Source organism: Trifolium pratense, linkage group LG5 (assembly GCF_020283565.1).
Source record: "Trifolium pratense cultivar HEN17-A07 linkage group LG5, ARS_RC_1.1, whole genome shotgun sequence".
NCBI classification, from domain to species: domain Eukaryota; kingdom Viridiplantae; phylum Streptophyta; class Magnoliopsida; order Fabales; family Fabaceae; genus Trifolium; species Trifolium pratense.
In genome coordinates this window covers 28,634,543-28,706,631 of record NC_060063.1, presented here as the reverse complement: position 1 = coordinate 28,706,631, position 72,089 = coordinate 28,634,543, and the positions used below count along the sequence as shown (strand labels likewise).

Below are 72,089 nucleotides of genomic sequence, written 5' to 3'. Positions count from 1 at the left end.
ATATTGGTCCTTTCCGTTAAATTTTAATCCAAATATAATAAAAAATTTCAATGGTTAAAATTTTGAAAATTAATAAGGTTTTTGGTGGACCACTTACACTTAATGACATTCACAATTCAGTCTACTAAAACTAACATTTTTTGTAAAAAATTGACAGAAAATACCAATTGAGAAACGAATGTATCTTTAAGGGACCAATCCGAATCTTTTATTCTTTAAGGAACCATTAAAAAACCTAAAATATCTTTAGGAAAAAAAAAACTAATTAAGTCAATATTATATTTAATATAACAGAAATGTTATTTAACCAACTTGGTAGACAACTTATACTCCCACGTGATTAATGCTACAGGGCCTTGACAATGAGCTGACTATTGCCCATGCACGCTGTTGTTGTACGTGGATATTAATGTTTTTGTCATTTCACACGTAGACTGTAGACATATATGTTTCTAGTCCAAATTCATTTTATCACGCATACGTAATGTATTTCTAAACTGCAACTACAACCTCAATGCATAACACAAATAGCATGCATAACACAAAATCATAAATAGTTCATGAGTTTTTTTCATTAAAATCGTAATAGATCCATTAATTAATAAATATAGGATCCAATATTAGTTCATGAGTTTTTATTTTTCATGCTGAATTTATTAAAATAAGATATGATTTTTTTAGAAGATATCATAATCTAATTATATAAATTGAATATCGGAGTGTTCACATTTTTTCAAGTAAACCCCTCCATTTCCAAAAAAGACTACTCATCCTTGCAGCATAAAAATTTCCACTTTTACACTATTAATCAATTTCAACCTCTTGTTCACTTTCCAATACTTTACCCATATGGAAGAATTCATCATTCCTTCTTCAACTTCCTTTGTGATTTCACTCTCCATGAAAACCCTTCACCACTTTTAAAATTGGCTATTAGGTCTAACTCAATCTTAGAAAATCAACTTATAAGGCGAGAAATACCTCTACTTTATAAACTCATACACAAATGACCCAATGGATTTTCGAGAGCAGGGACAAAGCTAGAAGGAGGACCAGCAGAGGCCACGGTCCCCCCTAAACTTTTTCAAATTTTTTATATACTAGTATGTTATTATATTATTGGTTTAATTTCACTTTTAGTCCTCATATTTTATTAAACTTATGAAAATAGTCCCCCTTTATTAATCCAACTGTTTAGGCTCTATTCATACATTTGTTGTAAACTTGATCTCAACAATGTTTTCTCTCTTAAAAATGTTTTTTTTTTACTAAAAAAATTGATTTATTACCCCTCAATATTGAATTTAATTACAAAATATCACATTTTTTACACAAAAAATTGTAATTTTTATGGCAAAACACAAAAGTTGAGATAAAAAATTACACTAAATGTAAAAACGGAGGGGCAAAAAAGTTCAACTTAAAAAAAAATCCATAAAACAAAGATTTGCATTATTAACTTTGAATATATCTTACAATTTCTTTCATATGTTATGTTTTTAAAATTTATTTTTTTTATTAAATTATATTTTTAAATTCTCGGTCCCCCCTAAACTTAATTTCTAGCTCCGTCTCTGTTCGAGCGGCTCTGATACCATCTTAGAATTTGGAGTTGAGTCTAACTCAACTCTACAAAACCGGCTTGTAAGGAGAGAACTACATTTACTTTATAAACTCATACACATCTCACATTTGATGTTAGACTTTTAACGATCACCAAAACAAACACAAACCCTTCAACAAAAGCTTCAATTTTACCCCAAACCCAATCTAATAATCGGGTTGGAATGACTTAATAATTTCATCTTACGAATTAAGTAATTTGATAATATCTTTCTTCTTATTTTTTTAATGAGAAATATATATAATATTAATAATATATACGAAAAGGACAAGAAAAAGTCTAGAGTACAAATAAGTATCAGGAGTACACGCAACTAACCCAACACCAAAAAAAAAAGTAAAAACACAAACAGCCAAAAAATTAAAGAACACCTAAAAATACACCAACACTACAACATTAAGTCTACCATAAGCAATGGTTTTCATATTTCGTTGCGGTAGTTCTTAAAAATTTTGTGAATTTTTAAGAACTAGAAAAAGGACAAGAAAAAGTCTAGAGTACAAATAAGTATCAGGAGTACACGCAACTAACCCAACACCAAAAAAAAAAGTAAAAACACAAACAGCCAAAAAATTAAAGAACACCTAAAAATACACCAACACTACAACATTAAGTCTACCATAAGCAATGGTTTTCATATTTCGTTGCGGTAGTTCTTAAAAATTTTGTGAATTTTCTGCAATGGCTCTCACTACAACATTTTGAAGATTAGGCAGCTAACAGTCAAAAACCATTGCGTAAAGCCAAAAAACCGTACCTATATCCTAAGGCAACGGTTTAGCAACATTTTCGTAGCACACTCTATACGGCCGTGGCCTTTGCTATAGGCAGTGGTTTTTGAGTTTTCGCCCACATTAATACAAACCCGCTGCTTAAACCTTTAAAAGGCAACAGTTTGTTGTGATCCAGTTGCAGCTGTTTTTATACATTTAGGAACAGTTTTTGGATTGTTGCTTTTTTAACTATACAATTCATTTGACTAATCATGAACAAAACATTTTTCCATCTATTTCTTAAATCTCATGTAACTGGTTTAGCAGGATTATTAAAAGCTGAAACCACTATGGATGAATCTGATTCTAACCAAAGAGTTTTTGGATTGTTGCATACTTTTTGTTTAGCAACGTTTTCGTCTAGGCAACAGTTTATTCTTGTTGCTTATCTTTAGAGGAATGGTTTTTAACATACTATTGTGGCAACATAGTAATAGCAATGGTTATTGACTCGTTGCTAGTTCTGCATTTAATTTTAGACAACGGTTATTTCGTGTTCTTTTTTCAATAATTTTTTTTGGTTGCTTTTAAATAAATTTTTTTATAATAACAATTCTTTTTTATTTTGAAAAAAACAATAAATAAATAGCATAATTGATGTAAAATAAAATAAATAAAAAATCAATTTTAAAAGCCTAAATAAAATAGATAACATTGTTGCATCATTTAATATTCCAAGTTTGGATATCCAAAATATACAAAATTAAAATAACACATGATATGAGACCAAAAAAATAAAATAACACATGATAGTTTGTTTTAAAAAATAACCAAAAAGTATTAGTTTTTACATAAACTTGATTCATCACTCATCATCTTCAACTTCAAGCTCACCTTCCTCAAATGTTGGAAGAATTTCCTGCATTTATAAAAAAAAATGATAAGTTGTTGCGAATTCTTCCTCAATAGTGTGTGTTAATGCATAATTATGTTTTTGAAAAGCCAAGAAAATATGATACATAGATATAATATAGACCATTTTGAACATAAAAATGTCAAAATATTGGCGTTAAAATGTCAAAAATTTGCTCGTTAGAGACTAAAATCAAAAGAACAAATTTTGTAGGAATAAAAATAAATGTTTTTATTTTACATGGACGAAAATCAAAACTCACTAAAAAAGTATGGACTGAAAACATTCTTTTCTTATAATGGAAAACATATTTTACCCAAATGTAAACTAGTTTAGAGACCCGTGCATTCGCACGGGTCCTTTGATTTTTACTCGATACTTAAGTTTATTATCAGATTATGGTAAAAAAATATTTAGGATAAAATATTTAAAAAATTGTTAAAACATAATTGACCCGTTGCTTATTTCAAGCGTTGCTTATTATTTGTTTTAGGCGCGGTTTTTACATAGTTGCTATGTGAAATACGCACAAAAGTTAAACCGTTGCTTATTCTGTATTTAGGACGGTTTAATGATTGTTGGTATGAAAATATGCAATGCACGTTAAACCGCTGCCTTTTCCACCTTATGGGCGCGGTTTTTACTTGTTGCAATGAGAAATACGCACAACAAGCTAAACTGTTGCTTATACTGTATTTAGGGACGGTTTATGGTCGCGGTTTTGAAATGTTGCTTAATAAACGGTTGCCTAAACTCAAAAATGTTGTAGTGTCTAATTCGTTCTTGTATAGTCAAAGAGAACAGTTTTTTATTAGTTCTTTTAGGCAACGTTTAAAAATCATTCCGGTACCATTTCTATTTGTTTTACTTTTAAAAGTGCATATGAAACTTGCTTAAAAAAAAAAGCATATGAAACCTTCTCATACTCCTTGTTATTACTATTATAAAACAATTTAAAAATTTAAACCGTTCTCAAATTTCATCGTAGTGAAATTGAATATTTCGATATAAAAGGTAAAATGAAAAAGTGAAAGTGAATATTTCAAACTTTCAAAGCCAGCTAATTTTTTTTCCCAAATTCTCACTCCCTATTTTTTTGTCAACGCAAAATTTCAAAGAATCTCTCATCCCAACTTCCAAATCTCAAAATCTCTCTACTGTAATTGATAATATCTTCAATTCATTCATTCTTCCATTGAACTTCAGATCTCTAATCGATGATTCGATCCTTCTCAAAACCTTCAATCGGTGGATCTTGCTGCAAATCCATTGCGACCTCTTCAAAACTGTTAGGATATGCTTCTCTAAAAAATGTCATCGACCCCTTCAAGTCGTCCACTTCTTCTCTACTCGCGAACCAAGAACCAAGCGCCCTCCAAGCGTACTTTTTCTCTGATTTCAAGACTCACAAACCCTTGATACGCTAAATTTCTAAAAAGCACAAACACTTTTCTACTCCTTAAAACCCTATGAGTGTCTAAACTTAAATTATTTGTATTTGTGATCAAAGAAGTATCGTTCGCATCAAATATGAATTTCTAATAAGTATATTAAACGTAGAATATAAAATTGTAACTAAAAGATGACAATAACTGTAACTGGATAATGAAAAGGGAACAAAAATGTACGGTAGAATTATAAATAAGAAAAATTTCATCAATCAATATAAATGATCATACTTTAATGGTAACGGCATATATCATAGCTCAAAATCTCTTGCATAGGAATCAATAATTAAAACATTTTTCAAACTACAAAGAAAATTTCACCAATTATTTGATATACATAATTGTTGAAAGACTATAAAAGATTAAAATCTTCTTCAAATCAAGTAGATAAAGGTTTTGAAACTTTTTTTTTTTAATGAAAATATTCCGACGAACAAAGAAGAGTGATGATCTCTCGTCAAATGTAGTTTTTAGAGTCTTTTTAATTAAGTTTTAGTTTATTTTTATTAGTTTAATTTTTGTTTTAGTTTCAATTTGAATAAATTGTGATTTTTAAGTTCATAAGTCAATTGATTTTTTATGCTTCTAATTTCTTTACTAATCAGCCATTTCGTCTAGTTTTTGTCTTATGTGATTGGTTCAGTTAAATAGGTCATCGGTTAGCGGAAGACTACCGCTAAAGTTGCTTGGAAATTATTGACATATTGCCTTAACGGTGGAAGGGTGCAACTATATGGACCATGAGAAGAAGAAAATTTCATTGGCCTTTTGGTGGCCTATGCCTTTGTGACACGTGGGAGGAACTTAAAATCTTCTTAAGCATTAGAAAGAAATTAAATCAATATACATGTGAGGAGAATATAAGCAGGCCTTACTTGTTGGCCCAAGAAACGTGGAGGAAATAGGTTTTACCATCTAATCTAATGCACTATAAAAGAAAAGAAAGTCACGCACAGGAAACGCACGCCGAGAGAAGAAGTTACACAGTACGAGAGACTGACGGCTTGCACAGCGGAGCAACTAATTGGTGATTCAAGTCATTCAACCGCAATTTGATGTGTAATTTTGAATACTATTTTTATCTCTGATCAATATTATGAGTAGCTAATTTATCAATTGTTAGGGATGAGTAAATCTAGATGACTATTCTTATTTTATGATTTGATTTATGATTATTGAAGAATTCTATTGATTATTTTTCTTATATCTGTGCTTAATGCTTTTATCGATTGATCACCGTTAAATTGATTTACGATTCGTATTGTGATACGGGAGTTGAATTTATGAATGCTTTGATATAAGAAATTCTTGCCTTTGTAATTTAGGAATAGATGCAAACCCTTGAAACCAATTTAGAATTCTTGTTCATTCATGCTTAATTCTAATCTTAAATTCACTAAGGAATTAGGAATTATTTTAGAATTAACGACTCTGTCACTAAGGAATTAGGACACGAATACTTTAGAGAATTCGGTAATAATTTGATAAATACCTTCAATAGTCATAATCAAGTCACTACATTAAGATAGTAGTCTAGTGAAACTCATCCCTGACATTTTTATTATTATCAAATACAAAGTAATTTTCGTTGTTATTATTATTATTGCTATTGCAACCAATTAAACTGAAACCTTTTGTTCAATCGAGTAAAATTCACAATTCAACAGTATAACGCGATCCTTGAGTTCGACACTCGGTCTTACCGTTTTAAATATATTACTTGCACGATTTCGTACACTTGCGAAAATCGCCATCAAGTTTTTGGCGCCGTTGCCGGGGATTGCCAAATCATTGTTGAATTTTAATTTTTGCTTAATTGGAATTTTTTGCTCTGCAACAAAATTATAGTTTTTCTTTTATTTTTTATTTTTGTTCTATTTTTGTTTTACTTGTTGAAATTACTAATGTTGCGTGCTAGTGGTGTCTTTCTTCTTTGTTTGAGATAATTATCCACCATATAGCATGAAAGACTTTGATGATTCTGTCCTACAACAAATATTGGAAGAACTTGATACTTGTCTTCTAACTGCTCAATGTCGTATACTTGAGGGACAAATCACGAGAGATGAACTTGAACAAGAGCTTCTTCAGGTGCGATTTGTTAAGGATGATTTCTATGATGAAGAATATAGGGATGATATTGTTGATTATAATGTCCCACCACAAGAAGAGGAGGAGTGTTACATGAAAAAGATCAATTGGGAACAAATGTTACCTCCTCAAGTGTTACTGAAAGATTCATATGACAAGAACTCTCACATCAAAGATGTTTTGATTGAATTCATGAATATTAATCAAGGTTCAATTGACAAATTTGAAAGCCAATGCGAAAGGTTATATGAAAAAATAGTGGAATTTGAAAAGATGAATGAGAAGTTGGAGATTGGAGATAACCTCATTGATGTGAAAAAGAAAGATGAGGAGGAAGAATTAATAAAAGTTGAAGATGATCTAGTTTGGAAGGAAACTCAAAAGTCTCAACTTTTGAGAAGTGAATATGTCGAACAAGAAATTTCTCAACATAAAAACATTCCTAAATTTTTTTTTAGCAACAAGGTTGAGAAAAAAGATGAGATTGATGAAGTTCTGGATGCCATTTATGCTTTGTTCATTAATTTCCACTTGAAAAAGTTATGGAAGAAACATCATCTATATCTCAAGTTCATGGAGTTCCTACCCAACAAAATGAAGAAGAAGGATGATGTGTTCTTTGTGTCTTATATGCCACCTTAATAGTGGTTGAGGCGTCAAGCTAATGACGTTAAAGAAGCGCTGCATGGGAGGCAACCCATGAGAGGTAACTTAGCTTTATTTCAATTTCATTTTCTTATTTTTATGTCAATTTTGAAATTTTCTTTTGAGTCGGAATAAATACTTTTGAGAGAGTTTGTCACTTCCCGAATTTAATCTGTTTGAAATATTAATTTTCTTGTGTGGTTTGATTTTGAACATTGGACTTGATTGAACTGTTAGTTTGTCTCTATCTTAGAAGAAATTGTTAGCTTGCACAATTGATTGCTTTTTGATTATATTAGTCTGCCGATGATTTTGATGGAATAATATCTTTTGTTTGACATGATGCCAAATGCTCTTATTTCTCTCTATTATCCCAACTGTGAGCTTTTGAGCCTAAACACTTGGAATTTTTTCTTGATGTGTGAATTGTCCAGACATGTGTTTTTACTTCAGAACTTGCATTTATTCTTAACGGCATTGCATATGATTTTTGCATTACACTGAGGCATGTTTGTTTGGTACCTTGAGCCTTTTCTGACCACCTTATGAATAATATTATCCTTTGCTAAACCCCTTTGAGCCTGATACCCTTTTATTGTGTTACTGAGCCACATTACAAGCCAAAGACCGAAAAAAAAATTATCCACCTTACTTGGAGTTAGTTAGGGACTTCTCATTGAGTTTTGGTAAAATTTTAAGTTTGGGGTTGCTCATGGGATAGCAACCTTTAAGTTTGGGGTGACAATTGAAAGAAGAATAAATGGTTTTGGGAAGAAGAGAGCAAACACAAAAAAAAAATTGAAGAACTGTGAAAGAGAAACAAAAAGAAAAAAGAAAAAAAAAAGAGAATTGAAAAAAAAAAATCAAAGAAAGAAAGAAAAATTGGAAAAAAAAAAGAAAAGAAAAGAAAAAGCCAAAAATATGCATTTAATTTTTTGTGCTAAAGGTTGTGATTAGACAACAGTTCTCTAAGCTCTCAAGTTTTATCTTATTAAAGGTTTTGATGTGAATTGTAAGAAGTGGATACATTGAGATAGTCTATCTAACTCCAAGTCTTTAGCTTACTATCCAAAAATATCCCACCTTCACCTAAGCCCCGTTATAACCCGAAAAGTCCTCTGAAAGTGTATGCATAATTATATTGTGATTGCTGTATAGAATTCTTTCAAGACTATGGTAGGAGGATGCATGATCTAGGATTTGAGTGATATTCTTAACCCTTAAACACTTGAGAGAATTTGGTGAGATTGTGTGAAGAGAGAGATTTGAACCTGATGGATAAGTGTTGAATGAATTGCATTGCGTTCCTGATTGATTGTTTGTAGATGAAAGTGATCTTGAGTATGATGTTTTTGCTTGTTGACATGTTTGCTAATATTGATTATGAAGATAGATTGACAGGAAAGTTTCGTCATGTGTTTGAAGCTGAATTGCACTCTCACTTTTTGAAGCTTTGTTCCTCGAGGACAAGTAACAGATTAAGTTTGGGGTTGTGATGATCTCTCGTCAAATGTAGTTTTTAGAGTCTTTTTAATTAAGTTTTAGTTTATTTTTATTAGTTTAATTTTTGTTTTAGTTTCAATTTGAATAAATTGTGATTTTTAAGTTCATAAGTCAATTGATTTTTTATGCTTCTAATTTCTTTACTAATCAGCCATTTCGTCTAGTTTTTGTCTTATGTGATTGGTTCAGTTAAATAGGTCATCGGTTAGCGGAAGACTACCGCTAAAGTTGCTTGGAAATTATTGACATATTGCCTTAACGGTGGAAGGGTGCAACTATATGGACCATGAGAAGAAGAAAATTTCATTGGCCTTTTGGTGGCCTATGCCTTTGTGACACGTGGGAGGAACTTAAAATCTTCTTAAGCATTAGAAAGAAATTAAATCAATATACATGTGAGGAGAATATAAGCAGGCCTTACTTGTTGGCCCAAGAAACGTGGAGGAAATAGGTTTTACCATCTAATCTAATGCACTATAAAAGAAAAGAAAGTCACGCACAGGAAACGCACGCCGAGAGAAGAAGTTACACAGTACGAGAGACTGACGGCTTGCACAGCGGAGCAACTAATTGGTGATTCAAGTCATTCAACCGCAATTTGATGTGTAATTTTGAATACTATTTTTATCTCTGATCAATATTATGAGTAGCTAATTTATCAATTGTTAGGGATGAGTAAATCTAGATGACTATTCTTATTTTATGATTTGATTTATGATTATTGAAGAATTCTATTGATTATTTTTCTTATATCTGTGCTTAATGCTTTTATCGATTGATCACCGTTAAATTGATTTACGATTCGTATTGTGATACGGGAGTTGAATTTATGAATGCTTTGATATAAGAAATTCTTGCCTTTGTAATTTAGGAATAGATGCAAACCCTTGAAACCAATTTAGAATTCTTGTTCATTCATGCTTAATTCTAATCTTAAATTCACTAAGGAATTAGGAATTATTTTAGAATTAACGACTCTGTCACTAAGGAATTAGGACACGAATACTTTAGAGAATTCGGTAATAATTTGATAAATACCTTCAATAGTCATAATCAAGTCACTACATTAAGATAGTAGTCTAGTGAAACTCATCCCTGACATTTTTATTATTATCAAATACAAAGTAATTTTCGTTGTTATTATTATTATTGCTATTGCAACCAATTAAACTGAAACCTTTTGTTCAATCGAGTAAAATTCACAATTCAACAGTATAACGCGATCCTTGAGTTCGACACTCGGTCTTACCGTTTTAAATATATTACTTGCACGATTTCGTACACTTGCGAAAATCGCCATCAAAGAGCATGATTAATGTAACTAACAATGATTAAAATGGTGTACGATGCGACTAAAATTCGGTTTATGGAAGAAAAAAAATTGACAAGCCAAAATGATATTAACAAAACAGTCTCTTCAGCACAAGGTACTGAGATAGACTACCAAAATTTACATAAAACGGGGGACCGAAATAATTAAATTATAAATATTAAATAAATCATAATAATTATAATATTACTTAAATATGCTTAATAAAAAATAAAAAATACATTATATTGTTTATCTAAATTGTACACGAACACGACATTGTTCTCTATCATAAAATTCATCAACAACTGAATCGTATTAATTAGTTTAAAATTTATTTTCTATCTTATTTCTCAACCTATTTTTCACAATCTTCATAGAAATAAAATAATCTTTCACTTTTAGCAAACAATCAGAATTAACTTAATTGAATTTGAACTTTAATAGTGTATAATATATATTATTAAAATATTTAAAGCAAATTGTTACAATTACTATGTTGTGTTGTGGGTGCCTGTTTTGCATCAAACGGTCGTTACTAACTTTTAACAGAATTCTGAAAATATCAATTTATGTAGTATGTATTAAGAATAAGTATATGAAAAAAAATTATGACAAGAGGGGCTACTTGCCCCCCTTATGTCCGTCCCTGCAAAGAGTTACAGAAAGAAAACCAGAAAAAAAAATTATACAAGACTCAAACATAACAAAGGACTAGACCACCAATTATGATATTTTAAAATTAAAGTAGCACTCGTCGTCTTCAACCACCTATAAAGAAACTTAATCTTGCCCAACAAGTAATGGGAAGTACCGGTGGAACCTCAGACAACATGTGGTTAAAGGATAAATGAGTTAATGAATTATATTTTTAGAATGGGTAAATAGTGTTATACCCCCCTGCAAAATAGGCGAGTTTTGCGTTACCCCCCTGCAAAATATTTTTTTGAGATTACCCCCTACAATGTCAAGATTCTTTGCGTTACCCCCCTGGCTCAACAAGTGGGCATATGACATGGAAGAATCTTGACGTGGCATGACACGTGGAAATTAATTTATTTTTTATTTATTTTTAATTGCCAACTCATTAATTAATGTGGGTTTTTAATTAAAAAAATGAAAAAAAACTTAAAAGTTGTTATATTTTTATGAACTTACTTAAAAGAATTTTTTTTTTTTGACTAAAAGTTGTTATTATATATATAAAAAAAAATTCTTATATATATATATATATATATATATATATATATATATATAATAACTAATAATAGAGTAACCAAAAAAAAAACGAAGATGAAAAAAAAAAACTAATAATAATAATAGTAACCAAAAAACTAATAATAATAATAATAATAATAGAGTAACAAAAAAAAAAAACTGCAATCACATAGTAAAACAATCGCTTTGCCCTAACCCCCAAATTGAAATTGAAAACGAATAACAATCGCTGCATATGAACGGAACGAAAAAAAAAAGTTTCTTTAAATAAAAAAGTTTCTTTAAAAAAAAGTTTCTTTAAAAAAAAAAAGATTTCTTTAAAAAAAAAGTTACCGTAAAAAAAAAGTTTCTTTAAAAAAAAAAATTTTTTTCATTTTTTTTTTAATTAAAAAATAAATAAAAAATAAATTAATTTCCACGTGTCATGCCACGTCAAGATTCGTCCATGTCATATGCCCACTTGTTGAGCCAGGGGGGTAACGCAAGGAATCTTGACATTGCAGGGGGTTAATCTCAAAAAAATATTTTGCAGGGGGTAACGCAAAACTCGCCTATTTTGCAGGGGGGTATGACACTATTTACCCTTTTAGAATTCAAATCCTAGAGATAAAAGTGATAAATGTGTACGAGTAACTGAATATCACATTATAATTTTTTAAAAGAAATTATACTACAATGTTATTTATTGTGGAGAGTGGAGACTAGAGAGAATTCTCTCAAGTTAAAAAACAAATTGAGGAAACAATATTGCAATTTAGATCGTTAGATTATAAATGTAAGATAATATTTATATTTAAAATAAATGAAAAAAAGTTGAATGATGGTACTAACAACCTCATGGTTGAATGATGATCCAACGATAAATATGAAATATGTTTTCTGACAAGTGACAAGTATTAGACTTGAAATAGTATAAGCGTACCATGTACAAAGGATGACGACAAAGTTATAACTGTATAATAATTGAAAAAAGAAATAAAATTTGTAAGGAAGATTTATAAATCACATGTTGATCTATTAGAAGTCAGTGTATAGTATTTGTTGTCTCTATCTCCCACGTGTTGCTCACCTTGATGGGTCCAGAAAGCTGAATTTAATTAGCCTTTTTTTGTTTTGTAATATGGAGGGCTTATAAAGCCCACTTAAATTCCTTTTTTCGCCTCAGGTCCTTCTCGCATGTCTCATGTATTTTCAATTTTATGATCATTAATTAGCGAGTGTATAAAAACATAAAAAACAAAATTTGTTGTTTAAGCAGAAAATTAAGTTCGTACATTAAGTTGTGGATCTTATAAAAAATCATTTTTTTTAATCTCCGTCACTCTTTCCGCAACCTCCACGAATATATTTTATATGAAAAACCATTCAATCATTCATTCACTCACTCACTCACTCATAAGATATCTCATTTTACATAATCTTTTATATTATAAGCTTGTATACACAAGCAAACCCTAAATCCTAATTTGTTTTTTTTTATTTTCCCGCCATTTTATCTTACAATTTTTATTAAAAAATAATACAATTTTGTCTTGACTAGGATTCGAACCTACAACCCTTCAACGCAAGGCAATATTTTCAACCACTATGGCAAGTATACCAATTATGATTAAAATTATATGCAATAATTGATAAGCACCATCGATTTTAAAAGTATATCATATCAAAATTATTGTTGACTATATTATTCATTACGAAATATTTTTATGTCTTTCCTGATCAATGATTTTTTTCTACCGGATCATAAATTTAGAGAGTAATTATCATGTGAGATTTGGAAAGTTATTATCACGTGTAATTTGGAAAGTTATTATCAAACTCAATTCTGCTAAATCATTTTTTTTTGCAATACAACCAAACACAACCATGGTCATGTCACTAATCACATTCATTATTTTGATTTTAACATTGCAGATTTAATATTAATCAATGATCAATTGATACAATATGCACTAGCAAACCAATTGTGATTTAAATTATGTCCACAAAGTGTTAAGCTCCATCAACTTTCATAGGAAAGATTTCATACGACAATTAAGCACCATAAATTTTCATTGCACAATTTAAACAATTAAAAACCGATAATCTCTTATCTCTTATATTATAAGCTTGCTAACATAAGTTAACCCTAAATCAAATTTTTTCCCCTCTCATTTTCTCTTTCTTTTTATTGCAGCTTTATATTAAAAAAATACAGATTTGTTTACGATAGGAATTGAACCCGCATCTCTTACTTACAATAAAACATTTCAACCGCTAAAACATGTGCTTCAATTATGAAAAAATTTAGGAATCCTAATATGTTAACCATGTTTTCAATAAATTTGAACGGCAGGATTAATCACAATTTTTATTTATTTATGGATGTCTACTTAAGTTTATGTTCTTGATTGTGTCTTTAATTTTTTTTAACCTTTAATTATCATCAATATTTTAACCTTTAGTTATCAGCAATTTTTATTAATAAGTAAACAAAACGATGGGGTTCCAAAATTATTTAAAAAATATATAAAATATAAAATAAGCACATAAACAAATATAGAATAATTAGTTCATGAAATTCCCTATAATACTCTTATTAAAAATGCTCTTAGAATTTTTGTATTTTATTTTTTATTGTTACATATTACAGCTAATTACACCCATGCACCGCATGGGTCAAAGTTCTAGTTCTATATATTGAAATATCTTTTCAATTTTTCAATTATTCACTCACTTAATTATAGGGGTATTTAATTAAAACCTAATTTGTCATGAAAAATACTAGAATTCCACCGGCCTTGGTTTTGAGAATTTTTTACTATTTCTCTAAGTTCTCTTTGTTCTTTGTTCATCATAGAGATGGTTATAGGTGATTTTTTTTGCCTAGAATCACCCCCTCCACACCTTCTTTTCCCCTTCTTTTCATATAAATAACTGATTTTTACATATATCATCTTTTCTTTTTGTTTTTTTCGTATTGTCGTCTAAGTGTGGCGTTGTGTTGGTCGTCCTCTTGTGCGACGTTATTTGATTATTAGAAATAATATAAAACCACTGATATGACACTATCCTAATAGGCCTCCTCACGCAAGAGCTCACGTGGCTTGAAGTTTGGATAATGCATAGGCTCACGTACCATATGCTTAAATTCCACTTTTTAATAAGAAAGTGAGGGGAGCGGGGATCGAACTCTAGACCACTTAGTCATAGAGACTCTGATACCATGTCAAATGACCGATTATCACAAAAGCTTAAGCTGTTAATTAGGATAGAGTCATAATATTGGTTTTATATTATTTCTAACATTGATTTTCCGTATTGTTGTGGTGTTCGCTTATTCTATTGAAAAGATCAACTTTAGTCAATTGCAAATTCAATCAATGATTTGGGCATCAACGTTGCAAATTCGGAAGCATGAATATTCTGGTCACTTTAATTTTATATCATATTATTTGTAGTAGGCAATTTGCCGTTGTATGCTATTAACTTGGATGTTGTGAATTTGTTCGCAGATATATTCATCCTTTTACGTTTTTAGAGATGTTGAATATGTGTTGTATTTGATGTATTGTATCAATTTGAATGAATATCATTTTATTTTTGTAAAAAATAAATAAAAAATTATAGGGTACTTGATTCAAAATATTTCAAAGGGGGTTGATGACAGTCAATTATATGATATTTTTAGTAGTATTTTAGGTTAGTTTTTAGTAGTTTTAGTAGTGTTTGAAGACCAAATCCAAGCAAATACCTGAAGTTGCAAAGTTACTTGACCAAGAAGCAAGAAAAGTGGAAAATGCATAAAAAAAGGGCAAAAAAGGAAGCAATACGCTCAAAACCACATCGTACCAAAAACGCCATAACTAGAGCTTCGAGTGTCGGATCGAGGCATGTGACCATGCGTTGGAAAGCTAAGACAAAGAGCTACAACTTTCATATTGGAGAAAAATCTAATTATACACGACATCGCGCCACGATGGGTTACATCGCGCCATAATGAAAATGCTGAAAATCTGCGCATAATCATAAAATCGTGTGCTCCAAGTAAAAATCTCATCGTACCACGATGGATATCATCGCGGTACGATGGTGCGTGCAGCCCAAGTCCAAAAATACTATAAATAGAGTTCTTATCATTCACAATTACTTATTCAGAAGTTTAGAGAGCTATAAACCTCTAAGGAGCAAAGGAGGAGGAGCAAGGAGGGCTAAGGAGCTCTCAAGGGAAGGAGACTCTCCCCCACCATCGGGAGACGAAACTTCCTCCGCAAGGAGTCGAGGTTAATATTTATGCATGTTTTCTTTATTGTTCAATATGCTTAATAGTAGCTAAGTCCCTTTAGGTTAAGTCGAGTAGATGAACTCCCTTTAGGTTAGGTTCGAACAAGACTATATACAATTACTATTTAGTTATCATCTGTTATTGTCTCTGCTTATTTATACACTTTCATATATGAATGGCCACATATTTTGTTAGTAACTAGAGTCGAAGTGGATCCTTTGACACATCTGAGACCCGAACTAAAGAGATAATATAACCAACCAACATGAGACCATTAAATTCAGTATATGAGATTAGGTTTGTGATTAATATTAGCACATAATTAAATTCTACATGATTTAAGTTAATCAAACAAGGTAGGTGAACACGTGACAACTTGTTAAACGTTGAACTCGAGGGTAAAGATACTATAAAAAAATAATTTGTTAAACGTTGAACTTAAGAGTAGAGATACTATAAAAACAAGGGGGAAACCTACCAGCGGTTGATTTCACTTAGTCAATTGCAATAGAGGTAAGGAATGGTATCGCTGAACTTATCTTAATAGAAATTAATCTACCAGATAATAAAGTAAGTAGATATAGTGCCAGTTACCGACAAGAATAGGGGCGAGATTCGAAAGCACTTAACATACTTTTACCATCTTGAACTCTTTATTTTATCTTTAGTCTTATATTATCTAACTTCTGTCTTAAAACCTTTTTCAAACAAACAAAGCGAAAGCAAAACTATCTTAATTCCTAAACGATACTAGTCTTCTTGGTACGATCCCTGTGGATACGAACTCATTCTAAACACTAAAGTGTGAATTATTACTCGACGACAGACTGATCCACTTGCCAGACTATAGTCAAGTTTTTGGCGTTGTTGCCGGGGATTGTGTTTACAAGGCAATTAACGTAAGTTAGGAGTTTTATTTAAAAAAAAAAAAAAATCAAAAAAAAATTAAAAATTCGTTCTTGCTAGGATTGAACTATCAGACGATTTTGGCTAGGCAAGATTTGGTATTTAAGCGATCCTCGTGATCCACCTCTCTTACCTGGGAATCCCTGTAGTAAGATACTTGCAAAGACTATAAATTCTTTTTAAAAAAAAAAACCTAAAAAGAGATTTTTTGTTAAAAATCCTATCTTGAATCTATATAATCTTATTCTCTTTTTCTCTGTACTTTCAACTAATTAGTTTCTTTGAGTTTAAGTCATGACAATAGAATGAAACCAAGATGAATGTTCGAATATTCTAAAAGTCTGCATCAATGCTAGCAAAGTCCTCAATGCACCCATAGAATGTGCCTTTCAACTTTACTATGAATTCATCCAAAGACCTAGGAGACATTCGTCCTTTGAAGAAGCCTTGAGTGAATATATAGACGAATATTCTAACGAGGACTTTGAAGAACAAGATGGCGCGTCAACTGAACCCCAACCAAGGAAGATTCAAGAGCAAGATCTCCAACAAAAAGAGTATCCTAGCGACAAACTCGAGGAAAAATCATAAATTGATAAAGTCATAGACATGATTTGTGCTTTGTTCGCTACTATTAAGTTGAAGAGGATATGGAAGCAACATCCTTTCTTCCTCAAGTTCATGGGATTCTTAACAAAGAAGAGGAAGAAGACGGATGATATATTCCACATCTCATATAAGTCCTCCTTAGTTCATGGTTACATGCCTCGATCCGACACTCGTATAGCTCCAGTTATGACATTTTTGGTACGATGTGGTTTTGAGCGTATTTCTTCCTTTTTTGCCCTTTTTTATGCATTTTTTCCACTTTTCTTGCTTCTTGGTCAAGTAACTTCGTAACTTCAGGTATTTGCTTGGATTTGATCTTCAAACACTACTAAAACTACTAAAAACTAACCTAAAATACTACTAAAAACATCATATAATTGACTGTCATCAATATGTACTATAATATTTTTTATTGAACTAAGAGCATATATATCAAAGAGTATAGAAGGAATGCCAAGTATGTTGGTATCTCTTGTAAACTCTAATCAAGTGATCGTCTCAATATATAAAGAAGAAAAAGAAATATAATTACAAATCGGGGGCGCCAAACCGTACCAGAAAAACAAGGAAAGAAAGAAAAAGAAAAATTAAAAAAGGGAAAAAAATGAACGATCGTGTCCTTTCTCTTTTACTAGTTTACTTGCTTTTCGATTATTATCATCATCATCTCTATATTCTTTGATATTGGTTGCTTGATTAAATTGCTCCACACATCAAGTATTTTATTGGTATGATTTTTCGACCAATTCACAACAATTGGCGTCCACCGTGGGAAAAAGATCAATCGATAATCAAGTACCATGGGTTCAAAGTTTGATATTGAGAAGTTTACCGGTAGTAACGACTTCGGGTTGTGAAAGGTAAAGACGAGGGTTGTTTTAGACCAAAACAAGGTGTTGAGAGAAGTAGTAATGGAGATAGTGAAGAGGGACATCAACCTGGAGAGGTGGTTGTAATAATACTCGACATCAGGCTAGAGAGGCGGTGCTAAGAATACTCGGGTTATGTCAGTTGGAGTGTTTTGCACGTTGCAAGGTGGAAGACATAGTGGATATACCGGTTTTGAGGCTTTGGTGGAGCAAACTCAGTTTGAGGTTGAGTCTTTTACTAGTGGGACTAAAAGAAGACGTTCAACATTAACTCGTGGATATCTAATAGGAGATAGGGAGGAGAGTGGTATTGTTGCACCAAAGTGGTGTGACTATGGAGTCCTTGTGTTATGTTTCAATTGTGGTTGAAGAAGTGCAAAACTTGGTAGATCTTCAGGGAGACAATTAAAAGCAACATGTGATCATACTTGGTAACTTGTGAGACTCTCGGAGGTAGTTGGATACAAGGAGAGTTTGATGTTGCAGCTTGTGGAACCGCCTAAAATTCCAAGGTTGATTTGGAGCCAAGAAATACTTCGAGAGGACAGAATACATTCTGAGGGTCGAAGAGAGGGTTGTGAAGCTTGTTGAGCTATCTAAAAGGCTGATGATAGTGGGGAACAAGTGTTTCTTTGGGAGGACGGACTTAGCTACTCTGGGGGATGAAGAGGGTGCGGTGAATTTTGTGGGTGCTACCAAATGGAGGATGATGCCTAGGTCAAGGTTCAAGTGGGACTTGAACTTGGCTGGTGATCTTGAATAGAGGTTCAAGATAGAGATATCAACGCGGTGGTTGATGGGATCACCATCAATTTAAAGACAATGTGGAGAATTGTTGAATATATGCCTTAAATCTTAGTAACAAGAAGTCAGGAAAACAGGTTCTGGTGTTTACCAGCTGCGCTAGGCGCAATGTTTCCTCAGCAAACATGTTTGGTTCTAGTTGGGGCGCCAGGCATAGCCTGCCTTGCGCTACGCGCAGGCCCTGCCAGTTGGTGTTGTTTTGTAGTTTTGTTGGAAACAATATTTTCTTGGAGGATAGTCTAACTTGGATTTGTTTTATTTTAAAACAGATTTGTTACTAAGATTTCAAGGCATATTCAAAAGGATATATGGTATAAATCCATCTAATACAGAATAAGGATGCTTTTTATCAAAATGTTCCTATGCTTCTCCATCAGTCGTGTGTCGCAATTCACCAATATTACTCTTACAATTTTGGGCTTTAAAATGCATTAATCTAGAAAAGACTTTGTGGTCTTTATTAACATGATATCATACTAATTAGTAATACAAGTTTAAATAATTAGAACTCTTGCCCAACTACAATATTTCAAAGCATGGCAAAATTGTTAAAATTTCTACAATTTCATAAACGAAATTCAACCTTAAACAGCGGAAATTAAATTGGAATTAAATAGCCGAAATACCTCCAGCCATTGCTCTTGCTTAAATCTTGTCTGAGGATTGATCTTGATTGTTTGAGGATGTTCAAGTTCTTCTAAACCTTCTACAATCTCCCTTAGATGGTGTAAGTTACTAAATAGAGAAATGAGGCTCAGGGAACCAAAACCAAGGGATTGCACTCTATTTATAACTTTTGTCAATCACAAAAATATTTTACTGAATAGAGATATGAAGCTTAGGGAACCAAAACCAAGGGATTTCTCTCTATTTATAACTTTTGTCAATCACAAAAATATTTCACGTGCAATCATAACTGCCACACTAACTTTATGTGCGGTTACTATATTTGATGAAAAGAATAAAGACCACAATTTAGGCTTAATGGATAATTACCACAATGTGCACTTAGTAGTAATTATCCCTTATTTAAATTAATAAATAAATAAAAGGAGATAAATGTTCATATATGAATTTCTTAAGCTTGCATACCAAATGTTCATAATTACTAGAAGAATATCATTCAGATTGTTTCATGTAAACCTCTTCTTCTAGATCTCCTATTCAAAATGCGGTTTTCACATCCATGTGAGAACACTTCAGGATCATTTTCAGCACCAATATTAGAGTCCGACTCTTGTAAATATACCATATAATCACTAGCTTTAGTTGACTTTCTTTCTCTGGTAACCTTTCATAATGTTGGTTCAACATTTTGTTCAATAATTTCAGAAAATTCTTGAACATCTTCATTTACTAGATTATTATAAGTCGCTTGTGGAACTTTAATAACTGATTGTCTAATACCCGTTTGAGCTTGATGGGTAGTACAAATGACAATCAATTGATCACTTAAAGTAGAAGGCTCAATGATGGATAATTTTCGCAAGTGAACGAATTACCACGTAGTAATAAAAATATCGATCCACATGGATTGTGTGATTAAACTAGTCGAATAGTACTCATAGACATTATGCAAGAAATACACATAAATTGGGGGTATGTTGAGTGATGATTTGTTAGAAAACGTGCTTTGATATAATGGAAAAGCGAGGTAGAATCATCGGAATCGCCTAGTCTATAGCTAAACCACATACAATCTACTATATCATAGGAATCTACTCAAGTGTTAACAACTAGATCGACAAATTAGTGAATCACAATCTCTTGTCAAAATCCACTCTATTCGTTGTCGATACTCCCCCGATCTCTCGGGCGGAAGCTACCTACAACGAATGATATTAACGCGCGTCAATCGTTCGCTACACTCTATGCCTCAATCTCTCGACCGGAGACACTCGAGCGCTTAATGCAATTCAGTTCAGAAATTAAATCAATACTCTCGCACGTGACTTAACTCGAAATCATTACAACACTAATGAAGGATTATAAAGCATTAAACATCGAATTGCATTAAATCAACACTATGAACAGAGTAGTTTCTTACACATATAGCAGATTACATGAGGTCTATCTACATCCTAGGCTATCCTAGATCCTACCTCCGAAGAACTTAGCTCCTCATCTCCCTTTGTTCCCGTCCGAGCTTCAATGTCATGGCTTGTGAATCCATGCTATCGATGTGCTTGGAGCTATCCTTCGGAGTCTTGAATCCCAATCTTGAAGTTCCAAACCCAAAATGTAGATCAAATTTGCAGAATTTTCCAACCCGAAAACAGAATTATGCAGAAACTATATATACAGAAGGCAACCACGCCGCGCGCCAGATCTATCACGCCGCACGTGGTTGCAAATCCATCAACTACGCCGCGCGTGGTAACAGAATCACGCGGCGCGTGATCAAGTCAGAGAGCAATCTTCTTCTTCAACAAGGCTTCACGCCGCGCGTGGTAAGGCATCACGCCGCGCGTGATCAGAGTGAAAATCTTGGCTCCCTGTGAGCTCCATCACGCGGCGCGTGATGGGCTACGCCCCCAGCGTAGTGAAAATCCTCCATTTCCTGCAATTTTTCCTGTTTTCTTGCAAAACAAGTAATCAAGCTTATGGTTAGATTTCTCTTATATTTATTGCTAAAAACCTACTAAAATGCATCTAATGTTGCTAAAATAGGCATGGATTAGAGAGTGTGACGATTCGTCATCACAACCCCAAACTTAAACTTTTCCTTGTCCTCAAGGAAACAACTTTTACCTCAAGTTTTTGTGTCAAGACCTTGGCATTTTCCTTAAATTCACTCGAATCATACATACGTGAGAATCACCTGATGATCAATGATCCACCTGCAAACAATGCTCAATTACACAATCGTTCCCGCAAGACATTTTCAAGTAGTTCACACTTTCCGACCACGGCTCTATGATTCCATCACACTACTCATATGCACTCTTCAGTTTGGGTAATTCACTCAAATCAACACATCAATGCAAGTCAACAATAATTTTGCAAGTAGTCTAAGAATTCATTCGGTTCACCTTGTGCACACACATTAGAGGTCTTTTAGGGTTATAACGTGGCTTGGCTAGGGTGGATGGTGATATTTTGGGATAAGTAGTAGAAAAACTTGGAGTTAGATCCCCCTATTAGTCAAAGAACATTTTCATACACCAAACCCCTTTTGAAATATAGTGGACTAGAGAACTTTTTTCACATCATCAAACAAAGTTTTGCAATTCTTTAGAATTCAAGGCTATCACTTCTTTTCTATATTTTTTTTTTTTTTTTTCACATTCATTCATCTCTTTTTTTTTCATTTTTCATTTTCTTTCTTATCTCTTCTTCTTTGCCTTGCAACTTTTGAATTTTTTTTTTTGAAAAATCATTCAATCAAAACTTTTATAAGTTCTCTCATTCAATCAAAACTTTTATAAGTTCTCTAGTACCCACACCCCAAACTTTATTTGTTGCTAATTCCAAAGAGCAACCCCAAACTTAGTGGTGAGCAATGCGCATCAACCACTAATTAGGTGCCTAACCTCCAAGAAAGTCATTCCTTTTTTGTTCATCAAAAATTTCTTAAGGTTTTGCAAAAATAACATATTCTTTTCCAGCTCAAATTGGTTAAGCAAAGGATAATTATAAGTAAGGGTGGATAGAAAGGCTCAAAGGTACCAAGGAACATGCCTCGTGTGTGCTACAAAAGTAACAATCAAATAAAAAGACGACAAGCAAAATCGAGAGACAATACATGAGTGGATATCACACATAGAAGGAAAAAGGAGTGTTTGGCTCAATACCTCTCGGTTGGGTCGAATCAAAGAACCGGTCAAAAAGTGTGCGTTCCCTTCCTTTGCCTCTTGATCACATGAGTGCAACAAGCTATTGCACTGCAAGTTTCACAAATCACACACGGAGAAAATCAAGCAATTGATACTCAAGTAACTAGAAGGAACATGCCAAAATATTGAAACAAACTCTAAAAGTAAAAACCATTCCACAATTATACAAAGGAAGATTCAAATTCAGAGTACACAAATAAAATATCTAGCCAATATCCAAGCAACATCAAATATTATTACAAACCAACGAAAGTAAAAGACAATTAAGTGAAGATAGAGTAGTAGAGCAGTAGCAACAGCAGCAGATTAGATAGATGGATCTGAGGCCTAAAACCAAACACCAGATTGTATACCTTAATACCTGCAAAAAACCCTCATAGCTTGAATTAATGAAATGAAGGTTTACTGAATTCACTTGCACTGATTTTAGGCTTCACATCGCACTTAAGAACTTAGTGAAATTGATAGATCTGAAGCCTAAAACCACGCAGATGAATTTGAACCCTGATGAACGGTGCGTCTTTAGCTAGAAATTGAGAGTTTAAATAATCAGAACAGAGTCACCTGATGACGCTGCGCGTGACTTACTCCACGCCGCGCGTGATCTTTTTCAAATTCCTCTTTTGCCCAAAACTCCAACGGTCATGTTGACCCAATTCAAACGGTCAGGTTGACTTGACGACGCCGCGCGTAGTCTTACTCACGCCGCGCGTGATCATTTTAACAAAACCACTTTCCTCTCTGCCTTGTTCACGCAGCGCGTGAAAGATACCATGCCGCGCGTGATCACTAGTCAGAGAGCTAACTTATCCAATTCCATCATCACGCCACGCGTAGAAAGTCTTCACGCCGCGCGTGATCGCTACTCCAGTGGCACCCTTTTCCTCAACTTACACTACGCCGCGCGTGATTGCACGACGCCCCCAGCGTAGTTCACTTCAACAGTCCTCTGTTTTCGCTCTGTTTGCTGCTGAATGTTGCGCACCTACCTACATATTGCAAAACAAAACAACTAATCATTAGAAACCGTTGGGTTGCCTCCCAACCAGCGCTTGTTTAACGTCCCGATGCTTGACGTTCCATGCCCCTAGGGGTCTTGGAAGAAAAGAGCCACATTGTGCCGAACGAGCTCTCCACCACGATAAACTTTCAACCTTTGACCATTCACCTTAAAACTCTTATTCTCCTCCCCTGATTTGAAGATTTCCACAGCCCCATGTGGGAACACTTCCTTAACTATAAAAGGACCAGACCACTTGGACTTGAGTTTACCGGGGAATAACTTGAATCGCGAGTTAAACAGTAACACCAACTGTCCTTCGTGAAACTCTTTTGGAACTAATTTCGCATCATGATAGCGTTTAGTCCTTGCCTTGTACAGTACCGCATTCTCATATGCCCTTTCGCGCCATTCTTCTAACTCATTGAGCTTCAACAACCGAGCTCTACCGGCAAGAGTGGCATCCATGTTCAGTTGCTTAACAGCCCAGTATGCTTTATGCTCAAGCTCTACGGGTAAATGACATGCTTTTCCATAAACCAACTGATACGGGGAAAACCCGAGGTGGGTTTTAAATGCAGTACGGTATGCCCATAACGCATCATCGAGTTTGAGTGACCAATCCTTCCTAGAGGAGGAAACCGTCTTCTCAAGAATCTGTTTCAACTGGCGATTGGACACTTCAACTTGTCCGGAAGTTTGAGGATGATAGGGAGTAGCAACCTTGTGCTTAACATTATACTTCCTCAACAAATTTTCAAGATGCTGATTAATGAAGTGCTTTCCCCCATCGCTGATTAAGATCCTTGGCACCCCGAACCTTGTAAAAATGTTCTTTTTGAGAAACCGCACCACAGTGGCTGGATCATTGGCTTGGCAGGCTGTAGCTTCGACCCACTTTGTAACATAATCCACACAAACCAAAATGTGCACATTAGATTGGGACGAAGGAAACGGTCCCATGAAATCGATCCCCCATACATCAAATGGTTCGACTTCAGTTAGGCCATGCTGAGGCATCTCATCTCTTTTAGAAACACTCCCCGATCTTTGACACGCATCACAAGCTTTTACAAACTCCATACAATCTTGAAAGATCGTTGGCCAAAAGAATCCACATTGTAAAACCTTCGCGGCTGTTCTTGGGCCACTATGATGCCCTCCACAAGGTGAGTTATGGCAATGCCACATAATACCTCGGATCTCACTATCAGCCACACATCGACGAATCATGCCATCATTGCTCACCTTGAACAAAAATGGGTCATCCCAGAAATAATGTCGCGAGTCCGCGAAGAGCTTCTTCTTCTGTTGTGCCGTCATTTCTTCCGGAATGAATCCACTAGCCTTGAGGTTGGCAATGTCACCGAACCATGGAAACTCGGATATTGCAAGTAATTTTTCATCCGGGAATTCACACTTAATAGCTTCTTCCTTATTAGTAACATCAGGGTTGCTTAGCCTTGAGAGGTGGTCAGCCACCACATTCTCTACCCCCTTCTTGTCTCGAATTTCCAAATCAAACTCCTGCAAGAGCAACATCCATCGCAACAATCGCGGCTTGGAATCGCCCTTTGTCAACAAATACTTCAAAGCTGAATGATCTGTAAAAACAATCACTTTTGACCCAATTAGATAGGAACAAAACTTTTCCAAAGCGAATACCACTGCTAGCAATTCCTTCTCCGTTGTGGTGTAGTTAATTTGATTCTCATTAAGGACCTTGCTAGAGTAGTATATCACATGGAAAAGTTTGTTATGGTGTTGGCCTAGGACCGCTCCAACCGCGTAATCACTTGCATCGCACATCAATTCAAAAGGGAGGTCCCATTGTGGCGCAACGATCACGGGAGCAGTGACCAACTTAGTTTTAAGACAATTAAACGCAGTCACACAAGCCTCATCAAAAAGAAACACCGTATCCTTGACTAGTAAAGATGATAAGGGTTTTGCAATTTTTGAAAAATCCTTAATGAACCGCCGGTAGAACCCGGCATGTCCGAGAAAACTCCTTACCCCCTTTACATTTAACGGTGGAGGTAGCTCTTTGATTACCTCAATTTTGGCTTGGTCTACTTCAATCCCCTTTGAGGAGATTTTGTGGCCGAGAACAATTCCTTCTCTTACCATGAAGTGACATTTTTCCCAATTTAAAACCAAATTGGTACTTATACATCTTTTCAGCACATCATTCAAATTAGAAAGACAAAAATCGAAGGACTTACCGAAAACCGAAAAGTCATCCATAAATACCTCCATAGTGTCCTCCATCATATCGGAGAAGATGGCAAGCATACATCTTTGAAATGTTGCTGGGGCATTACATAATCCAAATGGCATTCTTCGATATGCGAACACCCCAAAGGGACAAGTAAAGGCAGTTTTTTCTTGATCTTCCGGATCGACGGTGATCTGATTGTAACCGGAGTAACCATCAAGGAAACAGTAAAACTCCTGCCCCGCTAACCGTTCCAACATCTGATCCATGAATGGCAAGGGAAAGTGATCCTTCCTAGTAGCGGTGTTGAGTCGGCGATAGTCGATGCACATGCGCCATCCCGTAACAGTCCTAGATGGGATAAACTCATTCTTATCGTTTTTCACCACAGTCATCCCCCCTTTTTTTTGGCACCACATGGACCGGGGATACCCAAGCACTATCGGAAATAGGGTATATCATGCCGGCCTCCAAGAGTTTCAGCACCTCTTTCTTCACAACTTCCTTCATGGTTGGATTGAGTCTTCGTTGAGGTTGCACAACCGGTTTAAACTCAGCTTCCAACTTGATTTTATGCATGCAAAAAGTGGGACTTATTCCTTTTAGATCGGAGATAGTCCACCCCATTGCGGCTTTGTTGGACTTCAAGACCCTCAACAGTTTTTCCTCTTCCAAATGAGTGAGTTTGCTGCTAATGATGGCTGGAAACGAAGCATCATCACTTAAGAACACATACTTTAGATGTGAAGGGAGTTGCTTCAGTTCGGGAGCTTTCCTTTCGTCTTCCACTTGATCCTTATCATTCACTTCAAGGAGGTTTTCAAACTTAGGACTTTCATCTATCCGATTAGCATTCAAATTGCTAAGACATAACTCAATTTCTCGCTCCCATTCGTCTTCCAAATTATCCATGGAGTTAACTAACACTTTTTCAAGAGTGGAAGAGGAATGTTGAACCTTAAAAATATCTTCAATGACCTCGTCAACCAATTCAATTATGAAACATTGAGTGTCATCGTCATGTTGTTTCATAGCTTCAAACACATTAAAGAGGATTTGTTCGCCATCAGTTCGGAGCATTAGTTCTCCCAACTCCACATCGATAAGGGCGCGTCCGGTAGCTAAGAATGGTCTTCCTAGCAGCAGGGGTTCCCAATTCTTATCTTCTTCCATGTCTAAGACAACGAAGTCAGCTGGGAACACAAATCCGCCGACTCGGACTAGCACATCATGTAAGATGCCTTCCGGATACACGATGGATCTATCCGCCAAAGAGAGACTCATCTTTGTCGGCTTTGCTACGGCTCCCGGTATCTTCTTCATTATAGATAAAGGCATCAAATTTACACTTGCACCTAAGTCACACAAAGCCTTTCCAATAGTAAGATCCCCAATGGAACAAGGAATTGTAAAGCTCCCCGGATCTTTCTTTTTCTGAGGTAGCTTCCGTTGAATGAGGGCGCTGCACTCTTCCGTCATACTTACCATTTCATCATCTAATGGTTTTCTTTTCTTTGTGAGCAGCTCCTTCAAAAACTTTGCATAACTCGGCATTTGCTCCAATGCCTCAACCAATGGTATAGCCATCTCAAGCTTGTTCAACACCTTCATGAACTTCTTGAACTCCTTCTCTCGCTCAAGATTCTTAACTTTCTTTCTCCTAGGAAAAGGCATCCTAGCATATGGCGATTCATCAACTCCTTTACCTTTCTCAACCTTCTTACTCTCTTTTTCTTTTATCTCCCTCTGTTTTTCAACTTCTTCTACTTCATCCTCACTAATCTCCACTTCCTTAGACATATTTTCATTTTCTACTTCTCCCTCATGTCTCTCATTTTCAACTACAACCTCTTGCTTATTTTCAACTTCTCCCTCATTGACCTTCTTTTTCAAGGGCTTCTCCACAGCTGGCCGTTCCGGTATCTCTCTACTCCTCAAAGTGATTCCATTGCAAGTTTCATTTTTAGGATTATCATGAGTGTTTCCACCGAAACCTCCTTGATTTTGCAACATAGAAAACTGTCTTGACAGCTGACCCATTTGCACCTCCAGATTCTTTATAGAAGCTTCATGATTCTTGTTAGAGGTTGCTTGACTCGATTTCATCGCTTCAAAGTTGCTTTGGGTCATGAGCATGAACTGATTTAGAGTCTCTTCCATCCTTGATGGAGGCCTTTGCTGCTGTTGCGGTGCACCTTGACCTTGCATACCGTTCCCCCACCCGGAACCGTTGTTATTGTTGTTGTACGGCTTCCGGAAATTGGCTAAGTAGCGAGCCTCCTCTGAACCCTCCGGGAAGCATCCGCCATTTGGGTGGTCCTGCAAACAAAAATCACAGCGCACATTGTCAATTTTACCTATTGGAGAAGATTGAACTTGTGGATTGGACAGCAGCTTCATCATTGCTTCCATTTGGCTAGTCATGAGCTTTTGCTGTGCCAATAGCGCTGTTTGAGTATCCAATTCCAACACTCCGCCTTTCTTCTTGGCTCCTCTATCATTAGTAGCTCTATACTCGTTTTGAGCCATGCTTTCCACCAATTCTCTTGCTTCAGTTTCGTCACGGTTCTTCAACGAACCACCGGCTGATGCGTCAAGTATCATTCGCGTTTGAGCCCTCAAACCTTGGGTAAACATTTGCATCTGATTGTGGCCATCGAAACCGTGATTCGGACACCTTTTAAGACAAACCTTGAACCTCTCCCAAGCATCATACAACGTCTCCCCATCCGCTTGTTCGAAGTTGCTAATTTCAGCCCTTCTTTCTAGAAACTTGTGAATGGGAAAGTAACGATCTAAGAACTTCCGCTCCAGCTGTCTCCAAGTCTCAATAGTTCCGGCGGGTATCGTGTCCAACCAATCTTTAGCACGGCCGGTGAGAGAATGCTTGAATAACCTCAGTCTTTTGTCCGATTCGCTCACCCCCGGTGGATCGGTATAGTCGCAGGCTTCATAGAAGTGAGACAAGTGTAAGTTCGGGCATTGAGCTTCCGATCCTGAATAAGGGTTCTCTTTTAGGGCGGAGAGGACCGTGTTCTTGATGTCGAATCAGACAGGATTCGCCGGCTGAAAGCCTTGATTTGCCAACGCGTCATTGTCTCTCCTCCCATAATCACCAAGGGTACGCCTTGGCGGTTGAGGAACCGGTGGAACCTGCTCTTCTTCCATCGTTGCTGAAGTCTGTCCTTGACAGTCCGGTGTATCCCTTAGCAAAGCTGTTCCCCTTGAAGCTTGGGCTTCCCTTGTTGCCTTCCGAATTGCGCGAGCTGTCTTTTCAATTTCGGGATCGAATTGTAGCTCAACTGGACCTGTTCTCCGCATGCACAAGGAAACACACAAGTAGAACGCTCCGGTAGAAAAATATCAAATAGAAAAATAAAGAAAACACAGAAAATATGAACACTATCGCCTTGTCGAATCAATCACAATCCCCGGCAACGGCGCCAAAAACTTGATGGATAATTTTCGCAAGTGAACGAATTACCACGTAGTAATAAAAATATCGATCCACAGGGATTGTGTGATTAAACTAGTCGAATAGTGCTCATAGACATTATGCAAGAAATACACATAAATTGGGGGTATGTTGAGTGATGATTTGTTAGAAAACGTGCTTTGATATAATGGAAAAGCGAGGTAGAATCATCGGAATCGCCTAGTCTATAGCTAAACCACATACAATCTACTATATCATAGGAATCTACTCAAGTGTTAACAACTAGATCGACAAATTAGTGAATCGCAATCTCTTGTCAAAATCCACTCTATTCGTTGTCGATACTCCCCCGATCTCTCGGGCGGAAGCTACCTACAACGAATGATATTAACGCGCGTCAATCGTTCGCTACACTCTATGCCTCAATCTCTCGACCGGAGACACTCGAGCGCTTAATGCAATTCAGTTCAGAAATTAAATCAATACTCTCGCACGTGACTTAACTCGAAATCATTACAACACTAATGAAGGATTATAAAGCATTAAACATCGAATTGCATTAAATCAACACTATGAACAGAGTAGTTTCTTACACATATAGCAGATTACATGAGGTCTATCTACATCCTAGGCTATCCTAGATCCTACCTCCGAAGAACTTAGCTCCTCATCTCCCTTTGTTCCCGTCCGAGCTTCAATGTCATGGCTTGTGAATCCATGCTATCGATGTGCTTGGAGCTATCCTTCGGAGTCTTGAATCCCAATCTTGAAGTTCCAAACCCAGAATGTAGATCAAATTTGCAGAATTTTCCAACCCGAAAACAGAATTATGCAGAAACTATATATACAGAAGGCAACCACGCCGCGCGCCAGATCTATCACGCCGCGCGTGGTTGCAAATCCATCAACTACGCCGCGCGTGGTAACAGAATCACGCGGCGCGTGATCAAGTCAGAGAGCAATCTTCTTCTTCAACAAGGCTTCACGCCGCGCGTGGTAAGGCATCACGCCGCGCGTGATCAGAGTGAAAATCTTGGCTCCCTGTGAGCTCCATCACGCGGCGCGTGATGGGCTACGCCCCCAGCGTAGTGAAAATCCTCCATTTCCTGCAATTTTTCCTGTTTTCTTGCAAAACAAGTAATCAAGCTTATGGTTAGATTTCTCTTATATTTATTGCTAAAAACCTACTAAAATGCATCTAATGTTGCTAAAATAGGCATGGATTAGAGAGTGTGACGATTCGTCATCACTCAACATCAATATTTCTTTTATCATAACCAATGTCCTGGAATTGATTCCACTAATCAAGTCATTTTCAAGAAACTTTGCATTTATTGATTCCACAATTCTAGTGCTGTGAGATGGACACTGTTGGCGTTGTATGGTTGGCCTCATTTTGCTAAAACATGTGATCCTTCTTGATGTGAAACTACATGCTTCCACCATCCAGTATAAGCAAGATGTCGGGTACAATGCTTCAACATTGGATACCACATCCAGAAGGCCGGGCCAAAATTCTCGCGCCAAAATTCTAAATATCGAATCCATAATAAATGTTCGTATGTGATAAGGAGCGCTGTCACGTATAATTAATAATGGACCTCGTGACCCAGTTTTGTTTGCTAATCAGATCTTCAAGTTAAGGAAACAAAACATTTAATTGAAGATTATTCCTTGAAGGAACCTTTGATCATGGTGAGCTATTGAAGTCTAATTGAAGACCTAGCCCGTGCTAGTGTAGGTTATTTAAAGTATGTTGACACCATTGTTCAGATCACTGAAACCAGATTTGAGTCTTACAAAGCGTGAGTTTAGGTTTTAGTTTTGTGTCTATTGTGTTCTGAGTCTTGTGTTGATTTACCACTAGACTAGGAACTGTGTGACTGTTTCATTGTAATATCTCTGGAGCTTCTAAGCAAGGAGATAGTGTGTGTATACCATTCCAAAGCTTTTAAGCACGGAAGTGGTGTGTGTGTGGTTTATGAAGTGTGTCTTCACCTATTAAATCTAGAAGTGTATGATCACAGTGGCTGTGGTCAAGAGGAGGTGAGCGGAGGTTCTCATACCTAGGTGTGTCTTAGGTAGAATATAGCACGGGTGGTGATTAGGTGAGAAGTCATAAACGGGAAGTTTATTAAGGGCTTCAAACTAATACTATCATAGTGGATTCACTCCTGGATTGGTATCCCCTAGAGTAGGCTTATGCTGAACTGGGTTAACAAATTACTGTGTTAATTTATTTTCAGTTTGTTTAGTTTATTATTCTTTTTGTATGCGCGGTTGGATGTTGGATCATTGGTTCACGCATTAAAAGTGTATTATAGTGGCGAAGCGTTGAGTACAACATCTTAACACTAGTGTGCCAGAATTTCAATTGGTATCAGAGCAGGCACCCTGCTCGAAACTCAGGGTGAGCTTCAGGGACGGAAATTTCTGGTGAGATGGACAAGGAAGGAGGAACGGTTTCTAAACCACCACTGCTAACTGGGCCTGAGAACTATGACTACTGGAAAGCTAAGATGATGGTTTTTCTTAAATCCATTGATAGCAGAACATGGAAAGCTGTAGAAAATGGATGGGAACCCCTAGTGGTCATTGATAAGGATGGAAAGGTAACCAGTGAAATCAAGCCTACAAAAGACTATTCTAAAGACGAGGATGACTTAGCTCTAGGAAACTCAAAAGCCTTAAATGCCATATTCAATGGGGTGGACATCAACATGTTCAGGCTTGTTAAACGATGCACTGTGGCCAAACAGGCGTGGGAAATACTCAGGAAAGCACATGAAGGAACCACCAAGGTAAAGCTGTCCAAACTTCAGATGCTTCGCACAAACTTTGAAAATCTGAGTATGAAGGAAGAAGAGATTATTCATGACTTTCACATGAATATTTTAGAATTTGCAAATTCATTTGATGCTTTGGGAGAACCCATATCAGATGAAAAGCTGGTGAGCAAAATCCTCAGATCTCTACCTAAGAGGTTTGACATGAAAGTAACAGCAATAGAAGAATCTCAGGATCTGGCCAACATTCAAGTGGATGAACTAATAGGCTCAGTTCAAACATATGAGATGAGCATAAACCAAAGAAAAGAGAAGAAAAACAAAAGTTTGGCTTTTACTTCTAATACTGCAGAAGATGAAGAGATAGATATGGAAAGTGATGAAAGCTTATCTGAAGCCATGGTGTTACTTGGGAGACAGTTCAACCGTATCATGAAGAGGATGGACAAAAGAAATAAATTCAATGGTCCAAGCACCAAATCTGACTTCAACAATAAGTTCAATGGTCCAAGCACCAAATCTGACTTCAACAAACCTGTATCTAGTCAAAGGAGGACCAGAAGTGATGACAAAAGTACTTCATCTAGAGGAGTTCAGTGTCATGAGTGCGAAGGATTTGGTCATATCAAATCTGAATGCCCTACTTTCCTGAAGAAGAAGAAGAGTCTTGCTGTTACTTGGTCAGATGAGGATGATTCAGAAGAAGAAGATGAAGGTGAATCTGCTAAACTTGTCAATGCATTGACAGGTGTCTGTGAATCTGATGCTGAATCATGTGATGAAACATCCTATGAAGAACTACTAGCTACCTACAAGGACCTATTCATCAGGAGCAATGAATTCTGCAAAGCCTTGGAAAAACAAAAGAAGGCGAATTGCCAACTACAGGCTGAGAAGAATGAATGTCTGGATATAATTAAGACTCTCAACAAAGAGATTGAAAAGCTGAATAAAGACTTGGAGCATTCTAGAAAACAAGTTAGAGTCTTTGCATCAGGAGAAGAAAAGTTTCAAGCCATGCTGTTAAAACAAAGTGCAGGTAAGAAACCCATTGACTTTGACTATGAGATAGTGGATCAAGAAATGGGTTACAACAAAGCTACAATCACTACCCCCATTGATAAAACTTTTCCTGTTAGTGGTGGGTTACTACCTCCTCATCCTCCCACACATCAGGGAACTGACACATGGTTGAAACCCAAGCAGCATGTCCAGACTAACTTGGTGCCTCAACATCCGCATCACCATCGATACAACAGGTCAAAATCTAGGACTAAAAGAAGGAATTGGAGGTGTCATTACTGTGGTAGGAAAGGGCACATCAGACCTTACTGCTACAAGCTGTATGGCTATCCACAGAATTCACGGTCACTTGAACCCAAATCTGAGAATGTGAATGTCAAGAAAGAGTGGAAGAAGAAGGAAGATGGTGTAAGCCTGATAGCCCATACATCACTACGAGCATCATCTAGACAAGATTGGTATTTTGACAGTGGATGCTCTAGACACATGACTGGAGTGGAAGGATATCTAGCCAATCTAAGATCCTATGCCACAAGTTTTGTAACATTTGGAGATGGAGCTAAGGGAGAAATAAAAGGAATTGGGAACCTAATTGACAATGGGCTACCAAACTTAGACAATGTTCTGTTAGTAAAAGGACTTACAACCAATTTGATTAGCATCAGTCAATTGTGTGACCAAGGCATGAAGGTGAACTTTACACAATCAGAATGTCTTGTTACAGATAGAGAAGGAAGACTGATAATGAAGGGAGTAAGGTCCAAAGACAATTGTTACTTGTGGGTATCTGAAGAAGGAAATTATATGTCTACTTGCCTCATAAGCAAAAATGATGAAGTCAAACTCTGGCATCAAAAGTTAGGTCATCTACATCTAAGAGGAATGAAAAAGGCCATAGCTGAAGAAGCAATCAGAGGATTACCCAAGCTAAAGATAGACGAGGGAATAATATGTGGAGAATGTCAGATAGGCAAACAAACCAAGGTGGCGCACCCGAGGCTTGAACATCAAACTACTACCAGAACACTTGAATTGTTACATATGGATTTGATGGGACCTATGCAGACTGAAAGTCTTGGAGCAAAAAGGTATGCTTTTGTTATGGTGGATGATTTCTCTAGATTTACATGGATAGACTTCCTTAAAGAAAAATCAGATAGTTTTGAAACATTTAGAAACTTATGTGTACAACTTCAAAGAGAAAAGGAGTCTGTCATCATAAGGGTCAGAAGCGATCATGGGAAGGAATTTGAGAACAACAAATTCTATGATTTCTGTGCATCAGAAGGTATATTTCTAGGATACTCTTTAAATAGCAGAGCCTATAGGGTGTATAACTCAAAAACCAAAGTCATTATGGAAACGATCAATGTTGTAATTGATGATGCACCATCCACTCAAACACAGGATGTAGAAACAGATGTTGAACCATCCCTTGACAATTCTAATGAGATGACACAAAGTGAAAAGTCTAAATTAAAAGGTGAGGAATCTGATCAAGACTCTGTACCTGTCCCAGTAAAAGCACCATCTATTAGGACACAGAAGAATCATCCTAAAGATCTAATCATAGGTGATCCAGACCAGGGCATTGCTACCAGAAGGAATTTTGATGCTATCTCAAACACTTGCTTTGTATCAAAATTTGAGCCTAAGAACATAAAAGAGGCTCTTACTGATGAGTTCTGGATTGAAGCAATGCAGGAATAATTGAATCAATTCAAGAGAAATGAAGTCTGGGATCTTGTTCCAAGACCACATGGAGTAAATGTCATAGGTACTAAATGGATATACAAGAACAAGTCTGATGAGAAGGGCACAATAACAAGGAATAAGGCAAGACTGGTAGCTCAAGGCTACACTCAGGTGGAGGGAATCGACTTTGATGAGACCTTTGCCCCCGTAGCAAGACTAGAATCCATAAGGCTGCTTCTTGGTGTAGCTTGCATCCTCAAACTCAAACTCTACCAAATGGATGTCAAGAGTGTCTTTCTAAATGGGTATCTTCATGAAGAAGTGTTTGTTGAACAGCCCAAAGGTTTCACAGATCCAAATCATCCGGATCATGTCTACAAACTGAAAAAGGCTTTGTATGGCTTGAAACAAGCACCAAGGGCTTGGTATGAGAGGCTAACTGAATTCCTGATCAACCAAGGATACAAGAAAGGTGAAAATGACAAGACTTTATTTGTCAAAGAAATGAATGGAAACTTGTTGATAGCACAGATATATGTTGATGACATAGTCTTTGGAGGGATGGCGGAACCGATGGTCCAACACTTTGTGAGACAGATGCAGTCTGAATTTGAGATGAGCTTGGTAGGTGAACTAACCTATTTTCTTGGATTACAGGTAAAACAGATGGAAGACACAATATTTGTGTCTCAAAGCAAGTATGCCAAAAATATCATAAAGAAATTTGGCATGGAAAATGCTGCTCACAAAAGAACACCTGCTGCCACACATCTAAAATTAACCAAGGATGAGAAAGGTGTAGATGTAGACCAAAGCCTGTACAGAAGCATGATAGGAAGCCTACTATACCTCACAGCAAGCAGACCTGACATCACCTTTGCTGTTGGTGTATGTGCAAGGTACCAAGCTGAGCCAAAAATGAGCCATCTTATACAAGTAAAAAGAATTTTGAAGTATGTCAATGGAACTTCTGATTATGGGATAATGTATTCTCACACCAACAATGCTAGGTTAATGGGATATTGTGATGCAGACTGGGCTGGGTGTGCTGATGACAGAAAAAGCACCTCTGGTGGATGTTTTTACCTAAGAGAGAATCTTATCTCATGGTTTAGCAAGAAACAAAACTGTGTTTCTCTATCCACTGCAGAGGCTGAGTACATTGCAGCTGGAAGTAGTTGCTCCCAACTTTTGTGGATGAAGCAGATGCTTAAGGAATACAATGTTGAACAGGATGCTCTAACATTGTACTGTGACAATTTAAGCGCCATAAATATTTCAAAAAATCCAATACAGCACAGTAGAACCAAGCATATTGACATTCGTCATCACTTCATCAGGGATTTAGTAGAAGAAAATATTGTGAAGTTGGAGCATGTTGCAACTGAAGAACAGGTAGCTGATATCTTTACTAAAGCATTAGATGCTAATCAGTTTGAAAGGCTTAGGGGCAAATTAGGAATTTGCCTACATGAGGAATTATAGCAGTTAAGGCATTATGTGCGCGCAACCGTTTTGTTCTCCAAATTTCAACTATTGGCGCACGTAAATCAAGGAAAGACAAAAAATAATTTCCATAACTTCTCAATTACACGCTATCAACTCTCATGTCATCATTATTCCTTCTCAAAACCTTCAACTTCCTCTAAACTTCTTGCTGCGATCTGCAACCTCAAATCATCATCTCAAATCATCAAAAACTTCAAAAACTTCAACAATTTCTCTGTGAAAATGTCTCAATCTTCCGGTTCTGCTTAGATCAAAAACAAAATCGCTGATACTGTGAAAACAAGATCTAAATCGAAGAAGGAAGGAACAACTATTGTGGTCGACGCGACGCCCATATCTAGTATCCCTGCAACTAGTTCTAAGAAGAAGAAATCTGCAAAATCCACTAAGAAAGTAAGTGAATCGTCTCCTTCAATTTTAATTAAGTCTGATACTGTTAAATCTAAGAAGAAGAAACCCCAATCTCCCGTAAAAAGGGGTTTGAGCATGTCTGAACTGTACTTGAGTAAGAACCCTTCTGAAACTGCGAATGTGGAATCGCATGGTGCTGCCTCCGGCAAAAATGCGAATGTTGAATCGTCTAGTAAAGCTAATGAAGAAAGTGCTAAGTCTGTTTCTGAAAAGGTCAATCAAGAAACCCCCTCTGCACAGGAAAACCCTAGTTCTGTTGAAACCCTAGGAAAAACCCAAAATATTGCTGAGAATGTTACTGTGACCAATAATTCTAGTGGTCCTGAGAATATGGCAGTTCCTACGAATGTCATAACTGATGTTGCTGAAAAACCCCAAGAAAAGGCTGTTGTAACCGATGCGCCAACTGGTGTTGAGTCACCCTCTATACCAACTGATGCTGAGAAGGATGTTGAACCATCAAAAGGAGATTCTAGCCCACATGCTAACACTGCCACTGGGTCGTTTGGCAGTGGATCTAATACTGAAGCTTCCACTGAAGAGGAAGTAAACAAAGAAAGTACTCCTGAACAAGTGGCTGACTCTGAGCCAGAGAATGAAGCTGGTGAGGATTCTAAGAAAACCACCAATGAAGAACAGAACATAGTGGATGTTGATGAAGTCCCCTCTGAAGAAGATCTGGAATCTCCACCTACTCAGAAAGGAATTGGGAGAAGACTGAGAAGCAGGACTACTACACCTGCACCTGCTGTTACCACTACCCCTGTTGTCACCAAGAAAACAAAGGACACTACTCTGAAGCCTGTCAAGTATGGTCCTAAGAAAGGATGGAGCAAGTCTATACCTCCTCTTGAGAAGAAAAAGGGTGTGCTGAAAAGGAAGAATGCACCATCAGGTGACTCTGATTTTGAAGCTGAAAAGGATGACTCAAGCATCAAGCCTCCTGCTAAGAAGGCTATGTCTGCTAAGAAGGCCATGCCTCAAGCTGCTGCCCCTGACACTGAAGACTTCCCTTGTGACAATGTTTCATTTCATCTTCCATCCTATGCTCAACGATGGGGAATAATATGCAGAAGAAGATTGGCTTTGGAGAGGGAACTAGGCAAGGATATTCTAGAGTGTGAAGAGATTGTGAGCTTGATCAATGATGTTGGATTAATCAAAACTGTGTGGGGCTTAGGCTCTTGCTATGAGAAGCTGTTTAGGGAGTTTGTTGTCAACATTCCTATAGGTTGTGGCAATCCCTTGGACAAAGAATTTTAGAAGGTATTTGTTCGAGGAAAATGTGTGACATTCTCTCCAAGTGTGATCAACAAAGTACTGGGCAACTCTGATGATCCTCATCCTGACATAGAGGTATCTGACAACGTGGTCTGTAAAACCATCACAGCTAATAAAGTGAAAACCTGGCCAAAGAAGGAGAAGGTACCTGCAGTGAAGCTGACCCAAAAGTATACTATCCTGAATCGTATTGCATCTGTCAACTGGGTCCCTACTACACATGCATCTGATATTGCAACAAGTCTGGGTAAGCTCATTTATATGATTGGTACTGGTACAAAATTTAATGCTGGTCAATATATCTTTAATCAAGTTGTGCAGCATGCTAAGACCTCTGTCTCCAAGCAACCTATTGCTTTTCCAACATTGATCTGTGACATCATCCTGTCCCAACATCCTCATATAAGGCATGAGGGTGAGTCTGCTAAGAAAAGGGCAACTCCTCTTGCCATTCATCAGAAGCTGTACAGTAAACAGCATGCTCCAGATATTGTTGGACCATCAAATGCTGCTGCTGATACTCCTATGACAAGGAAGGAGATGATTGCTATGCTGGAAGCAAACTGTAAGGAGCTAGATGAAAAGAAGTTGCAGTTTGAAAGGATGATACATGCTCTCAGGGTTGAAGAGGCTGCAGCTCAAGCAGCTGATGCAGAGGATGATGGTACTAGTGGTGAGAAGAAGCTGACTCAGATGCTGAAGGAGAAGAAAGTGATTCCTCCCCAAGTGCTTCTGTGTAATTCTGATGTGTTTTTATTTTTTTTTCTGGATTTTTGTTTTGCAAGTCTGTGGGCTGAGCCCTGAATTTAGCACCTAGTGTGCATGGTGTGTAATAATTTTGTCTGCACTTTATGTCCTGCTACTATCTGCACTGCTTTTGGATATTTTTTATGCAGTTCCCATTTTGTCTATTTTGTGGCTAAAAAGGGGGAGTAGTTATTGTATAGTTATCGTATGCCATAATAGATGCTGGATAATACGGTGCATGAATTAAGGGGGAGTAAGATGAACTTGGTACTCGCGTCTACTAATGAGGGGGAGCAATATTTCTCTGCTAAGCACACAATGTGCTACTGCATGTTGAAGCATCATCTGTTCCTGAGAATTTATTCTTTAGGGAATTTATTTTTCCCCAGTGTTTCTTTTATGAGAATCTTATACTCTCTATTGGCAAATTCCTGTGAGGCTACTTGTGCTTGTCCTTCCGCTGTTGCATGCTTCTGAAGTTCTAATTTGATACATAATAAATATGCTATTGTTATATGAAGGGTTATTAAAACAAGCATGTTAAACTGTTCTACTTTACTTCATGACTGTGTGCCTATGTTGAGTTGAAGAAAGGTAGCTTGTGTATCTCTCTAGAACGGTTGAAATAATCTTAGGATGTTTTAGCCAAAAATTGCCAAAGGGGGAGATTATTGGCGTTGTATGGTTGGCCTCATTTTGCTAAAACATGTGATCCTTCTTGATGTGAAACTACATGCTTCCACCATCCAGTATAAGCAAGATGTCGGGTACAATGCTTCAACATTGGATACCACATCCAGAAGGCCGGGCCTGTGTATGTTGAGATCTCGCGCCAAAATTCTAAATATCGAATCCATAATAAATGTTCGTATGTGATAAGGAGCGCTGTCACGTATAATTAATAATGGACCTCGTGACCCAGTTTTGTTTGCTAATCAGATCTTCAAGTTAAGGAAACAAAACATTTAATTGAAGATTATTCCTTGAAGGAACCTTTGATCATGGTGAGCTATTGAAGTCTAATTGAAGACCTAGCCCGTGCTAGTGTAGGTTATTTAAAGTATGTTGACACCATTGTTCAGATCACTGAAACCAGATTTGAGTCTTACAAAGCGTGAGTTTAGGTTTTAGTTTTGTGTCTATTGTGTTCTGAATCTTGTGTTGATTTACCACTAGACTAGGAACTGTGTGACTGTTTCATTGTAATATCTCTGGAGCTTCTAAGCAAGGAGATAGTGTGTGTATACCATTCCAAAGCTTTTAAGCACGGAAGTGGTGTGTGTGTGGTTTATGAAGTGTGTCTTCACCTATTAAATCTAGAAGTGTACGATCACAGTGGCTGTGGTCAAGAGGAGGTGAGCGGAGGTTCTCATACCTAGGTGTGTCTTAGGTAGAATATAGCACGGGTGGTGATTAGGTGAGAAGTCATAAACGGGAAGTTTATTAAGGGCTTCAAACTAATACTATCATAGTGGATTCACTCCTGGATTGGTATCCCCTAGAGTAGGCTTATGCTGAACTGGGTTAACAAATTACTGTGTTAATTTATTTTCAGTTTGTTTAGTTTATTATTCTTTTTGTATGCGCGGTTGGATGTTGGATCATTGGTTCACGCATTAAAAGTGTATTATAGTGGCGAAGCGTTGAGTACAACATCTTAACACTAGTGTGCCAGAATTTCAGACACTATAACTTATACCCTTTAAGATTTTTCGGCATATCCAATGAGATACCTATTTATAATCATAGGGTCTAATTTCTTGTGGATTGTAAACTCTTACTTTAGACGGGCATCCTCAAATGCGTATATGACACAAACTCAGTTTCCAACCTTTAAATAACTCAAAAGGTGTGTTTGGGACAACCTTAGTTGGAACACGGTTCAATATATACACTACCGTTTTAAGAGTTTCACGCCACAATGACTTTGAAAATCCGGAGTAACTACGCATACACCTAACTATGTCCATTCTCAGTATATCTATAATAATATTTTTCACCTCTATCATTTGTCACGATCTTAATTTGCATTTCGCATTATTCTCCACTTCAGCCTTAAAACTTTAGACGCTTCCAATGCTTCGTAATTATTATGAAGCAAGTAGATATACATATATCGCGAATAATTAATCATCAATGAAAGAGATGAAGTATTTCGGACTTTGTATATCCATGTACGGACAACATATATCTGGATGTATGATTTCTAATATTTAAATTCTCCTCTTGGCACATTTCTTATGTGCGTTAGTTTGCCTTTCCTAAATGCAATTTACACAAGTCTCAAAATTAGTGAAATCCAAAGTATCAATCACTTCATCATTCAATAGTCTTTTAATTTTCTGAATGGAGAAATGTCTTAATCTCCGGTGCCATAGAATAGAAGATTCATTATTTATAACACATCATTTAGTTTCAGCTTGAACATGCATAACATTATTAGTGGCATGAATTTGAAAAATTAATTGAAAAAAGAGACCATTGGATAATTCGTCATTTCCAACAAATTTAAATTTATAAAACAAACTGAAAGATGTTTCATAAAAATAAAGGATTATCTCAATGGTTCAAGTGTTATATAGAAATTAATTTTCTAGAAAAAATTTGGAACATAAAAAGTCTTTTCCAAATTTAAAAAACAAAGCCACCACTTAAAAATTAAATTGCATGTTCCAACAATCTCTATATGTGAACGTTTCTTACTTCCTGAATAGATGCATTGTTAACTTGGAAATGATTTCCTTAAGTTGGTTATACACTGTAAGGTATTCAATAACATGGATTGTAGAACAAAAACCAACCCACATGTGTTATAAATAACATCAACCATATTAGACTCATAACAGACAAATGAGATTGGTTTACCTTTCAAGATCATGATCTTTCCCATATTTGCATTATAACATCTTTATTGATTTTCATCACCAATCTTTTTTCTTGTTGAACACACATGGTTAAGAGTTCATTGACTGACCATTTATCCTTATGTGTGTTATAACCGAATAAATATAATCTCAATGCAATTAAATTTCGAAACGATACAGGCAGTCCAGCGGTTGAGCATTAGACGTAATATACAGGCCCAGGTCCCAGGTTCGAAAGTAACTGGTAGGAATATTTTTCATTATTTTTATTTGGCTTAAATGCAGTTTTACCCCCCCTATTTTGAAAAATGCGGAATTTTATCCCCCCTATTTTAAAATGCGGAATTTTACCCCCCCCCTATTTTATAATTTGTTGGATTTTGCCCCCCACCAAAATTTTGCACAAAATCTGCTTCTGAGCCTCAAGTTCAAAGCTACTCACAGAACTCAATTTGGATCAATAATTCACCAAACTGGTACCGAAACGACCGCAATCGAGTTAGTTTTCCACAGAATCAAACTCCACTAAATTTGGAGTTACAGAGAGAGATTAATTACTGTTTTAGTGAAGGTCTGTTCAAATTAATTATCGTATGAAACTACTACTGGTATTCTCGTCATTCCTCTCACCCTGTAGCTCGTTTTTTAATACTATTTACATGTATGGAAATCTAACGAAATTACCCTTGTTGGCATTTCAATTTCGTCGAATTTGGAGTTACGATGTGTTCGGTAGACAATGTTGAATTTGAAGATCACAAGTAGATTTCTGCAGAATTAGTAATTGGACAGACCTTCACTAAAACGGTAATTAATCTCTCTCTGTAACACTAAATTTAGTGGGGTTTGAGTCTGTGGAAAGCTAACTCGATTACGGTCATTTCGGTAGCCATTTGGTGAATTATGGATCCAAATTGAGTTGTATGCGAAGCTTTGAAGTTGTGACTCGAAAGCAGATTTTTTGCAGAATTTTGGGGATATACCTTCACTAAAACGGTAATTAATCTCTCTTTGTAACTCCAAATTCAGTGGGGTTTTATTATGTGGAAAGATAACTCGATTACGGTCATTTCGGTATCCTTTTGGTAAATTATTGATCAAAATTGAGTTGTGTGCGAAGCTTTAAAGTTGTGACTCGAAAGCAGAATTTTAGGGGGGGCAAAAACCAACAGGGGGGGTAAAAGTCCGTGTTTTAAAACAGGGGGGGTAAAATTCCGATTTAATCAAAACAGGGGGGGCAAAACTGCATTTAAGCCTTTTTATTTTAATCAAAACTGTTCAAAAAAATAAATTTCTCAAATATGAATCATAGCGGTATCAAACCCACGATCTCGTCATAAAAGGAGAACAATTCGGCCGCTACGACACATACTTCAGTTTTGAATAAATATGCGTTACAAAATATTTAGAGTAACAGTATTGACTAAAATTAATGACTCATCTTCAACCTCCAGACGGGTTAGATTGACCCGGTTGAAAACCCATGCGACCCGTAACAGCAAAACACGATTTCAGGTAAAAATAACACCGAAAATTCACGTTTTAAACACATAATCATGAATCTAAAACCTTTCCATATGATTCAATATTTTTCTGCATCTAAAACAGTCTTAATCTGAAATCGAAATTTCTAAAAACTTCAAGTAAAAACCCAGACTTTTAAAGTTTTTGATTTCATACTTATTTTAATCTGTAAACCAGAATTCAAACACAGAAACATCAACCGAAATTTTCGAAACTTTGTTCTTCATGGTTTAAAAGGAATTTCAGTGTATAAACTGTTACAAATATATGAAATCAAAAATTTTAGTCTCGATTAAATCCCCAATAATTAGAACACGTAATTGCAAGGCAGAGGCAAACAGGGCTCTGATACCAAATGTTAGAATTTATACAATTTCATAAACGAAATTCAACCTTAAACAGCGGAAACTAAATTGGAATTAAATAGCCGAAATACCTCCAGTCATTGCTCTTGCTTAAACCTTGCCTGAGGATTGTTCTTGATTGTTTGAGGATGTTCAAGCTCTTCTAAACCTTCTACAATCTTCCTTAGATGGTGTAAGTTACTAAATAGAGATATGAGGCTCAGGGAACCAAAACCAAGGGATTGCACTCTATTTATAACTTTTGTCCATCACAAAAATATTTTACATGCAATCATAACTACCACACTATCTTTATGGGCAGTTACTATATTTGAGGGAAAGAATAAAAACCACAATTTAGACTTAATGGATAATTACCACAATGTGCACTTAATAGTAATTATCCCTTATTTAAATTAATAAATAAAAGGAGATAAATCCAACAAAAATGTCTTCCCTATCTGTCCCACAAATAGGGCAATTTGTGATCCACTCTTTAGAATTTCTCCAGGTTCATTAATAAGCGATCCGTTCTTGCCAGCTAATCAAGTTTTTAAATGAACAAGCGGAAATGGACATGTAGTAAAAATGAAAGGGAAAAATATAAAAATAAGCATGCGATGCTTTAGAAATTTGAAAATATTAATTGATCGAAGATGAATTCTAGAAAATATAGTTTATGAGAGGTAATATTCAGTAACTTAATTTGTGAAATTGTTGTGAGATTATCTTTCACGACAAATAGAGATTTCTTAAAACAAATTAGCCTTAAATATCACATTAGTTCTTATATATTCGCGTTTTTTTGGTTTTAATCCCTGTATTTTTTTTTTTTAAAACAGTCCATGCATGTTCAATTCCTTTTGCTTTTAGTCCCTAGCGTCTAAAAAATACTGACGTGGCTAACGGCGTGACACGTGACAACTATAACGTGACAAATGAATGACCAAAAAGAAAAAAATATTAATGAAGGACCAAAACCAAAAAAAGATTTAAAATCCCTAGAATAAAAACAAAACAATTTTTTTTTTTACTTTAACGATTTTTAATTTTTCAAAATATAAGAAAACCATTTTCGTTTTTTAAAAAAAATGAAATTTAAAATCCCCGTTCACGTTTTTTAGTTGAGTAATCAGTCAATTTAGTCCCTAAACTATCACTCTCTCACCAACTTGGTCCCTAAACTATTAAAAATAACTAAAAGGTCCCTAATCTATTTTCCATCCGTCAATTTAGTCCCTAAACTATCAATCTCTCACCAACTTAGTCCCTAAACTATTAAAAACAACTAAAAGGTCCCTAATCTATTTTCCATCCGTCAATTTAGTCCTTAAATTATCACTCTCTCACCAACTTAGTCCCTAAACTATTAAAAACAACTAAAAGGTCCCTAATCTATTTTTCATCCGTCAATTTAGTCCTCGGTTAACTTGTCTATAAAACCCTAAAATATTATCACCCTTTCTTTTTCCACGTGCTTCGACGAAAACAACCACCCTGCTCGCCGCCAACCACTCCACTCTCCGGCAACAACCGTTTTGCTCGCAACGCAAATATAACATCTAGTCGTCGAACTCAATTCATTCTTTCAGAATAATCATTTAGAACGAAAGAGATCTTTAGTATGAAAAAAGTGGCAATTGTCGGTTTCTTTTTTTTTTAACACAGAATATTTTTTTTATTCAACTTTTTGACAGAAAGATTAAAAAAAATGATATGATTCAACCGTTTTTAGTTTTATAGCTTGTTGTTTTGTCTGGTTTAATAATACTGTTTATCCTAGTGAGTTTTATAGTCCCACTGGACCGGAAGCTTCTCAAGCTCAAGCATTTACTTTTCTTGTTAGTGACTACGCTAAAATCAGGTCTGTTTTTTGTTCTCACTTTTGTAAATTTGTAAGGGTTTGTGATTTTGTTTTATCCCTTTGAAGTTTATACTGTGATCTCTTGTTTCTTGCGGGTCTGGGAGTTTTTTTATCCTTCTATTCCTTTTCTTCTGTTTTAGTATGCTAACAAAGTCTTATTAAATTCCAAGCATTTGTATGGTGAATTATCTTTGCAGGCTGATTGTGTTATTGGTAATACTAGTTGGAGCTAGCTTTTTTCATCCATGCTAGTGTGTTAAAAAGTGCCTTGAGATATTATAACAGGTTTGTTAGGAATCATAAAATAATGTTTGTGAGGGACTAAATTTAAGGATGTGAATATAGTTTAGGGACCTTTTAGTTGTTTTTAATAGTTTGGAGACTAAGTTGGTGAGAGAGTGATAGTTTAGGGACTAAATTGACGGATGAAAAATAGATTAGGGACCTTTTAGTTGTTTTTAATAGTTTAGGGACTAAGTTGGTGAGAGAGTGATAGTTTAGGGACTAAATTGACGGATGAAAAATAGATTAGGGACCTTTTAGTTGTTTTTAATAGTTTAGGGACTAAGTTGGTGAGAGAGTGATAGTTTAGGGACTAAATTGACTGATTACTCTTTTTTAGTTAATCAATATGTTGGAGGTCCGTCGTCATCACAACCAAGGGGTTGGGATAAAATTTGTAGGAGACTTATTGAGTAGTTTGTCATGTATTTTAAGACCTATGCCTATTGGTTATACATCTTAGTTAGATTATGCATTTTGAGACTTATCTACTGCTATCTATATATATAAATCTTAGATAGTTGTGGAATTGCTTATCTAAACCCTAATCTAAAAACCAATGAAAATCTTTCATTTAGCCACATCATCCACTTACATCTATTTAATGTGGGGTACTAATTATAATTATTATAATTATTATTATTATTGTTTTGGGTTATTATTCATTTTAAAAAAATTTTGTTCATTTTATTATTTTGTGTATTTTATTGTTTTTTTTTTCAAAAAAGTTAATGTTTTTGCTAATAATCTTTTGTCCAATCTTTGTAAATATAAGGAGTTGACCGATTGTGATCAGGACCACTTTCTAATGTTAGTAAAAAAAAAGATAAAATAAAATTTACTAATGATTGTTATGCCCTGTATGATTTTTATCATATTCGATATTTGAGTATGAGTTAGGTTGGCTTATCTTTGCTCCAATAAATTTCAAATTAATATAAATGTCAAATTCGATAATACAGTAGTTTTTTTGTAAGAGATAATGAAGTAGTTTATCCAACTCAGAATCCTCCAATGAGATTTATAATATATATAAAAAATTTATGTTTTAACATCGATTGTTTTCCATTGTCAATTATATGTTGTCATTTCCATAGTTATTTTGAAGAATGAGTTAAAGATATTGCTAATCAATGTTAATGAAGAAGATACCAAAGTAACTTCAAATGTGATGTATAAATAAGTTTTTTAAATGTATAAACGTCTATATATATATATATAATTCTTAGATAGTTGTGCAACCACTAATCTCCCTAATCCACGTCAGCCACTTATATCCAATTAAACCACTCAATAATGTCACATCACTTCTACTTATATCATTGTCATCTCTATACACTTTTTCATATGCCTACATTTATATACCTATGACTTTTCATTATACACCCACTCAACTAATAATAATAGTTTTTACTAAATTATACGCACTAATTAATCTTTTATACTATATATTGAATTATAGTGTCCAATTAAGAATCAAATGCACAGTGTATGAGTATGACCACAAACCGTTTTCATAGTGACATGACAATTTATGAATTACCAACTTATTTTGATAGATGCAATAGGATCCATTGTAATCTTTTCGAAATGTATAAACACATCTTTAATATCTATCTTATATTTACATAATTTTTTTAATTATTATTATTATTTTGTTGTTGTTGATGTTATTATTATAATTTTCATAATACTTATTGTTTCAATTTAGACGAATGATTTTTCAACATTATAATATAAAATACCGCATAACACCCGTGCATCGCACGGGTGTGGGACTAGTTTTGGTTAAATTATGTATTTTGAGATCTGTGTATTTTGAGACCTATCAGTATGTATTTCTAACAAGTCATATGACTTATTAAGTCATATGTATTTTGTTTATGTAAGACAAGTTATATTATTAACAATTTTTTAGTGCCTTAATGGTCACTTGTTATTAGTTTGTGTAATATCAAGTACATTTGCAATTTTAAGCACACTATCAATATAGCCAGATTTTTTAGCATGTCCTAAAATAATTTTAGCACACTGTGAACAAGTTTTTTTTACATTATAGGCATATGGATTTTAAATTTTAGCACACTCTTATATATATATATATATATATATATATATATATATATATATATATTGTGTTTTTGTTTGGAAAAAAATTGGTTTTTTTAAAGTAAAAAATGCTAAAAAAATTGTTTTTTTTTTAATATTTATTTTAGAGATTTTAATTATTTTTTTTTGGTTTTGGTCCTTCTATTAATAATATTTTTTTGGTTTTGTCCTTCATTTGCCACGTCATAGTTGCCACATGTCACACCGTTAGCCACATCATTATTTTTTATACGACAAATGACGGAAGGAAATAAAACCAAAAAGAATTGAACATGTAGAAACCGATTAAAAAAAAATAAATACAGGAATTAAAATAAAAAAACCGAACATACAGAAACTAATGGATATTTGAGCGAACAAATTAATTAACCATAGAGATGCTCAGACACACCTAGTTCGGAGCTCAAATTCTATACCCCACATGTGCAAAGTGCAAACTAATATATTGTTGATATATTTGTTTGTGAGTTGTTCTCTTTTCGGCGGATTCTATAGGTTGAGAGACTATGATAGGTCTCTCACCAAGCCATGTGTTTTGTGGATCGGATTGAATTTGTACGTGATATTATGATGTATTGTCAGTATTATATTATTTTTATTTTTGCAAAAAAGTTTCCAATTTTTTCGGAAAAAATTTTCGATCTTTTTTAGGGAAAAAAATTTCGATTTTTTTCGGAAAAAAGTTCCCAATTTTCTGGGGAAATTTTTGATTTTAGATAAAAAAAATTCCGGAGGTTTTGTCTGAAAAAAAAAGTTTCCGTTCTTTTTTCGGGAAAAAAATTCCGATATTTTATTCGAAAAAAAGTTTCGGATATTTTCCGGGAAAAAAGTTTCTGATATTTTTCTGAAAAAATTCTAATATTTTATTCAAAAAAAAAGTTTTTAATATTTTCTGTTTTTTCACTCTTTTTTGTATCAGCAATACTTTTTCATATGAACATTTCGAAACTATTCCCCCCAAAAAATCGGGAACTTTTTTCCGGAAAACATCGGAACTTTTTTCAGAAAAAATCGAAATCTTTTTTTTCGGAAAAAATCCGAAACTTTTTTCCCGAAAAAAGAACGGAAACTTTTTTTCCAGAAAAACTCTGAAATTGTTTTTATCTGAAATCGAAACTTTTTCCCTAAAAAATCGGGAACTTTTTTCTGGAAAATAATCGATAATTTTTTTCCGAAAAAATATCAAAAACTTTTTTTTCAAAAAAAAATAAATTTTAATACTGACAGTACATCATAATATCATTTACACATTCAATCCAGTCCACAGAACACATAACTCATCGGTGAGAGACCTATCATGGTTTCCCACCCTAAAATCCGCCTGTTCTAGAAGCTTCCTTTTTCATATCAATAATCCATAATATAATATAATTACATGTTTGGATATTGAGCAACCTCCCCCTAATGCATTAAAAAATAAAACTTTCCCTTATCAAGCACACTAAGGGCCCGTTTGGTGCGCAGGATAGGATAGTGATAGGATAGGATATACAACAGGATAAGGATAGGATATGATATCAGCAGGATAACAGTTATCCTTAGTTATCCTATCCTGTGTTTGGTGCACACAGGATAACTGTGTTTGGTGCACACAGGATAACAAATATGATAATTATTATATAATGTTTTTAATACATACTAACTCATAATAATATGATAACATGTATAACATATTTAAATGACAAAATTACCCTTGTAAAAGAATTGTTATTTTTTAAAAATTATTTTGTAATACTTTGAATTTTATAAATAAAAAATATAATTAAGTAATCAAATACCTTTATATAATTTTAAATCAAAATCATGAGAAAATAATCAAGCTTAATTTTTTATATGAATCGTGATCAAATAAATAACTCAATGATATATTACATTTAAAATAAAAAAAACTCAATGATATATACATGTTAGATAAGCTAAATAAATATATATCTCATACGTAAATAATAAAATTACCATCGCAAAATAATTATATTTAATTTGTTATAAAATTTAAATTAAGTAGAATTTTTTAATAATTATTTTACTTTAAAATATTGTAATTTTAGTAGAATTTCGATTTTTTAGATTATTTAAATTACATAATTGCCCTTGTGAGAAAATCACATTTTTTTATATTTAAAAATTAATTATTTTATTATTAATTTACTATCAAATTATTTTATTATTTATATTTTATTAATTTTCATTTTTTATTTTAAAATATATTTTATAGAATAAATCAATAATTTTTTTTCTTATCCTATCCTGTTGGTAACCCAGCTCAAATTCAGGATAAGAATTTTAACTAGAGAGACAGGATAGGATAAGCTTCAGGATTAACTTATCATATCCCGCTGTGTCACCAAACACTTGATTGAGACAGGATATGATCTAGTTATCCTATCCTGTGCACATGGGCGGACCTGTTCAAGGCATGGTGTAGCTATAGCCACACCAGCCCGGTCCAAATTTCTCTAAAAATAAAAAATAAAAATTTTATAAATAATTTTAAGTCATTTTGTATATATATTCGTACAAATATTAATGTAAATATTAGTTTAGAGTTTATTATTGATAACTGTAAATTTTTCGTATACATATTAGTTTAAGTATTTGTGCAAATATTAGTTCATAGTCTATTATTGATGATTATATTTCAACTCTTTCGTTATACATGGAGTATTATTTTAAGTTATATAATTTAATTTTATAATAATCAACTTGACTTTATTTGTCAAAAAACAGTGGACAACTAATTGAATTCATAGTATTGGATAAAATTAGCAATTGAACTAGCATATAAATATGATATGACATAGAAAAAATGTTTAATTAATATTTAATTTTTTCAAGTAAGATAATACGGGTAAAATTGGAATAAAAATTAATAAGTTATAAACTAATTGAATTAAACAAATGATATGCATGATTTAACATATATATTCAATAAATTATAGTCCTTTCTTTTTTTCCGAATAGAAATTTGGTGGTGTTTTAGATATAGTTTGTTGGTTTCTTTTTTTGAATAAATATTTTCTGGTTTGTTTTTTTTTTTTTATATATACATGTTGTATTAGTGGTAATTTCATATATTGTTTGTTGTTTAATTGAATTATCAGAATAAAAAAAATTCGGTAGTGCCTAGTTTTTTTTAGCCACACTAGAATGTTATGGCTAGGTCCGCCCCTGCCTGTGCACCAAACGGACCCTAAAAAGATTAATCTTTTATATAGTACTGTAATATATTAAATGAAGAAAATCTAAACATATGCGCACAAAACAGAGAAAAAACTTTGATATAGTGTAAAATAATATAAGAAGAAAATCTAGATAGGGTAGACATGGACACAAAACTTAAAAAATATAATTGAACAAGATATCACTCTTTTTCAGCGGTATGAAAACTGATACTATAATCCAATAAGAGGCATAACATAATTAATCCAATAATTAATAATATAGTACAATTATTACATGAAAGGATTGAGAGAGTGACATTAAGAGAGATAGAGAGGATTGAGAGAGATGGGGAGATGAGTGAAGGAAAGGATCCAAATTCAATGAGATGGGTTAACTAACCCTCCCTCTATCAAGAAGCACACTAATTTGCTTATTTATGTAATGAGAAAGAGTTAAAAATAACTAAAAATTATGATCATACACACATCATAAAAATCGTATTCAGATGAAATGACACGAGTTTTTTTTTTTTTTTTTTTTTCCGGTAATAAAACTAGTAAAACTTAAGAATTGAGTACATTTTTTTCATTCTTGATCATCTAATCTCATGAGAATTGCAGATTTAAGACTCTCTTCATTTCTTATCTCTTTAGGAACTTGAACAACAACAACATCTTGAACCATAACTTCATTAACACAAGATATACTAGCATGATGTACCTGAAATTCCAAATCCTTGAATACACTCATTAATCTAGCACCAGGATGATTAATATTCTCTGATTGAACTCTAATCATAGCATCATTTCCAATAATCTTCACATCAATCTCCAAAGCAATAACATTATTATTTTTACAACAAGGTCTTTTTTGATCCACAACAGTTGAAGTTGTCACTGTACTTTGATTATCCATAGTTTCCATCTTCACTTTTTTAGATTCACTTTTTTTCTCAGATTCTAAATCTTTAATCTTTGATTTTAACTCATTGATGTAATCCACTGCATCTGATAACAAAGAAGCTTTATCCATTCTTGAAACATTTGGAACCACAGCTCTTAAAGCATAGAATCTATGATTCAGTTTCTCTCTCCTTTGTCTCTCTGCTTCTACATGGTTCATTGGTGTTTGAGTTGTTCCTGTTAATGGTTTTCTTCCTCTCTTCTTCAGTTCTCTTTTCTCATCAACAGAATCACTTTTTGGTGTTTCTAGTTGAGGACAATAATCTGAATCAGAATGTTCAGAATCAACATAATGAGATTTTTTTGGTGAAACAACAATGTTATGTTTTTGTTGTGATTTTTCGTTCATCATTTTTTGCTTCTCATCTGTTTCTTTGTTGGTGCCGGAGATGAAACCCATGTCGGAAAATGAGATGTTTTGGTCGAAAGTTTGGATTTTGTCAAGTGGGGTGGTGGAGATAAGATCTAATTTTGAGTTTGATTCTGACGATGTTGATTGGAATTGGAACATAGATTTTGTTTGGTGTACGAGGTTCCAATTTTGTTGGATATTTTCATAAGAACCCATTTCGATTACACCGTTAGTTGTCGGAATACATATTAACGTTTCAATTCCGTGCACGTGTGCTTCATTGGATCTCTCACAATTATAAAATTGAAGTTCATGTTTACTATTTAACCAAAGAACAGAATCTAAAGCAAAAGCTTTACCAGGTAAAGAAATTGAAGAAGAATTACCAACACAAAAATTTCGAGTCAAAGACATAACATAGAACCAATCCGCATCGCCGTTTGTAGACGTGTCAGTGTTCGTGTCGTTTTCTTTTTTTGAAGATGTTGTTTCTTTGGTTCCTTGGAAATGGCCTTCACCCCAAGATAAGAAAGTGTTACCTTTTTCATCTTTTGTTGTTTGCCAAAAAATGGCATAGACCCAATTTTCTGATTGAGATTGGAGTAACAATTGAAGCTTTTGTTGAAGGGTTTGTGTTTGTGTTTGTGTTTGTGGTGAAGGGTTTTCATTGAGGAATGAAATCATAGAGGAAGATGAAGAAGGTGAAATGATGAAATCTTCCATATGGCTAAAGTAAAAGCTAATAGATGTTTTGATAAGATTGGAAAAGATGGAGAAAAGGGAACAAGAGGTTGAGATTGATTAATAGTGTAAAAGTGGAAATTTTTATGTTGTACGGATGAATAGTAGTCTAGGTCAGTGTTTTAAAAACCGGACCGGACCGGCCGGTCGAACCGGTTGGACCGGGAACCGGAGGGTCAACCGGTCTGGTCTGGATGTTGGATCGGACATGCTATCGAACCGGTGAAAATCGCATGAACCGGAGAAAACCGGAGAAAACCGGCGAACCGGCGGTTTTTCAAACCGGCCGGTTTATTTGCAAGCCTATTTTTTCAATTTTTTCTAACAAATTCTGCAAATCAGCCGTTCCTTTTTTTTTTTTCTCATCTTAAACGTTCTGTAAGTTTTGTTTTTTGTTTTGTTTTCCATAGCTGAATATAGAAATCAGAAGAACGGTGAGGAAGAATAGAACCGAGTAAAACAAGTTTTCAAAATCTAATTTAGATTGTAAGATCCTGTGATTTTAGATCTTACTCATCCTACACAGTCCAATTGCAAAAGTGCAGCACGAAGAAAACAGCATATCAGTGTGATTCGTTTGACTTATTTCCTCTATTAACAAGACAAAGAGAGAGAGAGAAAAAAAAAAGAGAAGAAGGAGATAAAAGAATTTGAGAAGGGATAAAGAAGGAGTGCGGCTGTAAATTTGTAAGCACCGAGAGAAACATTATACAATTAGGGTTTTTTTACCTTTTAAATGGGCTTGGCCCATAATAATAATATTTAAATGTAGTAAAAAAACATTGTAAGAATAAATGTACACAGTATTTTATTATTTACGGAAGTTCAAGGGAATATCCACCAAATAATATAAAAATTAATATTAAATCCTTTAAATAAGTAATAATGATATTATCCAATTTAGTCATGTGATCAGTGACCCAACGGAGACCAATGAACCAATGACCCAGTACCTTCACCGATTTAATGTCCGGTTCGATTTTTAAAACACTGTTTGTAGCTTTTATTCTTTGGTTTTAGCATATCAATTAGTTCTATTTTATAGTTAGGGTTATATAATGGGCTTGGGCCATATTTTTTGAAATGCGGGTTAGTGTAATTTGTAATTTTTTTATTTTTTATTTTATTGAAATGTGATTTGGTCTTGAAATATGTATTTTTTTTGTTTTGAAATATGATATTTTTTAAATACCAAATTATTCGGTTTAATAATAACTATATAATTTTATTATAGAGACCGGTTTAATCTACCGGTTTAATCCGTTTTAATCCGGTTTGTCATACGATTCGACCAGTGACCCAGTGGTTCGACCAGTGAACCAGTGAACCAGTACCCTCGCCGGTTCGATATCCGGTCCGGTTTTTAAAACACTGGTCTCTAGGTTAAGGGAATAATAGTTTGAGGTGGGATTTAGAGAGAGAGAGAAGATATAGGAAGATTTATGAGTGTAAGTGGAAGGGTTTACTTGTGCATTATATGGTGAAGTAAGAGTGTTAAATGTGGTGGGAATTGATTGTGAAAAATATGTGCAAATAATGTTGAAATGAAATAGTGTAGTGGGACTATTAGACATCAGAAGCACGTGAATGAAAGCGAGAGGTGCAATGATGCGCATTAGAACTTGCCATAAATTATGGCTTTGGCTAACGTGCACAAATGCATCATATGATCTACGGTGTATAAGTTAGCGATTTTGTTATAATGAATACGAATTTTATAAAATTCACTGTTGATTAAAAGTTTATATCATATAGATCATTCATAATTTTTTTTGAAAAAAATTAAAAATAATTTGATATGTTATTGAGACCCGTTAAAATTAACGATTTATAAATTTTTATTAAATACCGTTAATCTTTACGGGTCTCAATAACATATCAAATGATTTTTAAATTTTTTTATGGATGATCTATATAATATAAACTTTCAATTCAACAATGAATTTTATAAAATTTGTATTCGATATAATAAAAATGCTAACTTATGCACCGTGCACTATATAGTGCACTTGTGCAGGTTAGAACTCGCCATAAATCATAATCATATATGGGAAAGTATATACTAAGTGGTGTTTGTTGTAGGGTCTTGTGTTGTATTTGGTAGGGTCTTGTGTCTGGAGAACTAGAAATCAAATGAAATTCAATGGATGAATTTTAGTCCTATCATGGGATAATTACATTTTTTTTTTAAAGGTAGTTAACTATAGTTTTAGTCTCTTCATTCATTCATATATTGGCCATATAATATAATTGGTTTTCCATTTTAAAATCACATAGTTTTGGTCTATTTTCATATTAATTTTTAGAATAAGAAATAATGATGTATCTTGTTTTAAATGATGTTTCATACAACTTAATAATGTAAAACAATCAACTACACTATTAAAATTCCTTTAAAACTTCTCAATTTAGATATGATTTAGATATGATATATCATCATTTTTTAGTCCGAAAAAATGAGAAATAAACCAAAGTAAAGTGGTTCTAAAATAGGGGACCGATTCGGTGAATGAGTGAAAATAAGAAAACAAAGTCTATAAATTATTAAGTGTCTTGTGAAGTTTGTTTAAGACCTTTTAGTAAGGATGGAATAATAAGAATGTGTTGGTACATATAAATATATGTCCATTATTGTTTTCTTTTTAAGTTTTTATTGTTAATGTGTAACATGTTAAGATTGACATCAAGTATAAAGATATAAACTTAGCGCATATTTAATAAGAGTATTATAATTTTTTTTTTTTTTTGTGCTAGTGATAAAATTAACGGAAATGACTAACTAATGCAAACAGTTAAAACGTAAGGGACTAAATTGATATATTTTAAATGTAAGAAACCAAATTAAAACCTAAAATAAACGTAAGAGATCAAACGTGTAGTTAAATATTTATTTTTTTATCAATCACCTCACTCAATACATAAAATAGAGGAACATCAATATTTTATATCATAACAGAGCAGGTTTTTTAAGAGTTGCATAAATTTTTACTATAAAACATCAAAAATATACATGAGTTGTATAAGTATGACTTGATGTTGTGAGAATCAACTAATAATTGTATGGAAATCTAAAATAAATTCCATAAAAAATGACTATTGGAGATGCACTAACAACAAAGTTGAGACAATAATAAAGTTAACGAAGATTATTACTAAACTAACGTGAGAACCAACACACTATGTTTGGAGATATAGCTAAAGGGAAAATCAGCAAGTTTTACCGGTCATATAATTTGGTTGGCAACTACGTGGTGAATTTGACGTGCTCGAAATAATATTGTATTTAAAGCAGATCGCGTTAATGTAGCTTCTTTAGTGAACCAATTCATTTACATTTGATGGCTATGGTTTATAGGCCAATTAGGAGCAATGCTAATTTAGCATTTTCTGACTAATGTAACAATCCTTTATTTTGATTCCAATGTATCTGAGGGGATTTTCTTTCAATTGTAAGAGTTGAGTACTCATTGTACTTCTTATAATTCAAATCTTTGCTTATCAAAAAAAAAAACTTTAAAAAGATAATAATTCTTAACAATTAATCTTAATAAGTGGGATTAGAGTAGATGAACGGATACTCCATTTTAGACAGAGTACCGGTATCGGGTACCGGTATGTGTACCATACTCCCCCGGTACACACCCTCAGAGTACCTATTTTTTCATGCGGGTACACGCGTGGTATTCTCAAGGTACACGCGTGGTACTCTCAGGGTATGCGTGTGATACGATTTTCATCAAAAATTGTTTCATTTTTTTTTAAAAGCAGAGCCGCATAGTTCCCTTCTCTTTTTATTTATTTTTTAAAACAGAGTCGCATAGTACTACTACTCCTAATTTCCAAAACGTGTAAACCAATAAAAATTTGCTATTTTTTATGTTTAATTATTTTTTTTAATAATATAATTCTATTATTTTAATTATAAAACTATATTAAAAAAAATTATACGGACGTACCCATACCTTAGTTTTTTTAAAAATACTGTATCACGTATCGGCACCGGTACCGGATACCGCCGATACTGTATCCTCACCTCTACAACGTAGGAGCTCTTCCTCTTTTGACGTGCAACTTCTTCTTCGATACGTGCAGCTAGCCTTTCTACATCAAACCCATTATAATTTTTTTTGCCATGAACACAAATATTACAAATTTTCAAGACAGTTTTGTCCTTATATTAATTTAGAATAAAAGAGTTATATTAGTATAAAAATAGTAATTGTGTTATTATTTTTCATTTTGCAATAATGTGTTCATCTCAACCAAAGTATGACATCAATTTTATTTTAACTAATTTTTGTCATAACCTCTATATACTAGGATAAAATTTGGCTCTGTTCTATACTAGGGAGTAGGATAAAATTTGGTTCCGTCCTATATTAACTTTTGTTGGTTCATTAAATATTTATAAAAAATATAATATAATATAATAATTTTTCTTAGGTAATGATATAATTTATTTTATATCTTTTATCATAGCCGTAGGGTTGACAAAAAAACTCAAACCTGAGAGACCCACCCGAACTCAAACCCAAGTCAACGGGCGAAATCCGATTTGACTGGGTTTGGGTTTGGCTGACACCAGATAATATGGGTGTGGGTTTGGTATCAGTCAAACCCACACCCGAAACCCATACACCCACCCGAAATATTTTATAATTATCTAATTACCTCCATAGTCTCCCTCAATTTCCTTGGAAGACCTTAATTTTAGTTGTAATTTAATTTCTTGAAAGTCTATGTTGTAATTTATTGAAAGTCTATGTTTGAATTTTCTTGGAAGACCTTAATTTTAGTTGTAATTTAATTCAAAGTCTATGTTGGAATTTAATTTCTTAAATTTGCAAATTATTTTCAAATGTGATGTGGGTTTGGATTTGGGTGATGATTTCGGGTGTGGGTTTGGTAAGTGTCAAACCCGCACCCATGGACGCCCGTTGTCATCCCTACGTAGCCGGTACTAAATAAACACGTATCGTAGAAGAATCATATAACCAAGATCTTTAATTAGAGTGGTCGAACAATACTCAACTAAATCATATTGAGCAATTTGACAAAATAATGTTTATTTAATTTTTATATAGCTAGTTGAGTAAAAATATGATTTATAGCTAGAAGACAAAAAATATTTAACTAATGAATGTACGGACAATCCACTATACTCCTATATTATATTTTTCATTTTAAAAAAAATTAGTTTCTATTACTGTTTAACGGTGACTCTGTTTAACGACGACTATTTTCTGTCAAAATACGCATGTAAGAATTAGGAATAAAACTATTACTGTCTGTTTAAGAGACTAAACGCCTGTTTGTTTCAGATTTTAAAAAAAATAAATTTTTTCTTTGTATTTTTTAAAATGGATTTTGTAAAACAGTTTTTCAAAATATCACAAGTTTTTTTATATTCGTGTTTTCTAAATTGAAAAATCAATTTTGATGTCATACAACATAAACATACATTATTGAAGAACAAAACATAGTCAAAATTGCAATTTTTTCAAAGGGTTGTATTTCAAAAATGATTTTTGTGAAAATCTATTTGAAATAGCTTCAAAATAAATAATTTTTTTTAATTTTGATATCCGAAAAAAGTTTTAATAAAATCATGAAATACGTAAAAAAAATATTTTAAGAATAACTATTCAAACCAAATTTATATTTGAATCTTTTATAAAAAATTTCTTTGTAAATTTGTTTTACGCAAAATTATCTTACACTATAAAATTTATTTTGAAAAAAATTCAAAACAAACAGGCCCTAAATCTTTTTATCACTTAGATTAGATTATTGTTAATATTAAATAATTTATAGAAACAATGTAAAATATTTATAAAACAGATAAGTAATGTACAATATATAATAGATTATTGATAATATTTGTCATCGCAATTTTGATGTAAATATAATGTTTTTTTTGTGTTGTTGCATAGTATTTCTTTTGTATATGTAATTTTTTTTGCACGTGTACAAATCTTACTGCAACTTCATTAATGCTTAGATTAATTTCTAAATATAAATATATATATATATATATATATATATATAGACGATAAATTTACACCCACCTAAAAATATGAAATATAAGTTAGTGCAAACCTAGACCGTTCCCACGAGCCGGCCCTATTTTCTTTTTCTCTGAGTTTCTTCTTCCTCTACTAGTTAGGGGTGATTTTAGGTCATATTTGGCCTAAAATCACCCCTCTTCACCTTTTTTCTTGTTGTTTTCAATCTAAATAAGTGATTTTTCACATAGATTAAGTTTTTTAGTTGTTTTTCTTTTTTATTTGTGTGATATCGTCGTCTGAGTGCGGCGTTTGTGTTGATCGTCGTCTTGGTACGACGTTGTTGAATTCTCCGTCTTGTTACGGTGTTCGTTTAGTTCATATTTGAAAGATCATCTTCAATCAATTGCAGATTCAATCAATGATTTGGGCATCAACGTTGCAGATCCGGAAGTATGGATATTTCGGTGACTTTAGTTTTATCATATTATTATTTGTAGGCATTTTGCCGTTGTATGCTATTAACACGGATGCTGTGAGTTTGTTCGCAGATTCATCCTTTTTGTTTTTAGCGATGTTGAATTTGTATTTGCATCTGATGTACTATATCAATTATTGGAATGAATGAATATCGTTATCTTTTTAGTCAAAAAAAAAAAAAAAAGTTAGTGCATAGTATCATTTTTATTTGGACAAAAAATTTTAACCTTTATTTTTTTTCTGAAATACAAAAATGAAAAATGGTGTAGAAAAGAAACAAGGGACATGGGAAGAGAAAAACTCATATACATTAATTTAGTTATATTTTTTACCATTTAGTCGAAGGCCCACATAGGAAAATTTGTGTGATTAATTTAATTGCATAATATTCGTAAACGTGAATCATGCGGGTGAATGAAATTACTGATGCATTACGAGAAAATTGATATACCCACTAGTTTATATTTTATGTTTGATCATTAATTCTTCTAGTTAAGCTAATCATAGTACAGAACTCTTTTTTTTTTATAAGTGTAAAAGGTTATGCTTTAGTATTTTTTTTTTACGGACAAAAATAATTATATTCATTTATTCAAATTAGTAGATATTACATCAATCAAAATTATTACATATTCAAAATCGGTAAAAACTAAAAAGGATGAATCTGCGAACAAAAGCTCACAGCATCTGAGTTAATAGCATAAAACGGTTTTATTTTTAAGCTTACAATTGATATGACGAAATACAAGTGTCCGGAATAGTCATGTCTCCGGATCTGCAACATTGAAGACGCTAGAGTCATTGAATCTGTATTGGATCTGGATCGAAGCAAATCTGCAAATCTGAACAAAACAAACACCGTCAAAGACGGGACTCAAAACAAACACCGTACCAAGACGGGGCGTCAAACAACACTGGACAAATAAATTACAAAGATGAAAACTCAAACGAACTCAAGAATATGTGAAAATCACTTATTTAAGTAAAAACATAATTAAAAAAGGATCAAGAGCGGTGATTTTAGATCAAAATTAATCCTAAATCATCAAATGGATGAACAAGAAGAAATAAGAAAATTAGTTTTTTTTTTCTTCTGTAAAGCGGCGTGCAGAACATAATGCTTTAGTAGTTTATTACTCTGTGTAATTGCAAATTTGATATATTTAGATTTAGGCCATGTTTGAATTAGCTTATTTTTTAGTTTATGCAAACAGCTTATGCAATTTTTATGTATTATTATAAGTTTGTCAAGGTAGTTTATGATAAAATAACTTATAAAAATACAATTTTCACTAGTGTGAACTTATAAAATAACATAAAACCTAATTAATATTAAATAAACTATTTGCATAAGCTCAAAAATAAATTAATCCAAATGGGCCTTAGTGTTGTTCAAGTGTATAAGGTCAACAAATTTAGATTTTATTTTTATAGTAGAGAAAAAGGAATGAAAAACAAAAAACAAAAACAAAAGAATTACTTCATAATAAAAAGGCTTAACTATACATTTGGTCCCTTACGTTTATTTTAGGTTTCAATTTGGTCCCTTACATTTAAAAAGTATCAATTTGGTCCCTTACGTTTATTTTAGGTTTCAAGTTAGTCCTTTCCGTCAATTTTGTCACACGTGGCAGTCAATTTGCATATGTGGACTGACACGTGGCACTTGGACACGCTGACGCGTGTACTGTTCAAACGGTGTTAGTGACAAAACTAACGGAAAGGACTAACTTGAAACCTAAAATAAACGTAAGAGACCAAATTGATACTTTTTAAACATAAGGGACCAAATTGAAACCTAAAATAAACGTAAGGGACCAAATGTGTAGTTAAGCCTAATAAAAACTACACCCTAGCATAAGCACCAAGAAAACTAAATAGTTTAGGAGGAGGTATTTCTAATACAATCATAGGCGAGTTTGAGAAGGCTCTTAACTTGGCCAAAACATCAACACATGCATTTTATTCTCGAAAAGTGTGATCAATAACAATATTTTAGTCTTTGATTAACAATTGTCGATTGTTATGAATCTCGTTTACAAAATTATAATAATGCGTAACTCTATCTCTAATCAACGAAACCACTTGCCAAGAGACAGAGTAGCAAATTATATTACTGTAACCATTAACACAACATAACTCAAGTCCGTGAAGCACAACCATGATCTCGACATATAAAACACATGACTGCAACCAGGGGTGCTCGCGGTGCGGTTTGGTTCGATTTTGAGCATAAAAGTCATCCTAACCGCCAGATAAAAATGCATGCGGTTCGGTTTGGTTCGGTTGATTTTTAAAAAGTCATCCAAATCAAACCATTACAGTTTAGATTGGTTCGGTTGGTGCGGTTTACAGCATAACGTTTCAATACCGAACAATTTAAAATTCCAAAAAAAAAACTTGAAGTTCCAAAATAACATTATAGTACCAATAAAAATTATTTATCCAAAATAATATTATACTATCTTACAATTTTAAATATCCAAAAGAAAGAACTTAAATTTTCAAAATAACACCACAGTACCGATAAAAGTTGTTTATCCAAAATAACATTACAACCCCAAAATATATAACATTACAGTACACAAAATAAAAACAACTTGAAGTTCCATTAATTTGGTCGACTGACTTGGTAATTGAGCTATGTATATTGGAATATAAATATATAATAGTAACTTCATGCGGTTTTTGCAGTATCCGCGGTTTTTGTGATTTTTATGGTTTGCGGTTCGGTAAGAAAGTGATCCAAATACATCCAAACAAAATGCGATTTTTGCGATTTTCGATTTGGTTTGATCCGATTTATAATTTTACTTTTGGATTGATTCGGATACGATAACCGCAAGTATAAGACCATAAAAGCCTTTCAAAAATGCCCCGGAACTATTGTGTATGAGTCCTCCAAAACCAACAATTTTTTGTGAACCTTCCATCAATATTTAGATGTTGGATAAAGATCAAATTGTACAACTTTTAAGTTCGAATTATAGTTATAGAAAAATATAAAATTTTTGTTGTACAAAAAAACTAACATTTTTCTAACACGTGTGGACGGCGACTTGAATTAAACTAACATTTTTCTTCGTAGCGATAATTAAGAAAGCAACATTAAATAATAGTTTAATTTACAGGAGAGCTACGGCCAATATTATATAATAAGGGTATATTTGGCAAGACAAAAAAACTAATTTTTTATCTTATGGCTTATAAACTAAAAGATTTGTTTGGTAACAGTCTTTTTAGAAAGAGCTTTTAACTTATTTCACTGATTTATAGATTCTTTTTCATAAGCTATTTCAAGTAGCTTCTGAGCTTATATCTTCTAGCTTTTCATTTTTTTCTTTCTCTTTTACCCTTATTATTTTAACTAAAATCCATATTTACCCTTTATAATTTATTAGCATTAGAATTTAAAATAAAATAAGTAAATGCATGTTTTAACGTTGATTCTTTTAAAATCACATGTATATAGTATGTTTTAACGTTGTCTTATTATCTATTTTCAAATATGAAGGTTAAAACATTTTTTTTTATCAATTCATAGGTACGTACCTTATTATAATTTTTTTTGAAACAACGTACTTTACTATAATTAACCATTATACTATATTGTGAATATATTTTTTTGTTGTTATTTTTTCATAAAGTATATCAACCGAAAGGAAAATATTTTTTTTTAAAAAAAAATTCAGCATATAAAAATTATTTTAATAATAATATTTGAAAGATATATTTATTGAATTAATAAACTTAAAATATTGTAAAAAAATAAATTAAATAAACTTAAAATATTAAATTCTAAGTATCTTAAATAGTATTAATTTGATAAAAAAAATTATTAAATTAAAGATGTTTTTATGTCATTTTACATTTATCAGTCAGTTGAACCGCTAATTTTACCAAACACATCAATCAGCTTATCAGCTAGAAGCTATCAGTAATGGGAAATCTATAATATTTTTTTTCAATAAAAAAAGGATAATCTATTTTTATAAGAAAGTTTTGGCTAATTTCTTGTTTTAGTGGATAACATTAGCTAATTATTTATTGGAGACGCAATTTGTATAGTTACAAAACTAGGCTTTCTAGTGAGTGTTCCGGGATCGTCTGCTATGCTTGGTTGAAATGTGTGAGCGGAGCGAAAACCCTTAACTTAATAGGCTAGTAAGGAACAAGCCATTTCTGATCATCTTGAAATGTAATTCCCTTATAGCTCTTTCCAAAGTCTTGTAACTTCTCTCTTTAATGGATTAGAGTCTATGTTCTCTAACCCTTTCATAGCATAGGGGGCATACAATTAATATTTGAAAGGAAAAGTCTTCTCGACATGCTATGCAAGGCAGCAAGTGCTACTTCCTTCCATGGTAGTTCCTTTCACGGCATTTCTTGTTTTAGCCTCTAGGTTTGGTCTAGTGGTGAGGGGTTTGGGTAGTATGTTATAGGTTCTGAGTTCGATCCCCAACTCATTGTGGAAAAAAAAACTAACATTTTTTTGTGGTACAAAATATCTAACATTTTATATACTGTGAAAAATAGAAATAACATTTTATAAATTATTCAATTAAATTGAAACATTCCAAACGTGCGCAGAGTCCAAATTGTTAGGGTGGAGTATAATCATAGAATTGAAGCACATAATTAAATATTTTCGTGCAAATTATTTTTCTTTCAAAAAAATAAGTGTTTTCTGTAAAAAAAAAAAAAAAAAAAAAATCTAGTGTTTTCGTAACAAAATTGAAGGGCTTGCAATTTTAGAAGCCTTATTCTTTTAATGGGCCATTTAGACCGGCTTAAAAAAACGAACAAATAAAATAAAGGTACTATAAACAATATTTTTTTTTTAATATTTTTTTTATGATTACCGGGAGAAGCGTCCTTGATAATTTAGATTTTGACGGCAAGATAAATAGAGTGATAAATAATAGTTTTCAGCAGAAATTAAATTCAAATTCTCCCGAATAATTTGTTCTGAAGAAGCTTATTAACCACTTTAGTGCAAATTACTTGGTTAAGATTTAAACATTTTGCATGGGCCATTTTTTATGAAATATTTTATCTTTGAAAAAATAGAAATCGAAAAAAGAATTTAAGTTCTATTTTTTCTTTTATAGCAAGTATTCATGTCATGTTTTTTTCTTCTTTCAGAGACTTTGTAGTACCTTGGTGAACAAGGAATTTTATTTTATCTTTAGACGCCACAGTTGAATCTTGATAAAGAACAATGATTATGCAAGCCAATTGATCGAAAACAAAACGAGTGCATGAAATGTAAGAAATGCTAAAAATGAATTGCAAGAACACAAGAAATTTGGTTATCCGGTACAGAATAACATAACCGTGTAGGAAAACAACCAAACCACGCCAAAAATAATACAAATGCGTCGGAGAACACCCAAAGGCGTGAAAAGACGAAAAAACAACCAAGTCATGCTGGAAACAACCAAACAAGAATCCAAATTAATCAACCTACTGCAGGTGAAAATGAAAATATGCACACTTGAGATATGTCACTTGCTGCACATGAGGAAACCTAATAACAGAGAAAATAGTTCCACTAATAATGCCCACTAAAACCAATGAATGGAGAGAAAAACGAACTATATATGGTGGCATATAATGAGTTGGGATTGGGAATTTAATCCAATTTGAGTAGGCCAGTCTATGCTAAATACAACTCCACACACATACCTATAAGGCATGCTTAAAACAAGGTTCTAATTGCGGTCAAGCTACAAATTCTTAAAATCGCGCAAAACTACGACCAAATACAGCTGATGCGGCTGCAATTTTAGACATTGCAATCACAAAAACATTGCGGACTGTTTTTAAAAACCTTGTAGACATGCATTTTCAAGCCCAAGCTTCTCCTCCTCCATTGCTAGTACCGAGACTTGTAGACTTCTCCTCCTGCATAACTTGCGCACGCCATTTCTCAATCGTAACCAATGTTCGCTGTCATATCTTGGAGTTGCACTATCAGCTGAAAATGATTTGAATACCTCATCTTGATTTCAATTTTTCTCGGGGCTCCGTAGTTTCTCCACGTTCCATTCTATTCTTCCTAAGGTAGAAGTTCTTGAGAATTTTCTTTTGCTAGTTGACGACTTTATGTCACAATCATCGTCGGTTAGTTCACATGATGACTCCTCTATATTGAAGTTGAAAGGAGGAAATTCATCTTTGCATGAGGTAAAATCCATGCTATGTGAGAGCGATCTTGCATTATCAATTGATTCTTCTCTTTCTCGAAGATTCTTCAAAATCAATGTCTTTAAGAAGTTCGTAACTTTTATGGCATGGATCAATGCAGTTAAAGGGTCTGCCATCTGCATTACACAAGAAAGTTTGTTTCTTAGTACATGTATGTTAGGTTCCACTTTTCGACCTGTTTAGATATTTTGGCGTAGAATTGATTTCGACTCTAGAATTGATTTTATCTTAAAGCTAAAACATTTAGCCTCTACGATTGATTTTTAGCCTCAAATTTAAAACACACTTTTTACTTTTTAGCCGCAAAATCAAATTTAATCACCGCAAAACCATAACACACACACATCCGAGATTTAGAAACCTCTTATGCCATGCTAATTGTACAAAAAATCAGATGTCTAAAAACAACTTGAATTTTCTTGATATGATATTGTCGACAAACCTGTGTCATGTTGGGCGTGAAAACCACAGCTACGTTGTGCGCATTCATTTTGTTGAATTGTTCATTTTCAGCAACATCAGCCATCAAATTGATTGCCCAATCAAGAAGCGCAGCTTCTGTTGGAGGAAGTAACTTGACAAGGTTAGTACAATCTTCTTCTGTGTTGCATTGCATCACTTGCTCGGGTGTGAGAGAATCAAGTACTCCAGTCGGAAGTTCTCTAAACCAAGCCTGCAAGCGAAACACTTATATGATAAACACTTTTGCTATAAGTGATTAATTAAGCTATTATTCCAAACAGTTTCAAATACCTTCATCAAGCCGGATAAACAATGAACATCGATTCCATTTGGCACTACACCTTTGTTTAACTGATCTCTAACAAACGCTTCTTGGCTATTCTCACCGGTAATATGGAATATTCCTTTTGCCTTCATCAATGGAAAAACATGAAATTAGACCTTAAAATTCACATGTAATTAACATGAAATTTGACAAATAATTCAACATAAACTAAACATACTTTAAGGCCTCCCTCAGAATACATTTGCTTTTGCATCCTTAGCAGAATTGTCGGAACACTGTTCCCTCTATCATCATAAGAACACTGCATAGACTTTGCAGAAACTCCAAATACCTTCACACTGCACGATTTAAAGACGACATTAGAACAAAATCATTGAAATACGAGAACTGAGGTGAGTATAAATTGAACAAGAGATTCACAACCAAAACTACATGATCAATCAAGGACTATCTGTTATTGCAGTCACAAATGCGACACACGAGTTTTTCATCTTTTGAGTTGGAAATGTAAACATGTTTTATTTGGTAACTAGGTTACAGGTACGAAGTATCTACCACCGTTTAATATTATCTAATCCCCGTTTAACCGTGTTTTCCTTACATAAAAGTCAGGATTCAAACCACTTACTTAAGGTGTCTTAGTTACTTACTACTATTAAATGTACAAATATAACCTCTCCTAAAGTATAACACATCAGCTTAACACACTACCATTTCAAGTACAATAAAGTGTGGTAAGATTCACAAGTTAATTAAAGTAACCTACTACAAGAAATCAACATTTTTTTTTATTTGGTAGTCTAGTGTTATAAATTCCACCTTAAAGGTGGATAAGTGGAGTGTCCAGGGTTCAAACCCCGACTCATGTGTATATAACCCGATGTCCCTACCAACTGAGCTAAGCTCATTGGGACCAAGAAATCAGCATTTTGATGATATCAATCAACTACAAATTGATATAACTTTTAACTTGAGTAAACTGCCAAATACCCCCATGAAATTTCAAAATTCGTCAAATACCCCCGAAATTTGGAAATAGGCAAATACCCCCTGAAATTATAAAACGTCAATCAAATTACCCCCTAACGTGGACTCTGACTGGTAGTGCCAGGGGGCAATTTGATTGACTTTTTATAATTTCAGGAATTTATCTACCTATTTTCAAATTTCTGGGAGTATTTGACGATTTTTAAAATTTCAGGGGAGTATTTGACAATTTACTCCTTTTAACTTACATCAACCAAATTCTAAAAAGCCAAAATTTTCTTAAGGGGAAAGTTTACATAATTTCCAGGGAATCTATCAAGTTTCAATCACTACCTCATAAAATTCTGCTATGACAACAACACTCAAAAGATAAATCATTCAAAATTCCTCTAAAGCATAGCCACAAACAAACAATAAACATATATGATTAATTTTTTTTTTCTATTTTAAATTAAAAAAAAACAAAAAAAATTACAGAAAAATTTCTCTTGAGAGAGAGATCTGCATTGCATCTAATTATACTAAAAACAATTGTACAAAACATAAACTAAAAAATCTATACACAAAATTGAACAAAACATAAATCCAAAAATCTAAACAAAATGGAACCAAATTACATACCTGGCACTAGGTACCCTTGTAGGTACTTCTGGCTGAAACTCAGAAGGCAAACCAAGAAAACCATTGAATCTATCAAAAGTAACATGTGACACGTGTCTCACTTCTGTTGGCCAGCTAATATCCGAAGAAGAAACATCTTCCCTTTCAACACTGCAAGTTACAATAGATTTCTTAAGAGCAGCAACAACAATATCCAATATTGTAAACTGGTTTTGAATCTTTTGATTATTATTGTTAGACCCTTTTGTGAATTCCCTTGAATATTTCTCTTCATCAACATTGTCATTGTTATCGCTAACACTTTCAAATTTTTCTTCTTTCTCTTTGTTGTTGGTTTCTTGTGTAACAATGTTGAATTAAGAGACATTGAAACCTGTTACACCACATGATTTTGATCGAAAAAGGCGAGTCATTTAAATTAAGTAACTAAAAATTAATGATGGGTTGGTTGTTGTTACCGGAGTTAAAAAAAAAACAGTTAAAAATAATTTTTCGGCCACCGAAAAAATTACTTGGTTAAGTCGGCGGACTAGGTCGCTCTTTTTAAGACGTTTCGTGGCAGACTATCAGCCACGCCATTCCCAGGATAAAACAGTCCAGTTCAACTGTACACTTCTTGAATGGTAATACCACTCGAATTGATACTATAATATCAATCTATGAATCAGTGGTACAATACTACCATACCACCCGTATTGATACTACGATATCAATCTATGAATCAGTGGTACTACAATATCACCCGTATTGATACTACAATATCAATCAATAATGGCACTGAGGTCATTCTAATATGATTCAGGATTATGGTACTATGACCATTCTTAATTTGATGGAATTAGTGGTACTTTTATCACTCATAATATAAACCAAATTAATAGTAATAAGATTTCTTTTTATTCAAAGCTTCGATTTATGAAATATTTTAATGAAATATTTTAATATGCAGCAAGTAATTTTTTTATTAGAATTAAAAGTCTAACAACACAATAGAACAAGTTCAATACATACATATCAAACTTAAAATCTCGAAAGAAAATCCATATTTATAATCAATACATAATTTAGAATCAAATTACTTTCATACATGGAAAGCAGTAGCCTAATCACTTTGAGTAGCCTTTTTCAATGAAAAAGTTCTAACACATTTGTTATTAAATTCTAAAAACATGGCAATTTCATCGACAACAAAAGAAAGATATAGTTCATGATTAATAAGGCTGGAAATTTTACATGGAAACTAGATATATTACCTCTTTCCTGACATTGTGAATGTCATAAGGCTTGCAATACCTTGATTAAAGATGAGAGCTTCCTTGGAAGAGTTTCAAGCCAAAACAAAAGCAATTTCCATTAACGAGCTTTCTTGCAATACCTCTTTTGTTAATTAACTAGAGTTTATTGTCCCATAACCGTTACATAGTAACTTAACAATTATAGTGATGGAAAATAAATCACAATTAATCAAATAAATAAATAAATCACACTACTATGCTACAAGACACTAGTATGCTCTAGTATTCGATGAGTGACTCAAATTTTATTTTCAATTTCACATACATACCAATGTGAATTTTATTCCAACATTTATGCTAAATAAAGATGAAAGGATCTCTACCAAAAAAAGAAAAAGATGAAAGGATCTGAATAATAACTTAACGTGAAGTAAAACACAAAAAGAGTTTTTTTTTTGGTTTGGTTTGTTACTTGAATGTGATGTGGTTCAAGGTTAAGTAAAGATCGTGGTGAAAAATGGAAGGAGAGAAGTAAAGGGAGGGAAAGAATATTGAAAGTAATATACTAAGTCAACTATAAAAAATAATTGTACATAATGGAAAATAATTACACATAATAGTCAACTAAAGGAAATAATTATACATAATGGGAAATTATTACAAACATAATTGTACTTAAATGGGAGAATATTCTATTTTATCAAGAAGAGAAGAAGAATCGGAGAGAAAAAGATGAGTTTGGTTGAGGAGGTATTCTTGCCTAAGCACAAGAGATTTAGACACAAATTTAGGCACACATACAATTGGATTGGGATGGTAAGATTGATTGAGACATAAGACATGATGTTGGTTTTATTTTTGTTTTTGTTAGGATCATGTTGGTGGGAAGAATAAGAAAAGTAAAGTAAAAGGTAAATAAATTACTAAGAAAAAATGTCTAATAGTCCTAAAGAATTATAATTAACACTATTTTTTTTTATAAATTAAGAGCATCAATGCATAAAGGATTGAGTACATTCCAACGAAGTTTGTTGATCTAATTAAAGTTTGATGAATCATGGTAAAGAAATATTGGATTTTTTTGGTCAATGAGAAATATTGATCTAATTAGTAAGAACTTAATTTTTATTATTTTTATTAATGTATCTACTATATCCCATATTTCTTATACTAGTATCCGGACCCGTGCCAAGCACGGGTAAAATGAGACTAAAAAATTAACATTTTAATATTAAAATTTTCATCATTCTGAAATAAAAAGGATGAAAAATGAAAAACTATAACATAAAAAAAGTAGGATCCCGTATTTGTCAAAAATAAAATAAATTAAGATCCCGTATTAATATATAAATATAGTCAATTAAAATAGTTTTAAAATCATTTACAATTCAATTAAAATTGTACCTCTGATTTTTTATTTTACCGAAAATTAAACGTACAATTTTAATATATTTCCCGCGTGAATCACAAAAAAAAAAAAAAGTAGGCCCCGTATAAATTACAAAAAAATAAATCATGTCTCTTAATATATACGTAAAAATATAGACTCGTGTGTAAACTTTTTTAAAAAAAACCCCCCAAACAAACAAAACAAAGTTAAAATAATCTCATAATACCCATAGTAAAATAAATATGAAACAAAAATACCCTAAAAAAATTATTTGAATATATCTTATATTAGTTAATTTAATTTCCACATCAATATCCTCCAAATAAAATAAATATAGAACATCGTATAAATTATTGGAAAAAAATATGTCTTTGTGTTAATACATGAATAAAAATAACGTATTTATTTTAATTTTTTTTTTGGTATTAAGTAGTATTAACACTCTTGTTCTCATGGAAGAATTCGCTGATAATTCACAGTTCGACTATCAGGTAAGTATAGCCCCAAAGTAATACATGTGCAAAAATATATGCGCATGTAAATTATAAATACAAAAGTCTCACGTAAATTATAAAATAAAAATAGATTTCCGTCTTAATATATGAATATAAATATATAATCTTTCTTCAAAAAAAAAATATAAATATATAATCTTCATATAAATTAACAAAAAAAAAAGTTATATATAAATAACAAAAAAAATGAACACAGACCCGATAAAAAATACAAAAAATAGATCAATGTATGAATATATGAGTAAAAATATAAAATCTCGTATAAATATCTTAAAATAAAGCCCTCAAGCAAACAGAAAAAGTTAAAGTAATTTCATAATATCTAAAGTAAATAACTATGAAAAAATAGGAAAATGCTAACTTGTTCCCTTAAAATTAATGTAACACATATAATGATTTAAATAAAAAAATATTTTATTAAAATTCATGCGGTTAATTCAAGTTTAAATTTTCATAAATAAAATGCAGAAAAATTTATTATATAAAAAAATGCACAAAATTGAAGAGAATATTTTGATATTTGGATTCTTTAACATGTACTCTAAGAATTAACATGACCCAAAAAATTAGTCACAAATTGCGGACATAATTTTTTATTATTTAATCGTACACATTAATAGTCTACACTAATTTAATTGCGCGACATAATTTTTCTAATTTTGAGTTTTTAAGAGACTTGGGGTTGTTGTTGTTTAACTCCAGGAACACGATGTACTGTGATGAGATCCTCTTCTTCTTTCTACTTTTCTATTATATGACTTTATTGGACAGTGCGAGTGTTCCGATTTTAGCATATCTTATGCCTTGATTAATAAAACCACCTTATGTAATAAAAA

General features: G+C 33.5%; 3 protein-coding genes across 3 annotated transcripts; 1 reads left to right on the top strand and 2 right to left on the bottom strand.

The window, feature by feature from the left end:
* Window positions 1-34,571: 34,571 nt before the first annotated feature.
* LOC123886395 lies at window positions 34,572-39,034 on the top strand. Its single transcript, XM_045935715.1, has 4 exons — window positions 34,572-34,850; window positions 36,846-38,061; window positions 38,185-38,822; window positions 39,008-39,034. The coding sequence occupies exons 1-4, from the start codon at window positions 34,572-34,574 to the stop codon at window positions 39,032-39,034; spliced, it is 2,160 nt and encodes a 719-aa protein (XP_045791671.1).
* A 12,214-nt stretch (window positions 39,035-51,248) lies between these two features.
* On the bottom strand, window positions 51,249-53,171 carry LOC123883482 (transcription factor MYC2-like). Its single transcript, XM_045932297.1, has one exon. The coding sequence runs from the start codon at window positions 53,042-53,044 to the stop codon at window positions 51,593-51,595; it is 1,452 nt and encodes a 483-aa protein (XP_045788253.1). The 5' UTR covers window positions 53,045-53,171; the 3' UTR covers window positions 51,249-51,592.
* An 11,810-nt stretch (window positions 53,172-64,981) lies between these two features.
* On the bottom strand, window positions 64,982-69,664 carry LOC123883481 (rho GTPase-activating protein 3-like). Its single transcript, XM_045932296.1, has 6 exons — window positions 69,367-69,664; window positions 68,114-68,263; window positions 66,723-66,843; window positions 66,511-66,630; window positions 66,200-66,430; window positions 64,982-65,873 (listed from the first exon to the last, which is right to left on the bottom strand). Exons 1-6 carry the CDS (start codon window positions 69,390-69,392, stop codon window positions 65,559-65,561), a joined length of 963 nt encoding a protein of 320 aa, XP_045788252.1. The 5' UTR covers window positions 69,393-69,664; the 3' UTR covers window positions 64,982-65,558.
* Between the last annotated feature and the right edge of the window lie 2,425 nt (window positions 69,665-72,089).

Coding starts and splice junctions, on each gene's coding strand:
- LOC123886395 (XM_045935715.1), top strand. CDS start 34,572: ATGGAAACGATCAATGTTGTAATTGATGATGCACCATCCACTCAAACA. Junction 38,062..38,184: donor TGTTGTCAACATTCCTATAG/GTTGTGGCAATC, acceptor ATCCTGACATAG/AGGTATCTGACAACGTGGTC. Junction 38,823..39,007: donor AGATGCTGAAGGAGAAGAAA/GTGATTCCTCCC, acceptor TTTTTTATGCAG/TTCCCATTTTGTCTATTTTG.
- LOC123883482 (XM_045932297.1), bottom strand. CDS start 53,044: ATGGAAGATTTCATCATTTCACCTTCTTCATCTTCCTCTATGATTTCA.
- LOC123883481 (XM_045932296.1), bottom strand. CDS start 69,392: ATGACATTCACAATGTCAGGAAAGAG. Junction 68,264..69,366: donor TTCACAATGTCAGGAAAGAG/GTAATATATCTA, acceptor TGTAACTTGCAG/TGTTGAAAGGGAAGATGTTT. Junction 66,631..66,722: donor ATTCTGAGGGAGGCCTTAAA/GTATGTTTAGTT, acceptor CCATTGATGAAG/GCAAAAGGAATATTCCATAT.